General features: G+C 32.3%; 3 protein-coding genes across 3 annotated transcripts; all 3 read left to right on the top strand.

Annotated features, from left to right (window-relative positions):
• Nucleotides 1–18,213: 18,213 nt before the first annotated feature.
• On the top strand, nucleotides 18,214–53,060 carry LOC139512259 (neuronal calcium sensor 1-like). Its single transcript, XM_071299756.1, has 8 exons — nucleotides 18,214–18,442; nucleotides 23,739–23,763; nucleotides 24,795–24,843; nucleotides 41,070–41,159; nucleotides 44,024–44,102; nucleotides 45,676–45,764; nucleotides 49,540–49,617; nucleotides 50,607–53,060. The coding sequence occupies exons 1-8, from the start codon at nucleotides 18,379–18,381 to the stop codon at nucleotides 50,712–50,714; spliced, it is 582 nt and encodes a 193-aa protein (XP_071155857.1). The 5' UTR covers nucleotides 18,214–18,378; the 3' UTR covers nucleotides 50,715–53,060.
• Nucleotides 53,061–54,562: 1,502 nt separating this feature from the next.
• Nucleotides 54,563–58,296, top strand: LOC139512256 (uncharacterized). The gene is made up of 2 exons (XM_071299754.1): nucleotides 54,563–54,633; nucleotides 56,046–58,296. Exon 2 carries the CDS (start codon nucleotides 56,070–56,072, stop codon nucleotides 57,939–57,941), a length of 1,872 nt encoding a protein of 623 aa, XP_071155855.1. The 5' UTR covers nucleotides 54,563–54,633; nucleotides 56,046–56,069; the 3' UTR covers nucleotides 57,942–58,296.
• A 1,554-nt stretch (nucleotides 58,297–59,850) lies between these two features.
• LOC139512257 (caspase-3-like) lies at nucleotides 59,851–69,888 on the top strand. The gene is made up of 7 exons (XM_071299755.1): nucleotides 59,851–60,282; nucleotides 63,117–63,179; nucleotides 63,869–63,955; nucleotides 66,523–66,719; nucleotides 67,806–67,893; nucleotides 68,725–68,862; nucleotides 69,489–69,888. Exons 1-7 carry the CDS (start codon nucleotides 59,922–59,924, stop codon nucleotides 69,704–69,706), a joined length of 1,152 nt encoding a protein of 383 aa, XP_071155856.1. The 5' UTR covers nucleotides 59,851–59,921; the 3' UTR covers nucleotides 69,707–69,888.
• The last annotated feature ends 2,201 nt before the right edge of the window (nucleotides 69,889–72,089 follow it).

Genomic DNA, 72,089 nt, shown 5'->3' with positions numbered 1-72,089 from the left:
GGTATCGAACTTTATTTTTTGACGAGCTTTAATGTGGTTTTTAATCAATTCTCAAAAGAAGGAGGAACCCCACATTCTCTCCATTTATGTAGAAATCAGATCTTACGTGCATATCTGTGGATAATAACCAAAGAATATGAAAGGAGGAAAAATTTAATTTGACTGAGTAGGATGTATAAATACGCAGCCACGTCGATTCTGGATAAAAAGTACAGATGGAGGATAAAGCTATGACTATGAATGTATAATCTATAAAGGTGGTTCATGTTAAAAGACCGACAACTCTAATATTTAATATGTCTTGCTGTTCCTCTTTCAGAATACTTTTGATTGAAACCATGCAGCGTACTCAATGTCGGTTTTTAAATATTCCAAGTATAACTTAAATGTCAATAAATTGCCCGGCTCCTTCATCGTAATTTAGTACGCCAGTCGAATAAAACAAATTGAAAGTTAAATCAATTATAAAGTTGAAGAACATCGAAATCCAGAACATAAAAATAAGATGTGTCAAATCCGTATCTATGTTTAGGGAAGTAAACTCTTGTGTTAAAAGTGTGAGATATACATTGTATGGATGTACTACTCTCGATAACAGAAACAAATCCAACGCTGTAGTCTACATTCTGGCTTGGTTTAAATAAGGATTGGGGAGTGTTATGCTGACTGACGTCCGAGGGTCTGTATCCGTGGTGCAAGATAATGTACCGCTATTTCACTGTCTTACGACTTTGGTCTCGAGATTGCTATCTGTCATCGTTTAGTCTACGCCCGCGACTCATCGACCAGTACTTCATCATCATATTTTGTGGTTGCACAGCTGATCAACCTGGCCCTGAAAGCAGTCGTTGTAAAGCAGTTATTAAACCGAAATAATTCGCATACCGAAACTTCATACGAAAACCAGAACATCGGCCTTCCTTTCTGACTTTATCTTGGTTACGACAACAAATTATTCAATGCTCATCAAACGCATTCGGGCACCGGTCAAGGTTGTTAAAAATACCAGTTAGTATATGGAACGTAAATATTAAGAACATTTCTGTACGAAGATTTTTTACAGAAGTGCTGACTTAATGGGAAAATAAAAAAAAAAACATAATTTTTTTATGATGTTTAGACATTAGGTCAATACGCTCTGTGATTTGAATTTCTTTAATATAAAATCATAATCAGACAAGTAAAACTTTAAAATTGCTAAATACATCTTAAAAATATATATTGCATCGTGGGTAACCAACAAAAGCAAAACATGTTATTTGTAACAACTGGTTGGTCTTGTTGGTATCCATTAAAACGCTTAATCCCGCTGCAAATGTTTGCACCTGACCTGTCCTAAGTCAGGAATCTGATGTACAGTAGTTGACATTTGTTTATGTAATTTATACGCGTTTCTCGTTTCTCGTTTTTTTATATAGATTAGACCGTTGGTTTTCCCGTTTGAATGGTTTTACACTAGTAATTTTGGGGCCCTTTATAGCTTGTTGTTCGGTGTGAGCCAAGGCTCTGTGTTGAAGGCCGTACATTGACCTATAATGGTTTACTTTTTTAAAATTGTTGTTTGGATGGAGAGTTGTCCCATTGGCACTCACATCTCATCTTCCTATATCTATAGTCAGGATGATAACCCAAAAAAGAAAAAGAAAAAGAAGAAACCAAACAAACAAACGAAGCCTAAACAGTTCACAGTACACTACGGTAAATTCATTAAAACATCCTAGTAACATAGGAATGTATACGTTATGTAAGTCGAATCCAACCATTTACTGGGTGGTCTAGAAGATTTAATAGCGCCTATGCTAAACTCGTAGCTAATGACAAGTAAAATCAGATAAGTCCTAGTCGGTGGTGAGCAACTAAAAAGACAGACTTTGAGCTGTGATTTCTACAAATATTCGAAGTCATCTGTTATATTAATATTCGATAAAGATCAAGAGTATCGTACTTCACATACACTATTATAATGAATGCACAGAATTTGTCAGACCAAAATTCAGATAAGATATGTTTCAACAAGGGATACCTTTAGTTGCATAATTATAATGTCCTGTTTGAAAATATAAAAAAAATCAATTCAAACTAAATTTCACAATATATAATTTTATCTATCCGAATATCTTGATTTTTTTTAAACATAAAGTAAACGACATCAGATCAGGTAATACAGATTTGTAGCATTCTTTGTACAAAGAGAGACAACTGACAGATTTTCCAAATCCACAAAGTGTGTGAAATCAGTGTAAAAGAAATCGTAATTTATTTCCAATGGATTTTTTAAAACAAATATTTAAAAAAAAAAGTATGTTTTTTTACTGGTGGCAGATGAGGGACCAGGGTAAATACTGGTCTTCTTTTGTCTGACAGTATTACACATGGAGAGATCGAGGTAAGAATTAATTAACGTCCATATTAGGAAGTGCGGGATGTATAAGTACACAATCACGTCCATTCAGTTGGGACAAAAGTCTCGACGAATTCGTTATTCCCCATTGATCCAGAAAAACAAGTTTACCCTGTTCTTATTAATAAACAGGTTCCATCCAGAAACGTCGTAAATAGATGTAATTCGTCAAATTAAAGAGTTCTACTAATTTAGTTTTGTGAGGATTGCAGAAGTGATTTTTTTATAAATCTTAATATTCACAACTCAGTCTAAATTTGTACGGATTCAGTGCTTTATACAAGTATATGTTAAAGACACTTGTTAACAGATTTTATTTCGATATCTTAATGTTTTCTTTGCCTTTGTCTTTTTCTTTCAGCGACTATCTCGTTCTTATAGTTACTTGTTCTACTACACCGATCACAAGTCCGTCACGCAGCAGACGTTTCAGGTTCGTTCGACTCCGATCTTAATTGACTAGGGTTGTCAGATTTCCTGCCAGAGGTTGGTTGTGTCTCTCCGTGTACGCACAACAATCTCCATCAACAAAAACTGGCTGCCACGAAATAGCCAATAGAACAGAAGATGGCATGAAACACCGACATTAAAAAAAATGATATCTGTGATGTTTAGCCCAAATGTCCATTAATACATATATATATAAGTATAAACTAAAAGAGAGGGAAACAATACCCAAGTAATACCCAAACTAGCAAGCCTATAACAAATTGACAGCGCAATTGCAAAAACCCAAAACTACAAACTGCCTACGAAACGCAACGTTAAAAACGGTAAAGACTGAGGGACACGAATCCCACCAAAAACCGGGGTGATCGCAGGTGCTCTAGAAGGACAAGCAGACCCTGTTTCACATGTGGCACCCTTCGTACTGTTCAATTTAGTATTCATTTGTTTATAAGTCGCAATCGATAGATGTCACACTGAAGGAACAAAGAAAGTATAACAAATGTATTATTCTATATATTAAATTAAATTAAACCTGGGACTATTATACTAAAGTTAGTATACTTGTCCCCAATTAAATTTATACTCTTGGGTCTGTAACAAGAAACTTCTCGCAAGTCGATCGTAGTTTACGATAGCATCACCCTTTTCTTTCTCGTAGCATCGTTAAAGAATAGTTATAACATCAATAGTCCGAGATTACTTTGACGTCCAACGGCTGTTTTGCCACGGCCCCAGCTTGTCTGGCAAAACAGCCGTTGGACGTCAGAGTAATCTCGGACTATAACATCAACGACAGGATTTTTCTATCGTCCGGATAAAAAATAACCACGTTGCATAAATGGAAATTAAAGAAGAAATAATATTCGAAATTCTTGTGGATTAGCTAGAAATTTTCTGTCAGGGAACACGGACACAACCACCAATGATAGAAAGACACAATTGTGGAATGAAATTGCTGGAATAATTATTGTTATTGGGAATTGATACAATGATTGGTGGTAAAAATGGTAGGACTGGTAAAAGTATAACAAAGCAAAGGAAATATAAGCAAAATCGAAAAAGGGAATATTGTTCTGGCATCAGAAAACTTCTCTGCGCTATTAGACAAGATTCTTTTGAATTATTGGCACAGCCGGGATATAAGGAATTCCTCGTGGGTCAGACACGCTCCCAACACTTGCAGCCGAAGAAATCAATCTTAATATTAATGCAAGTTCAGTACTGTCAGATTTCGAAAGTAAAGAGGTTATGCTATAGTATAAAATTGAGAAAGGAAATGGTGAATATGTCAAAGCGACAACCACCCGACCATAGAGCAAACAACAGCCGAAGGCAACCAATGGGTCTTCAATGTAGCGAGAATTCCCGCACCCGTAGGTGTCCTTCAGCTGGCCCCTAAAATATGCATAATAGTACAGTGATAATGGACGTCATACTAAACTCCGAATTATACACAAGAAACTAAAAATTAAAATCATACAAGACTAACAAAGGCCAGAGGCTCCTGACTTGGGACAGGCGCAAAATTGCGGCGGGGTTAAACATGTTTATGAGATCTCAACCCTCCCCCTATACCTCTAGCCAATGTAGAAAAGTAAAAGAATAACAATACGCACATTAAAATTCAGTTCAAGAGAAGTCCGAGTCTGATGTCAAAAGATGTAACAAAAGAAAATAAATAAAATGACAATAATACATAAATAACAACAGACTACTAGCAGTTAACTGACATGCCAGCTCCAGACCTCAATTAAACTGATTGAAAGATTATGTCTTCATCATATGAATATCAGGTACAATCCCTCCCGTTAGGGGTTTAGTATCATACTATCATAAAATATATGAGAAGAACATAACCCGTGTCATGCCAACAACTGTTTTTTTTAAGAAATAAATGTGTTTAGTTCCGATGCAAAGACCCTATCAGTGAATCAATGTTAAAGCCAAAATATGCAATCTTTAATGACCTGACAACAGTATCGTAACTATATCCCCTTTTAATAAGTCTATTTAAAGGTTTTGTTAGTTTCTGAGGAGAATACTGACATTTTTGTGCTTTATAAAGAATATTTCCATAAAATTTTGGATGTGAAATACCTGAACGTATAAGATGTCTGCATGTTGAGTTATATTTACGAATTATTTCCTTATACCGGTGATAAAATTTAGTAAATGTTTTGACCAGTTTGTGATATCGAAAACCCTGGTGTAATAATTTTTCAGTAATACATAAATTTCTCTCGCTAAAATCTAATACATTGTTACATACACGAGCGAATCGTACAAGTTGAGATATATAAACACCATAAGATGGTGACAACACTATATACATTTATGTGTTAAGCCATTTCAATTGTTATTTTTTAGTGTGTCTTTCCAGGTTGTGATGTTGCACTTTTGTTTCAGGTAAGGGTGAAGGTTATTACATGTACCTATGAAAACGTTTAGACCTGCTGCATTTGTTTGAACCTGTCCTAAGTCAGGAACCTGATGTTCAGTGCATGGTTGTCGTTTGCTGATGTGGTTCATAAATAATTAATGTTCTCGTTTTTATTTTTATAAATATTAGACCGTTGGTTGACTAGTCAATTTTGGAGCCCTTTATAACTTGCTGTTCGATGTGAGACAAGATTCAGTGTTGAAGGCAGTACTTTGACCTATAATCTTTTACTTTTAAAATTGTGACTTCGATCGAAAGTTGTCTCATTGGCACTCACATATTTTTATATTAATATATACATGTATATGTTATAATTGAAGCAGATGATAATACTGCTGTAAATGTCAATAATAACAAAAGAGAGAGTACAATATATAATCAGATGAAACAATGGGTGAGTGACAGTCAAATAAAATAAAAAAATTACCGAGTTCAATCAATAGCAGCCTTCAGACCCACAACAAGTAATACGAGAAATTAACCAGACTATACATTTTTGCGCTTGTCCCAAGTCAGGAGCCTCTGGCCTTTGTTAGTCTTGTATTATTTTAATTTTAGTTTCTTGTGTACAATTTGGAAATTAGTATGGCGTTCATTATCACTGAACTAGTATATATTTGTTTAGGGGCCAGTTGAAGGACGCCTCCGGGTGCGGGAATTTCTCGCTACATTGAAAACCTGTTGGTGACCTTCTGCTGTTGTTTTTTTCTATGGTCGGGTTGTTGTCTCTTTGGCACATTCCCCATTTCCATTCTCAATTTTATATATTAGGTACCTTTCTATGTTTTGAATGAAGATGATGGCTCACAAGAGTTGCTAAATTTGGAGGGAGACAGACTCCAATTAGAACACAAGAGATAATAAATTGAGAAAGAAAGAATGAAAATGGAGAAGTAACTTCTAGACTTGATATTGAAATCAACACAGAAAAGGAACTATAAAAACTATATATATAAGAGGTATAAAATTATACTATTTGTCAGGAGGAACAGAGCAGACCTTTTCAAGTTATTTCAGTGGACCTTGTAATAACGATGACAAAAGATATAAATATATATTGTTATAGTTGAATTTAACATTGTTCAGTGATTTTAAATTCTTATTACAAAACTGAGACACGAAGATATGATATGGTTGTAAAAGAGACTACTATCCACTAGAGACCAAATAATGTAGGTGTAAGGATGTTTTATTATCATCGTACGGCATTTTGACCATAATACTGAATATGTATGAATATTTGCTACTAAACATTAAAAAACAACAACAGTCAACCGACCAATTACGTTTACAGTTTAAAAATATATGGAATGGTTTGTTTTGAAAAGATGAGTGTTTGATTAAATAATTAATTGCTCAAAGTCCAGTGACAAATATTTCATGCATGTTCAGGACGACAACAAATTAAAAATATAAAAACAATACTTAGGTCCTGTTATTGAGGTCGTCCGAGATAACGGTCGAGGAAATTTCGGACATGCAGCCATTGCAAAATCAGAATGTATCGTATCAAGATAATAAAGTAGGTTTGGTACAGGTCAAATTCGGACACCTCAAAGAGTGCTTGCTATGGTTCTCAACGTGCAGAGAGCGTGACAATCTTACCACACGAGGCATCAGATAAAATTTATAGTCCAAATTCTGACCGGACGTAGCTGCGTACTTGTACACCCCGCACAGTCGAACAGACGCCCCACTTTTCCAGTTACCCTTGGGATTTTGGAGAGGGGTGAAAAGATAAAAGTTAAAAATTAACATTACATCTACTGAAAAATGAGAACAATGAGATTTAAAATGAGTTATCATATTTTGATTTCGGTTTTGGATCTAGCGGTGTTTTTTTTTTGTTTTTAATTCAGAGGAGTTTAATAACTTTTCATTGTGAAATGTATTTTTTTTTCAAGTTACCTGAATAAGATAGCACAAAAGAAACCATTACAATTGATAAAGTCTTCCATGACAGCTTCAAAATATACAAAAACATGGACATGGAATTTCATTTAAAGAGAAATCAACTGACGTTTCTCCTAGCTTGATTCCCTCAAATGACAGAAACGACCTAAAATATGGCAAAACTTAACACTCGAATTATCAGAAAAATATCATTTAGTAAGAATGGCATATGCTAGTTATTGATTAAGGCTTAAACACCAACTTAACAGAATTTAACAGCTATTTTGGGGTCTTGGGGGACAAAACAAATCACCAAAAATATTTTGAATCAATTTTAATTTGTATACGGGTAACCTATAAACAGAAAGATTGTGTAAATGGATCTGTTTTGCGAAGTTACCATTCTGTTCTGAAATCAAGTAAACATTTTGATAATTAACATAATGATGTTTACATTTTGTTATTGATGCTGAGGGTATTCCATTATTTGTATTCCAATAGACAATTGTGTTCAGAAGTCAACCTTTGATATTGTTACGGTTATCTGTTTTTGATATTATTACGTTTAATATAATATAATCATAAATCTGTTTTATATATTGTTACGTTATAAATCTGTTTTTGTTTTTGTTAGTACGTTCATAGATCTGTTTTTGATATTTTAACATAAGTTACATGTAGTATAAGTCAGTAAGTACATTTTATTTAGAGTCGGGCATGATATGTACAACTTGATATTTATAAACAAATAACAAATTATAAGCACATTTGGCAGAATAATATGTAAATAAACACATGTATTATATAATATAATAGATAAGCAAACATGCGTAAATCAAAGCAAGCAAGCTAAAAAAGAAAAGCACATTTTGCTTGAACTGGTACAAAGGACAAAAACTATATCAAATAAATAAAATAAATGCAAACAAAAAACAGTACACCGAGGGCAAGAAGATTTTAGCTGCATGTGAGACAGTAAAGTTATTTTCTACATAAGCAACAGAAACAGTTTTCTGAAAAACACCATGTTGAAATAAAAAAATCGAACTGTTCCAAAGTTGAGTTCATGGTTAGCCAGGGAATTTCACAAAGCTGTCTCAAGGCTAAAGCTCATTTTGTTTTGAGATACTTTGTAGTTCTTAGTTATGATAATCCAACTGTGGGTTTATATCTAAAATTATTTGAGTTATCTTTAAAAAAAAAAATATATATATATTGTGTTAGAACTTGCACTGGATTTTGTTTCTAATGCCATGGTGCTCATGCTTTTGATTTTAAGTGTTGGTAGCTTAAATTGTTCGAGTTATTGTTCATTTGAGTTATCATGGTATAGAAATTGTAGGTGAATCTTGCAGTTTTTAATTTTTTTTGTGATCCAATTCTTTTCAGAACGTTTCAAACTGGCTGATGTTTTTCTTCTGATTTTTGATATGTATTGGTTAATGTTTGCTTAAATCAGTGGTCACTCCAAGAAGTTTTACTTCATTATCGCATTTCATATTGTTTTATGTGTTTACCTTCCAATCGCTATGGCTTGAAATTTTTCTGGATTAGCCTGCATTAAATTTAGTGAGAACCATGCAATTAGTGAACCACTGTCTTCCTCCAATGATTTAAAACCAATGCCAAAGAAGAACCAGATTTTGAAGGTTATTGTCATCTGCATAATTATACAAGTTACAGTTATTTACAAAGAGAAAAATATCGTTTATAAAAATTATAAATAAAATTGGGCCTAGTATAGTGCCCTGTAGTACACCTTTATATATGTGAAGCATTTGACTAATACTTTAACCGATTTTTACATGTTTTTGTCTACGAGTAGTGTAATATTAAGTAAATTAAGAGCAGATTTACTCAGACCATAGTGTTTTAACTTCATGAGTAACAAGTCATGAGGTAAGCAGCCATACCTATTTAGAACATTCTCTTTTTATAGATTGCTGATTTCAGTTCTTAGTTTATGTATGGTATTTGTTTAGGTAATAAAATTGAGAATGAAAATGGAGAATGTGTCAAAGAGACAACAACTCGACCAAATAAAAAACAACAGCAGAGGGTCACCAACAGGTCTTCAATTTAGCGAGAAATTCCCGCACCCGGAGGCGTCCCTCAGCTGGCCCCTAAACAATTATATACTAGTCCAGTGATAATGAACGCCATACTAATTTCCAAATTGTACACAAGAAACTAAAATTAAAATAATACAAGACTAACAAAGGCCAGAGGCTCCTGACTTGGGACAGGCGCAAAAATGCGGCGGGGTTAAACATGTTTGTGAGATCTCAACCTTTTCTTTTCTTAAAAAGTGTGTTCTATCTGAACAAAATATTGCTAAAATTATCATATGCATTGTTAAAATCAGTAAAATTATCAATATCCCAGTTTATACATTGCAGATCATACAAACAAATCTGCTCGTCAAAGTTTTTGAAATTCTACAGGTTTCCTCAAATCAAATTTTTTTCACACATACAAGAGTGTTATTAAAATTCTAAGATATGATATACAACAACAAACGACAACCACTAAATTACAGGCTCCTGACGTAGGACAAGCACATAAAAAATGTGGCGGTTTTGAAGATGTGAGCAGGCGGCCAACCCTCCCCTTACCTTGTACAGTTGTATAACAGTACATGTACAAAATATATACTATCTATAAAAATCAGCTGAATAGGGCTACACTCATCAGATCACAATTAACACAGGACGTTGCAGGGTATTTATATATCCCTACAACAAAAAGACATAAATTACAGATCTGAGAGTGTTCGCAGTTACTGACAGCTAGTTCACAGCCAATAACAACTAATAAAAAAATCATGTACTAGTATCTAAGATGACAGTATCAATCAGCACACATCCAACTTCCAATTGATTTAGTATAAATGCGTCTTTAACAGTCAGAAAACATGACCTTGTGTTTAATACTCCTTTTTCGTATCTCACACCCTTTCTCGCGTACGTCCCATATCTTCTTTTCAACTTTGTCCAAAGTTTAACCAAGATACCTGTTGCAATAAATGTTGGGTAAAAAAATAATAATCGAGTAGCTATGTTTAAATATCTAAACGGAAATTCACTAATTGAGATTCATATAATATGAATGTTTTAAAAGTGCTTTTGATATCTATCACATTGAAACGTTTCCTTGGTGACAATAAACAATACGTGCCGTCTCCAATGATCATGTTTTGGAACTCCTTCATATAAGAGCGGCGAAAGATACCGAAGGTGCATTCAAACTCAACTGTAAACAACGTCATGGCAAAAAGAGAAAACCCCAGAAAACGACGAAAACACAAACAACAGTACAAAAAACACAACATAGAAAACTAAAGACTGAGTAAAACGAACCCCATCATTGTACAGGGATTTTAAAATAAGTGATAATTAAAAAGATCAGACAGTGCTGAAAGGTTAAAATAAATGTATTTTATTTCGTTTGAAATAGGGTTTTTCCCGTTTGCTATTTGAAGTATTATTTATAGATGGGAACTAGTATAACTAGTTCGGATACTGGTTTTGTAATAGTAGGGTGCCCAGTATCGAAAAAGACGTCTAGTTAACGAGTTTAAGTTAACGGAGAACATACGGCTAAATTTAGATGCAAACTGTTGAAAAATCATTATATTTTCCAATCATGAATGTCGTCGTATGCTGCCGTGGTCACGTTTTTCAAAATTACGTTGTTTCTTATGGTACCCAAAGATACTGTACAGTACAGGTCATCTTCAACACAAAAAATAAAAATATTCCTCTTTGTTTTATTTGTTCAAATTGTACTTATCATTTAGCTTAAATATCAAATTATTCATATAAAGAAAGCTAAAAAATATTTATATAATTTAAGTATAAGTATTTCATGATTTTAGTAGGTCTATTTTTATAGCTGAAATTAACAACATTTTCAACGAAAGCAATTTTATTACGTGTTACTTTCACGGGATTTTTACTCTGATTACATCAATAAGACATGGTTCATATGTGTGCCAAATATATTTCGTGTAATGTTAATCGGTGAAAAGAAAACAGCAATTAAAAACACAAATTTAGTGATAATTTTGTCTTGATTCAAACACGCCTTTTCTCGTGCCGTTAATCGATTTGTAGCTTACACTATTAGGTCATTAACTAGGACAATTGTCACTAACTTCATTTCTTTTTTTTACTTGTTGTATGGCCAATTTGTTTGTTTTTGATAGTCCAGTTTGTTTGAAGATCGTTATTTTGTAACTTGAAATATCATTTTGTTGGTTTTTATAACTTTAATTGTTTTCTTTTAATTGATAGTTTTGTTATAATTATAATATACAAAACAAATCCTTCGGTCACGTTTCAGACCCGGAATATGGCACACATTCACAGTCCTGTTAAACTATGCTAATCAAACCCTAAGCAAAGTAGGACTAAAATACAATGGGAGAAGTGTGTTATAACTTATATGTCATGGTTCTTCTACTGAATTGCCTATTAATATGCGAGGAATTAACACTAAAGCTTTATCGAGGCTATGGGAGGACGGAAAGATCATGTATATTTTAGTATATTGCACGATGCTTCAGACCTAGACTATCTTCGTACTGATGATAACAAAATGTTGTACTGTCATTCTTGCTATAAATCTTACACTAGCAGACACAACTGCAGTTATTTTAAAGCTTAATCAAGTTCTTGTTCGTCTGTAAAGTGTTTCAGGGCATATATAGAAGGTCGTCAAATTCCTGACTGTATAAAATTTCTTTGGGTCAGTGAGAACCAGCAGGCCTTAATCAGATTTCTTGGTGAATTAATTGTTCGGCATCATGGTATATCAACAGTTACTATAATACATGAAGAAGTCATATTCTATTTAACACTTCCAAGGACCCTAAACCAGCTCAGACGGAGTATTCAGGTTTGAAGAATTATTTTGTACGCCCGATGAAGTAGATACTCGCATGATTGTACATGCTATACATGTAGACAAAGAGTTCGGTGTGAAAGGAATCAAGAGTAGGCTATTAGTAAAAAAGTCACAAGATACAGATGTTCTTATCTTATGGGTTCATAAGTACAAGTGAGAGGTTTAGCGCTATGAAACCAGGTTCAATCCACCATTTTCTACATTTGAAAATGTCTGTACCATGTCAGGAATATGACAGTTGTTGTCCATTCGTTTTTGATGAGTTTTGTCATTTGATTTTGCCATGTGATTAGGGACTGCCCGATTGAATTTTCCTCGGAGTTCAGTATTTTGTGATTTGCATGAGCTATGGTTTCAAACTGGCAATATAGCTTGCACACAAGATTTGCTCCGCTATTTACCTGTCCATGACACATGTAAAAGTATCGGATTTGCCACCTGTAACATGGTACCAGTCGCACATGATGTTACATGATGCGATACAATGTAATCGGTCCTGTTTAGGATCGATAGGCGCACTGTTTATAAGTCTTAAAGGACAACCCAGATGATTTCACCGATTTGTCAAATCTTTCTTATTGTGACATCGATGAATCGATTAATGCAGCTCGAGATCTTGTTGTTAGGTTGGATGATCTCAAGTCAAAACTAAAAATAGATCATTGTGCTTAAACAAATTGAGCGTTTAATTGGCTACAATTTAAAATTTCTCCCTTGTCAAATTTCCTACTTGTGAATCTACTTTTAAACAATATGAAATAAGCGCTTCACTCCAGACGTAAAGATATCTTCCAAAATAGCAAAACTAACCTAGCATTCTCCTCTTCAGTTCGAATGGGAAAAGAAAAATGACTTGTCTATCTCGAAGGTCAGATGTCATCCGAATTTCTGCAAGACTAGTTTGTACTTGTGAGGGGGAATCTGTGTTTTTAAAGGGTTGCATTTGCTTCGACAAAATCTATCCTGTACAGATGTATGCCCATGTCAGGCAAATGACATATGTCAAAATGTAAATACTCATCTGGTTGCAGTAAGTAACATTGATGACGACGAAGATGACGATGCATAAGATTTCATTTTTCTGTATGTACCTTATAAATCATTGTTAGTTATCGAATGAAAATTAAGAAGTCCATAATATTTACTAAACAATAAATAAAACATATAGTCAATTTTGATATCGTTGGAAATATAGTAATAATCTTTCTAATGGGGATTCCTAAAGATATGTAAATTAAAAAAAAAAACTAAAAAAAACCCTGCCATATGTTCTCTGACCTTGGCATGGTTGATGGGCTAAAACTACAGGAGACCATAGAACGTAGTAGGAAATACTAGCCTCGATCATAATTTTCTATTTGCATTTGATCTTTTTTGTGTGTGTGTTTTAGCAATACTGTTGTCTGCTTGTTTTCATTTTATAAGTTTTTAATTTTCCTTTGGTTTCTTACGCCTTTTTTGTTTGCATTTGTTTGTAAAAACATCGGTGCTGTACATAACCCTCTCCCTTATTACATTTTTGGAATACTTATAAACATTATAGCCAATTGTTGCTCATTTAGTATACGTAAGAAGGGGTGTTTTACCTGTTCTAATAGACATTTTTTTCATAACTTTTGCCCCCCCCCCCTCTTTTTCTCTGTTTGCAGTAATTTTTACTTCTTCAAAGCAAAGTTATACACAGAGCTTTAAATTCAATCAAGTTCGATGTTAATTTCGGAACAATTCATTTATATATACTATTTCGCACCCAATAAAAAATTTTGATATTTACCTTGAAATTGACGAACACCTTACTATCAAAAGACGTGAAAAACACATTTTGTTTTCAACAAGAGATTAAAGTTAAGATCTAAAAAACGTCTTTAGATATTACTTGTAACGAATTGAATACAAAAATAACAAATTTAGAAATTGAAATAGGTCAAGGTCACTGTTATTTAACAGCTGTTTGAAAATTTCAAATTTGCACCCTACATGCAAAAAAGTCAATCTAAAGTCATTTTTGGGGATAAAAATATAAAATAAGTTCTAAATGTAGACACAAAAGATATTTTTCTATAAATTAATTGTTTTTATTTTGTTCCAAACGCATAGATCTAGGAGAATCAAGCTATCTAAATGTGACTGTGCATTTTCCTTGAATTTTTGCTCTGACCTTTGACCCTGATTTAAAAAAATCGTGACCACGGTAGACATCGACGACAACGCTATTTCGATGAGGATTGTTCCACTCTTTCCAATGATATAAAATATAGCCGTATGTTATTCCGTTAAGGCAAATCGATAATATTTGTTGATTGGGCACCCTACTATAACAGTATGTACTATTTATAAGTTTGATGTTAGGTGCAGGAGGCATGAGGAAAGTTTTAGCGGTTTTTATGGGTGGGGTTTAAAGGTACTATATAAAGTTTGGGATTTAAATGTATTAGTATCGAAGGTGCTCGCAGTTACGTCGAATTGAAGTTGGTCACATAGGTATATGTGCAGTTAATTGCTGCTATGTTTATTGTACGTACAGGCGTTGGAGGTATTAGCCGGGGGAAAAGAAACGATGCGAAAAAGGAACAATGTTATATGTCATGTGTTTATATATTGTTTGAATCGAAGAAATATGTACAATAAAGTAAAATAAAATATTGTATCGCAAGAGAAAATAATATGTTACTGCGAGCAACTAATCCTATATCTGTGTTTGTCTTGTTTATTATAGCCTATTGAATTTAGTGATTAAATGCTTTAAATTCGGACGAGCAGGGCGAAGGAGAATTTAAGTATGAATAACTATCCATTTCTTTAAATATACACCACTGTTCTCACCGAAAGTATCACATTGTTGTTAGGTAATAATTAAGGGTTCCTTTGCATTAACTTTTGCATATTCTCCTCTGCAATTACATTGGTTTTTAGATTATTTAATTTAAAATATAAAGTAGTATACTCAACGACTGCAAAACGGTTGACAGTTAATGCTATATCTACGCGCACTTTCATATATTTCTTAGGGCAGGAAACATAAATCAACGTTTTTTTGTAATAATTTTACCTTTTAGCACTGTCTGGTCTTTTATTACTGACCATGAAAAGGCCAATGAGCCCCTTGCTAACAGTAATACAATAAACGAGTAAACGTCGCTTTTGTTTCATTGGTTTATAAAATATCTTCAAATCATTTTGTATAGCGTACCGTAGGATTTCAATTATTATATTAAAATAGTCTGTTATCTTCTATAATATTGATGATTTGAGATTTTATTTTTAATTAGTTCGACACTCTTTCAATTAAGTTAAAAGACTAATTACTTTTTTAAGCCGCATTATATTAATTATTTATAATTCATCTTTTTATTTGGATTAATTTTATAATAATTGTTTTAAAATTTTATTCTGCAGACAATTCTGAGTGTCAGGATATTAAGTCAAAAGTCAATTTGGAATATCCTCGGAGGTTACCTATAGTAATAACAAATTTGGCAGAGTGTCTGCAGCCAAAGCCAAAAAGTCAATTGGGCACATCCCCTGAGGTTATCCGGTAATAATGAATAATAGATGTGCATAAATAGACGAATTTAACGCCTACAGGCATCCTAAGTACGACTGACTTTCAACGATAGCAATTCCTAAAACAAACCAAGATCGATGAGAATAAAAGTATTAAAAAGATACCGAACTCCAAGGTTAATTAAAAAAAGGATGAGTGCTATTTTTGTTCATTCTATTTTGTTACAATACCTACTATATTAACATAAATTCCAAGATACTTGAAAATTGCCGAGAACCTCCTGGAAATGAATGTTTTCGTAAATTTTATTATTGATTTAAAAAAAAAAATGTTTTGCTGCTTTGCTTTTATATGTTGCTGGCGTCCGTAAATATTTTCAAATATCTTAAACAACTTTGGCGTTTAACATATGTATGACTTTACATAATTGATCCGAAGGGGGTATATAGTTTATATTTCTTTAATTCTATTTCGGTTCTCGATCAAAACCGCAAACATGGCTAATAATATTAGAACATAAGGGTAAAATGCAAGGATTTGCCGATAATCTTCAGAACCACCATAATTGGTACTAAAAGTCTGACAGCGCAACAAGGTACAGAATGCAAGTAAGTAAGTAGTAAATTATTATTTTCAGTAAAATGTGTTTTTCACAATATATTAATTAATACAGAGAAATATAAAAGCAAACATACATGTAAGAACACCCGACAGTCTATAAGTCACTTTAAACGTTAATGTCATTGGTACGACTAACAAAATAAATCAATTTTATCGAAAATTTTCATATGAAAAATTGTTTCTCTTACTGAAAACTTGCAATAGATATTTATCAGTCTTTCTAGGATGTCAGTGACATTGTTAATATTGTGAGAAATGTTGAAGTCGTAAATTGTGGTAAAAGTTACAGTTTATGAGGAAATCAAATTAGTATTCCGCACAGTTACAAAAACGGTCATCTCCGGCTTAACCTACAAAACGAAAAATTTCTAAACTAAGTGGAAGAATGCCACACCGGAGTTTACGGTTAAGGGTTAGTTCCATGTAATGTTCACAGCTATATTCAGGGTTTTTGAGACTGCATGTTCGTAGTTTCGGAATGTTCGTTAAAACTTCACCCAATCAGTGGAGCATTTTTTTCTTTAGCACTACAATAAATCGCAGGTGTTTTTTGTAATAAAATTGTTCTTTAATCCTACATAGTGTTTTTAAATCCTACATAGTGTTTTTCACTTCAGATGACCAATTGTTCGTACATCGTTCGAAGTCCCAATTGAAGATGTACATACACGAGTGCCGTACATAGATACAATTTTTTAATCCAATACCTTATACAATACAATACAATATTATTATTTTCCAAATTAAAGGGCCCATTAAGAGCATAACATTAATTACAACATGACATAAACCTTACAGAGTGATTAAAGAAACATAAAATAATAATGTTGCATCATCGTCAATCATTTGCATTCACCCAATCAACTTCACCGTGTTTTGTCAATTTCGGTGCAAATTTGTGAACGCCAAAAAAAATCGGATCGCTTTGTTCTGAATTTGATTCAAGCATGCAAAGTCTTTGTATCCCCAGATCGAAAAGCTATATAGTACAGCACTGGTACAACAAACAATGTAAAAAGTTTCTCAAAAGTTTTCATTCTGAAGTCTCTTATATGATGAATGTCGGGATCTATTAACTTTCTAATTATATCAAAACGATGCATAGTCTTGAATTATAGCGTTTCTGTCATTAATTTGAAAAGTATAACAGAGAGACAGAAACTATAAACAGGACAAAAAACATAAAAATACAAGATCTAAAAACAATATGCAAGGAAGACTGAAACCTTGAATGGACTTTATGTGAGTTATAGTCCTCAAATAAGGGTTTCCCCGAGTATAAATAGTCATGAAATGCTGTGTCTTCCCAATCTTGTATTGACAACTGTGCCATTCAAGATATTTTATATAACAACACCATAAAAATGACATGCACATAACAATTTGTATACAAAATTAATCTAAATCTAAAAATAAAGATATGCATTATATATTCTGTCTGATGAACCGCATGAGATGCGGTGAAAGCGCTAACAGAAACAATGGCCAATGAAAAACTATGTGAATTAAGTTTTTTTATTTATCCTACATTGAACTTTTGATGTCCCCAAGATGTTTTTATTCATTGCATGTTTCGATGTTCTCAATCAATTAATACTTTCTGAGATAGAAAATAGATTAATAACAAATCTTAAATAAAGCTTAGGTTGAAACTATAATTGTTCTTCTTGTTTCATGTGTAATGATCGGCTATCCATCCATACTTGATATTGTAAACATGGTTTTTATCATAAATAGATTTTAATTACCCATCAGACTGCTTGTACAGAATGTTTTTATATTGTGTTCCTGTTTTTCAGAGAATTATCTTAACATTCAATGCATATATCCTAAATAAGAGGAAATCGATTTCCAATGCACCTAATTACCAAACCAAAGAAATTTGCAAAACCATGGCTAGGGATGATGATTATATTAACGTTATTGTTTTCTACATGCATGTTTTAAATGAATTACAATTGGCGCCATTTCTCTATGAAAGATAAGCTAATCAGCATCAACACAACATTCGGAATACCTCTGATGTAACCGTTATTATTTGACCTTGCATTTGTAGCGTTTGATGAGCGTGTCAGATGCGGTATTTTTGGTTCATACATGGATGCTTACCACAAATATTAAGAATGGGAGAGTGAATAATGTATTTCTGGGAATTTAGAAATGGGAAAAAAGAATAGTAAATTAAAACCAGAAGAAGTCAGCGATTTAAAAAAGAAAACATATTGTGAGTATATCTGATTATTAAATTATAAACTAATTCATTAAATGTGTTTATAATTTGTGTACACAATGTTTAGCTCTAAAATAACTCAATGATATCGCTTCTCACTACAACGGATATTAATAGCATTGAATACATAACTATAAATATATATTTTGTATATTTAGTTATATTTTTACACTGCATGTGCATTCATTAAGGGGCATTTCAAGTCAACCCTCAAGTGCCCCTCTATAATTCAAGTGATTATATACAAACACAATGATCTTTTTCAAGTTTGAATACATAGCTTTTTATCGTTTCAAATTTATTCTAGTAAATTGCATTTGTCTTTACAAGGATAATATCGATCGATTTATTGAGTGCCTTGATATCACCAAGGGAGCCTTCCACATTAAGCAATCAATATTAGGTTTATGATAACCACAACATAAAGTTGCAGAAGCGTGCTCCATTATGATTTATAACATCTTATCCACATATTCTATTATTTAATTATCACATTGTTAGCTAGATAAATATTTCAATGATAAACGGATTCTACCAGAATTTTATATCCAATTACCCAATTTTACTAGAATCAAATCATTTCAGATTATTATTTTGCTTATTAGCCTTTAAATAGTTTTGTTTTAAGCCGGTATAGTAGAGAGATATGTTTTGTAGTAATTTGAGTGCTTCATTCGAAAATTTCTGTGATTCCAAATAATTAATCGTTTGTGTTGACTTTGGAAGAGTTGTCTCTCTTTGAGGAAGGGATGCCGGTAATGCCGATAATTTATGATGAAAGTTTTATATTTACCATGTTTAAATTTTTTGGCAATAATCAAAAGAATGTCAAAAAATATTTTGCATCACATACGGAAATTGGTAATTTTTCCTTGCGCCTATTTCACATTTCGCAATCACTTTTACTTGCGCAAAACTCATTCCAACATCAAAATACAAGGGCATAACTTGTCGGCCTTACGTCTTGTGGAACGAAAACCATTAAAAACGTTTAAGGGAGGCGAAATTATTACCAGAATTTGTAGCATTAACAGATTATCGGTTTTCTTTTTGGGTATATATATATCGTAAAATGTCAGCCGCTCGATACATTGTGACTTCCGGCTGATATTTCACGATACCAATGTGCAGAAAGCATTGTAGTAGCTTATATTTTGTCGCTTGTTTTCGCTCTATATGGAATTTACTGACCCTTAAATATCGAATTAGGACTGAAACTTAACTATTATTGTTTTCAACGTGTTGCCAGTTAAGACTCTAACTTCTTAAAAACTTCACGTGTTATGTTAAGACATGTTAACTTACTTTTTTAACATATCCACTTGCACATTCCATTCTCTCTCTTCGACTTTCTATGGAAATTTTGAGTGTAATCGTACGTTTAAATCATAACATTCATTTAAGTGCCAATTATCTGTTTTAGAAACAAAAATTCCAAATATATGTTACATTAATAGGAATAAATTCAATTCAATATTTATTGGAAAGAGCACAATAGACTGATAGAGATTAAAAAACCATGTAAATAAAATATAGATGCATGTATATTCTATGATTACCATTACATTCTATAGATATGTGATATGAATTATAATTTAACAATAGGCATGATAGGAGCATAGTAAAATATTGGAAACTATCGAATTTATCTTCCATGCGAGCTTTTTATTCTTTATTATCAAACAGTTCTTTTTATTTGTCGTTGTGTGTCTGTCTCATTGATGCGCATACCCACAGGTATTATTTATGTAACTTTGTCATAAAATAATATTCTTTTTAACACCATAAACGTCCTGTTTGACCAATACTGAAAGTTGTACATTTTAGTAACATTTTATGAATGGTGACAATATTTTAACAACTTTCAAATGTACATCGTCCGTACCGTGTTTGTGTTGTTTTCTTTCTTAATATTTACAAGTACTTCGTTTAACATAGTTTGAATGGTTTTACACTAGTCGTGTTTAGAGCCTTATCCTTCCCCTCCCCCCCCCCCAAAAAAAAAAATCCGCCTCTGACATGTACATTTATAGAGGACTTGATGTTTCACATGTGCAAATATGCAAGTATCTATCCTTATAATATTATTATATGTATCTTGGTCAATAATTAAGATAAGGATATACAAACAAATTTCAGGTAATAAAGCATTCTACAGACACCTGGTAATGATGAGAGTTTGGCATGCATTACACATAATTACTCCCTACACAATGTGGTATACATTATTACTACAACAAACGCATTATGTTAAATGTATTTGATTCCAACCTTTGTGTACCATACACAAGCTTCTCGGATGCATTTCATTAATACGTATGTCTTTATAGTTTCATTGCGCCATTTATTTCGGACGTTTCAACTTTATTTGACAATCGTTCAGGATGACATCTAATTTTTCAGCTCATTGATGAAAAATTTCAATGTTTTACTCGTACATTTGTTTTCATTAATTTTCAATACACGAATCATAATTAACTCCCTGATCAATATACCGTCCAAAGTCTCAACTCTTGCTTGTCATAAGAAACTGCACGTTCATCCCTTATTTACATTCCCCCAAATTAAAGGGGGGTAGAGAATACACTATAGGTCTTATTCCGATCGGCAGAAATCCCCCTTACAAATAAAGCGAGTCGTCTATTTGGCAGTGAGGGATGTACGAGTACACAGGCACATCCTTTCAGAATGGGACGTTAAATCCGGTGCCTCGTGTAGAAAGAGTACCACGCGCTCTGCATGTTAAATGTAAAAACCATCGTAACAATTCTCAGATGTCTGTAGATGGCCTGTTTCATGGAAAATGTTGTGTCCCTATCAAACATACCCTCATTTTCCAGTGGCAGTCTAAATTACCGTGCCTCTATTACTAGACCTATTGGTTGTTTGTATCGTTTATGTATTCTCGTCCTGAATGTGCACTTAACGTTTGCCATTGGACCTTAAGCAGCCAGTAACCAATAAATCAATATCCTTATTTATTATGTTTTACTTTGTGTTAGTTCCTTTCACAGACTTTAGCCTTTGCTTTCTTCGTTTGGCAGCATTGACAATGTCAGCACGCTAAAATAAACCATTGCTTAATTGGTTGCAAAGTATAATTGTCCACTCGCGGACATTAACTTTTATTCAAACTGAATCGTTTGCGGAGAGAAAGGTTAAGGGTTTTTCGAATGTATTGTTTGTTCACTTGTTTAATTGTGTCGATGTTTAATTAATTTGCTTATGTCAATAACAAAAAGGTCGATTGGCGCTTTATTTTTATTAGGCAGACGTCCCACTTGAGTATCTGCTGCTTCTGTTATTTTTATGTCAGTTTGTGAATGTATTATTGAAAAAGTTCTCATTGCCTGTTTTCTAATACAAAGATTACGAGGAGAAAGGGACATCAATAGCATTTTCTTCTTTGTTTGAAACACGTTTTTGTGCGTATATCTATTAGTATACGATGTAAAAATATCATCGTGAGGTTGCGAAACTTGATTTGTGTATATGTAACAGAACAAACTCCTTAACCTAGACAACTTACAATAACATTGAGAAAGGAAATGGGGAGACAACAGCCTGACCAATAAACAAAAAAAAAAAAAGTCTAGGCATAGTTTTTCACTATCAAAATTTTGCAATACTAATAGAGAATTTTCGCATTATAAACACTTAAAAAAAGTCATTCGAAAAATTATCGTGTGCATACATATATTCAATAGAAAATATAAAACTGGAATACTGTTGGACAGATCTAGATGAGCCTCCCACACCTTACTTACACCAATTAACAATCTGGCAGCAATTATCTGTAAGAGATTGGTCAGATGAATAAAACTATTTCGGTAATATTGTTAATTAACTATACATTTTAGAAAAAGTAGTTAAGCCGGTAGTATACTATATCTTTTTCAATTTCAACTGATTGGGCGTATGCATGCTTTCAAAACAGTTAGATTTTATCCATTTCATTTAAGCTGAAAACACATTCTATATATATGATTCGTCTAAATATCAGCTCAACAATGTCAGATCTGTAAATTTGCAAAAGTTTTTTTGTTCTTCCCTGCATGGCTGGGATTCGAACTCTTGCTACTGATATATCGAGGCACACAATCACCTGGCACTATGCCCGACGCGCTCGACCAACTAGGCTAGAGCCACGGCTAGCAATAATTATAGTTACTTCATACATTTTAAGCTCCTGCTATTCAAGATTCAATCAAACTAGTACCATTGTAGTAGGTATTTTTGTCTTTCAAAATATAAAAGTGTTAAACATGATGCGAAAGAATAAATAAAAAGTCTGTTTTGGTGTGATAAAATTGTAATCGAAAGATATACATTTTTGTAGTTAATATAACTGTCATATAGGGCCTTAAACTTATTCTCCCTTCCAAAAAGTCTGTTTCGTACCAGCATGCTCTTTATATCGGTTGTCAATACATCCAATTATGCTCATTTTCAAACATTTATAAGCCAAAATGTTAATTATTGTACTATGAGGAATTGGAGAGTATATTCGGAACGGAGTTGTAAAAATGCCATAAAAGTGCAGATAGCTTCTTTGTACTGTAAATGACATTAAAAATTCAGGCTGCACCACCCACGTTTAAGTTGTCTTGATTTTCCAAGATTACGTTCTACGGAATATTTTTGTGCTTAATTTCTTCTTTTAAATAAATTCATATATGACTAGCTCGTACATCAAAAGATTTAAAATCAATGTTCGCATCTTTGATTTCACAATTACATGACGGTGCAATATTTGAAACCATGAGTTATAATTTAGCCAAGAATTTCTAACAGAAATGAAAGACACAATCACGTAGCAGTTAATTGTATCTTGGAAAACTTCCACAATATTATTGGTGAAAACAACACAAAACGAATTACGAATAGCTAGACACATGAAAAACAATACGTGAATTAATACAGTTTGTAGTTTGTTACAAAAACAAAGGTATTCAAAAGCAGGTAGTTACAAATTATTAATGGCTGTGAATATCCATGAAAAGTTCTCTTAGATTATGTTTTTGGCTGTATGATTAAAAAACCACAAAAATTCTATCAGCAATGAAATTGCTGCATTGCCAAAAGAGTTTATTATTTTCAGATTTCATTGTCATGATTGCGAAGTTTATAATAAATCTTCCTAGAAAATGAAATTGGGATTACCCGCCTAATGTTTGATAGTCTACAAAGCAAGCCAGTCATTTTGAACAATATAATGAGCATAAAGTACATCTATATCTGCACTCTTAACACCGTATACCTTAATTTAACATCTCCTTTTCTTTTTCAGTCTCAGAAGAGGAAATTCAACAATGGTACGTTTATGTATTATATGTTTCCATGGTAGGGATTGAAGTGTTGTCGAAGGGCCTTCGACCAGTCAATCAAGCAAACAATTATTCGAACTATTTATTGTATTATCAATTATTGATGAGAAATACGTCGTACTGTAGCATTTATTCATGATAATCAAATCCCAAGTGCTACCATATTTGTTTACTCAAGTCAAACCAAGTCAAATCAACCTAGGAAATGGTAAAGAGCTGTGGAATTATTGCCAAGAGATCATAACTATCCACCAGAGACCAACATACGAAGATGTTGAACAAATACGCCTTCAACAATAAGCTCAAGGGGCACATTTAACAAAACAAACAACATTCTTGTTCGAAACGTTTAGCAAAACATAACACATCTTTCTGTTATATCAAGACGCCCTACTTTCCAGCTTGAGCGAAAATGGATAACACAACGTTCATCTGTAGACCAACAACAGACAAACGATCGATCAAATACTGTCACAATTTACCTGTCAATCCCACTGTAAGATACATAACCTTTATAAATATAAAGACAGTGCTCATTTAGGATACTTGCAGAATATTTCAATAAAAAATAATGCATTTGAATAGGGCAAATAATTCAGATGGACAACCTAAAAATTTCAAACAGACTCATTCAGAAAAATTTAAGTATAGTCCACATTATATGGAGAATTATCATAAAAAATCATTACACCATCACTGAAAAGCTATCAATACACACATATATTTATACTGTGGATCATAATGTTTTCAAACCAAAAGACAGAAAAAATTGATGGACCGTGTCCTTGTTTTCAAGATATAAGTAATTGAAATTATTCTTTCTAGACTTTTCATATACTAGACTAAGAATTCAAAGTTAGACATTGTTTTAAGTCAAAATCAATGAAAAAATAACAAGGATTTTAAAAGAATGAAAGAAACAAAAATGACAACAAATAAAGGGAAAGTGAAAGATGTTTTAATTATAGATGTTTTTAAAAGATGATATGTATATAATATAAACTTATTATTTTTATCAGGTACAAAGGTTTCATGAAGGATTGTCCTGACGGCAAACTGACATTAGATGTAAGTATAATATTATACGGTTTAGAACAAATGAGTGGGATACCAACTATATATACCTATAAATATGACTGTCCCTTCATCTTCCTTCTATTCATCAAAGATTTAAGATTACAACCTCTAAAGGTAAAGTTGACCTTATAGATTTTGACTATATTACGTATGCCCTTATCGTTTGTGCTAATAAAAAAAAGTCATGTTATATTGTTAGACTTTCCAAATTTGGATCGCATTTCTAACACATCTGTTAAAGGTTACTCCATAACAATGTGTTGTACACATGGATATAATATCGTTGTTATTTTTGTGTACACCAAATTGCTATATTTACCTATGATTTGATTCAAAGTCACGCTCACAGTTACTACATCATATGTCAAATACATATAGTCTACTACCAAATACTATGTGTTATATACCTTTCGTTTCACTACATATACATCATTAGTTTTTAATTTTAATGTCAATGGTTCGACATGATTTTTTGTTGTTGTTCTATTGTTCATTTAAGATTTCTGTACCACCATGCATGGCCTATACCATCATACTGTTTCTTTCTTGTTGGTACTAAATAAGAGATGTTCACTATGGAATAACAACGGCTTTCGTGTTGTTTGAAGTTCTTGCAGCTTCGATGTTTTTACTCCTATGCAACTTTGTCTAAACTGGACTCACTGTTCTCTTTATCTATGATATACTGTCCTTAGCTAGTTTTCGCCTGTTTTATTCTTTCTTTAAGTATATATATTATTTCGCTTTTTTATACTATCTTGCTAATAATAAATGTATTTCGCTTCTACTTTGTCATCTATAAGTTTGTATTTGTGGAAGCTATACCACGATCTCGAAGTTTGTTCGCTATAAGGCACACTGTTCTATACATGTTTTTTTTTAGTTTACTTCGATCTATTCAACATCTAGCTAATTGGTCTAAATATAATCGTTTTTCCATCAATTAATCGTCCTTGCTTCTCTTAATATCAGCTTGGTCGCTTTTGATCCGCTACTTAACGGTACCCTTTGATTTTTCTCTTAGTGCAGTTTTTTTTGTTAATTTGAACTATTATTTTCTGTTATGAATTTTCACAATCAACAAAGAAAATAATACATAAAAAGAGCAGAAAACAGCGCTTGCCATCAAAATATACTCTTCTAAATATCACCCAACACGTGTTGCATATAGTATAACACGTCTATCTTTTGTTTAACTAAATTTAAAGAAATATATATTTCATATGTATCACACTTTGTTGCATAGCAACCTTAAAATATGTCAAAGACGTTACTAAAGTTTGCATCATTGTCAAAAACGCCTTGAAACTCATGCATTGCATTTTAAAGTTTTGCAATACAATTAAAAGATCTCTAGCTCGTGCAATATATTTGATCGTTTGGCAACTTGAAGTGCATATCAACCAAAGTTAGTTTGTCATATAAAAAATAAAATAACAAAAATACTGAACTCCGAGGAAATTCAAAACGGAAAATCCCTAATCAAATGGCAAAATCAAACGATAAAACACATCAAACGAAAGGACAACAACTGTCGTATTCCTGACTTGGTACAAGCATTCTCAAATGTAGAAAATGGTATATTGAACCTGGTTTTATAGCACAAAACGTCTCACTTGTATGACAGTCGCATCAAATTCCATTATATTTATAACGATGCGTGAACTAAACAGACATAATAGGTAACATATTTTACGGTATAACGCCTGAATATGACGACCTGAACATTTAAAGCAATGTAGTATAAACATTATTACTCGATTTATTATTAATTTTGATTGCTTAACGCATTTACATTCGAATAGTAAATAGACTTATAGAAGGGCGAAAATTTGCCTGGCTATTGGAAACTGCAGGTACATTTGATAGGACCCAAATTAGTTGTTGCAATGATTCTTTAACGTGCAGAGTGTGCACTCCCCATACACGAGTCATCTGTTTTGACCGAACATGTCTGCGTATTTATACATTCCACAAAGCCAAACTGATATCGTACTTAAGCAATTGACGAAAACAAGAGTACATGTATGATCATATTTCTATACCGTAGTCAATTCTTGATTTCGCTTATCTTACAAAGCGTTTCTGAATCCTGATTGTGAATGTGTTTATAATTATACTTGTATTGTTCACAATAAAATATTGTTTACACAAAAGCATTGTGATCAAATGTTACCTTATTATATTTATAATCACCAGCTCGTAAATTAATAATAAGTACATTGGTCAACATCTATGAATATTCATGTTATACCCCTTCAGGAATATTCGTGCTATCACATTATCATATTACATCATTTTCTTGTCTTAAGTATACTGAAGAGATATATATGATTTGAAACACAAACATGTGGTTGAAATAATTAATAATTCGCAATTCCTAAGACTCAAAACTATTATGTCATATGTAAAGAAAAATAAAAGTCTGAGTATCGAAAGAAAATTCAGTACAACATTTCCGTACAACATTTAAATTATCAAATTTAAATGCAACTTGAAAGTTAATGGAATCTTTTTTAACAACAAATGCAAAAAATAAACTTCACCAGTTACATGTACCACCATGAAAGCTTCTATTGGAGTTAAGTGCTTTTGTTGAAATTTTTAATTGTTTTAATTAAATGTTCTTTATTAAAACCCGTTTCGGTGGTCGCCTCGTATGCGGGAGGTGGTGGGTTTGAACCCAGCCGGATCAAACCAAGGTCTTTAGAATAAGTACTTGCTGCTTCTCCGCTTACCGTGCGACATTAAGGAGATAGTGCAAAGACTGGTCGGCTCGGAGTCAGAATAATGTGTCCGGGTAAGGGTGACTTGTCTGCATGCAGACTATTACCTTGTGAACTAACGCGTTAAAAATCTGGCTCGGTGTGTCGGTCTAGTTTAATACATATACTCGTCCTGAATATGTTTATCAATTTGCCGCCGGCAGCCACTCTTCATCATCTTTATTTAACCGTATCTTTTTGTTTAATCTGGTTATCTAGATAAGTGGAAGAGGATTGGTGATTTCAAAAACTCAACATATACCCATGTACACTGAAATGAGGAATCAGCATGGTCAATGGTCAATGGTTGCCTTGTGTCATTGCTTAATGTTTTGTCATTCGGAGTATTTGATGCTGGTGATCTATTGTAGTTCCTGTTCAATTCATCGCTTATTATATATACCAGTTTCAATCGTTCAATGATATCGTTCAGTATCGAACAGTGTTCGATTATTTTAAATTAACCATTCAATAAGCATTTGATCTGAGCTTCGTGTTGAAGACTGTACTTTGACTTATATAATAGATTACGTTTTATACATTTTGATTTGGGTGGCGGGTCGTCTCATTGGCACTCATAACACATTTTCTTATTTCTAATGCATTACAATGGCCCACTCACTTTTTATTTAATGAAGACGTAGTAAGAGGTGATAGATAGCTAATGTTTATATAATACGAACCATGCCATTTCATTTTTGGAGAATAGATAGATTAAATACCGATGATTTATGTTCTTCAACTTGTTCATCACACTTGTTATTTGCTTTACTGATCGAAGTAAGACTAATCAATGCCTGCATATTTAGATCATCAATTTACAATTATCTATTTCAATTTCACATACAAAATTATATTATAAAAGTCTGTGGAAACTTAAAACGATTTCTATGTACACTAGTATGTAGATTTCCGGCTTATGCAGATTATTGTTTTGATTTGAAATAACATTCTATGTCTCAATTGTACTGCACCAGATGCACATTTTGAAAAAATAATGATTTTGAAAATCGAAAAATTGCATATGGAGTTTTTCTTTATGTAACAATGATGTATTAATTATTTTCCTACTTTTCACATTGATTGAATGATAATTGATAATGCTGTGAAGAAAGAGGGCACTTTGCCGTTCACTATTCTGAAACATTGCAATCACATTTTGCACAAAACATTAAATTGTGCATTTAAAGTACTTTAGAATACGTGCAAAGTCAAATGTAGCTTGTAGAAATAAAGCACAAATATTTTAAAGTAAGTTAATTATAGGCGTATTCGACTAATTGTAATATAAATTACGTTATGATATCGCTGTCTGCCATCTCATTCTAACTCCTCGATTTCCTTTATCTTGCAAGGTAACAAATGCACAAAGAAACATCTTTTTGAAATGAAAACGTATCTCTTTCCTTTCTAATTCAAATGATAATTGTGGACGTGATTTTTCGCACGTTCTCAAATCAGTTTGGATTGTTGTTCTGTACATATTTTCACCGTTTCAAAATCTAATGCATTCTGTGTATTTTTTTCTTTCTTAAAAAACCTGCACCAAGATGTCGTCCAAGAAGTCCCAAACAATGAAATTCCTCCGATTGAGATTTTTTTTTATTTTGAGATGCGAAAAAATGAAATTACTCAATACATAGTCTTAGATTTTAAAACGACGTTATGGGCGTCATTGATGAGTCTTTTGAAGACGAAACAAGCGTCTTGTGGACCCATTTTTAATCTTGGTATCAATGATGAGTTTATTTTCTGTTTCTCTTTTTCAATTGCAAACAGTTTGCGTTGTAATTAAAATTCACTATTTTTCATACAATTCTACTGTTTTTTCTAAGAGTATTTGGATGTGATCATTATACAAAAATTGTACATACGCTTCAATACCAGTTACTATACCGTGTTGTTATGTAACATGATAAAACAGATAAGCTGACAGGAGATTGGCAGGTAGTTGATGCTGGGATCACGTGTGAAATGGTTCGTTACCAATTAATGATACATGTACACATTCATTACAGTAATTAATCAAAAACTACAAACAGAGACGTGCCCCCTTTTAGATAAATGTTTTCCTACTATCATATGTATGTCAATTTCAAAACATGAACAATTGTAGTTGTATTGAATCTAATTTTCCTGCTACAGAATACCTGTGAACGTCTTATGCAAAGATTTATGTATTGTAAACTGAAAACCTTTTTCAACAACCATCAATTTTTAAGACTTTCCAGTTGACCCAATGACTCTCAAAATCGAGTTATAATGAAAAAGATCCATCGTGAACAATATACATTTATAATGGATATGACGTTAATATGCATAATTCGAAATAAAGCAATGACGCAAGTCTGATCGTAATATTTATAATGTTAATTATTATGCAATGTCTACGTTGTATAGATTTTGACTTTATAACGTCGAAAGATTATTGTTGGCAGAACCTTTAAGTTTATTGTATCTAAAGTTTTGTGCAGCAACAGATGTTTCCAAAATATTTTTACATAAAACTGTTGAAATGTTATCCTGGAAAACAGATTCAGAAGAGTTACATAACATTATCACTGAGTGATTGATTTATGTAATTGCAAAACTGACACTATACAAGTTAATAATGCACTGCTCTTATTGTATAGAGTCTTATTCTGCTTTTTTATATGCCTTTTATGCTACGAAAGATCGTATAGGTATAGGACCATAAGAGGTACAGCTCTACAGTTATTACAATGTAAACTTTGAGACGTTTAATCTCTTCAACTTTGTACTTGTTTGGCTTTATAACTATTTTGATCTGAGCGTCACTGATGAGTCTTATGTAGACACAACGCGCGTTTGGCGTATTAAATTATAATCCTGGTACCTTTGATAACAATTAAAACGATTGCTTTAAAAGGGCCCAAAAAAGCTTGTTGCATGAAACATTAACAATGGAAGTAAATTAGTTTTGATATATTACCTCCCTGTCTAACTTTGAGACAGACTGGCACTAACAGCCTTCATGCAAGCATCAGAATGTCTTCGATCTTTAATTGCATATACAATGTTATCTCGTTTGCCAAAATTATAATTTTCTTATAACATGTACAGTTCTGTCTCGAGCATATAACAACGCCGAGTCCATTTACCATCAAATGACAGTAATTCTAGAGAATAATACGCCAGTGTACTAATAGTTCTTCAATACGGGATGCATCTGTCGAGACCAAACGTCACTAGTATATGTTGTTTCCGATTCTATCAGTTGTTACCGGAAGACAGCTACAAAAAGAAAATGCAGGTGAAACATCCATTAACATGATTTATTAATCCTGTGTCTACTAGAAGTAAGACAAATATCATTCAGAGAAATATTTGCTTGTAATTACTATGAAATGTTTGCATTACATGGTCGTTATTCTTGTTTGCACTTTGGACTTGCATAAAAAGGAAGGAAAACCAATTAGAAACGTTTATTTCGTTCCTTCGTTGGTTATGAGTATTCCTTGAGATGTAAACCTGTCAAAGTACCAACTTTATTACCAATATTTGTTTCTAATAACAGTATGATAAATGTACAATTAGTTATTTTAACTTGTCCTATTAGTTTCTGTGGTTTTACTTATTAATGTTTTTATTTATTTAATTATGGCAATGACCTTGTACAATTAAGCAAGTCATACACGTGGCGCAGTACGCACTGTTGTACATCTAAACATTGTTCAAGTTAAATAACCACATACCTATGGATAAATCGTAGACCTTCAAAGTTTAAGTTTCGACAAAAACCTCAATTGCAGAAAAACAGAATTGCAAAATACCAAGAAAGTTTACTCCCAAACAAATGTAATATCAATATGAATTCTGTTTTAATATAATATTCGAGTTAGTGAACTACATATAAACAAATTATTGCCGAAAATGAGAATATTTAAAGTCCAATTTTCTTTGAATTCTTTACAAAATCTCAAATAGTGTAAAATTTAAGGTAAAGCTTCCGATAATATACGAGTTATTTCGCAACATATAAAACATTGACTTACATTTCATCTTTAAAACCTCGTGAAAAAGAGGCGGAAGATACAAAAAAATGAAAACTCAAAAGTCGAAAGAGCGAACTATTAATCAAGTAAAAAACGAAAAAAAAGACGCAAAGTAAAACAAGTCTACAAAACACTGTACGAATCTATCTGGTTTGACAGCAGTATACCATAATGGATCTCTATATGTATAGAGGGGTATATAACTTTTTATGATTGTGTTTTCAAGTTTTTGTGCTATGAAGTTGTTTGTTCTTCAAAAAATAAGTATTTTGTACTGACGTTCTGATCTGTATTCTTTGGAAAGCTTCATGTACAGAGGTAGCACTACACGCATTCGTGATTATCAAGCAAGACAAAATAGACAGTTATGACCCAAAGGTTGCTATAAAACCAACATAATATAGACCTTGGAAATGATCCGATGGCAATTACATAATCGTCTGTGATACCTGAAATACCAAAGTGCTAGAGAATAAGATGATATCAAGTCAGATGCTAATAGACATTTATAACCGTAAGGATGACATAAAACGAACGATATGTAAACACTGGATATGATCCGATGACGATTACACAATTGGTTATGATGATTAACATTATGTAACAGTTTGATAAGCTTAATTAAACTTCGTCAAGGATAAGGTTTTGTTGCTGCGTTTTCCCTGAAAACTTGTAACAGTAAAAAGTATGTCAATAGGTCAAACTCGGACCTAAATACAAGCCACTTAAAGAGAAAACCACGCGTACCATTGCCAAATTAAAACATACCAGTACGATAGCAAACGACGGGTGAACAGTACTAAACAAACGGAGGGTGAACAGTTCTAATGTTCAGACATCATCTTATAGATATCCACAACTTATAAACTGATATCCAAATAAGGGGTTTTGAATGAGATATACCAGAGACAATGATTTTGGAAATACAAGATACTCACAGTCTGTTCAAGATGATTACTGTGAGCTTTGAGGCTTAAAAATTGATATTCAACTTCCTCAAGCTGTTGATTTTATCGTATACCCCACTTCGTCTTTTGATTATATAAAGTCTCAATATAGAAAGTAAAGCAATATTTTTTAAATTCCGCTAGGCGTTTGCAGTTTGATTTTTATCAGCCTTCAGAAAATAATATTTATGGAGATTACATGAGAAATACATTATTGTCCTGTTGTTTGGTATTAAAATAATTGAGATATAGATGATAGAATATTATGGGGATTAAGTTTTTCAAGTTTACACTAGAATCATGGTCATTTGGATTCGAGCGTCACTGATGAGCCTTTTGTAGACGAAACGCGCGTCTGGCGTATATATAAAATTTAGTCCTGGAATCTATGATGAGTTTGTTTGTCATCTAGTTTCAGCTTGTCTGTCCTTCAAAATGACGGTTTCTGACAACATGCACTGTCTTAATCTTTAAAAACACAGTGCTAGTAATGTAACGTGTAAATCACATAAGATGCAAATAGACATTTATTTCCGTAAGGATGACATAAAACGAGCGATATGTTAACACTGGATATGATCCGATGGCAATAACATAATCGGTTATGATGATGAATATTATATAAATGTTTGATAAGCTTAATCAAACTTCCTCAAGGATGAAATTTTGTTGCTATATTCCCCAGAATAAGTTTTATAGTACAAATGTTGTCAAAAGGTGAAAATCCAGACTAAATATAAAACCTTTAAGGAGAAAACCATGCACGCAATTGTCATTTAAACCATATTTCGTTCTATTAAAACGATAAACGACTTCTGTATGATAATCCTAAGTTAAGCTAAACATAATAAACTGTTGCACTGATGTTTTTGATAGATATTTCCAACAAATACATCTATCTACACTATTAAATATGAAAAAAAAAATGTTTAGCCACCGAGCCGAAAATCGTTTGAACTATTGTACAATGATAAATCGTTAGTGTATGTTATAAACTTAATAACTTCATATAGTAATTGCTTTAATATAAGCGTAGATTTATTAATTCAATCCCATTTAAAGTTCCGTAAAAGATTCCTTTGTAAGCAGGCGGACATGGTTTTATATCTTGAATTTATGACAACTCGTCCGCCTCAAACACTATCACTGATAATTACAATTTGCACTTTATCAAACTCACACCACTCAAAAAAAAAAAAATTCTTTGTTTCATAATAATTTTTTCCTTTCTCGGGGCATTCTTGTCATAAAGAGCCAGAACTCGCACCACTCGAAAAAAATCTTCTCTAAGTATTTTTTTCCGTTTGTGAAGCACCCGTATCACTCTTCTATTTTTTAATTATTTACCAATTTCAGTTACATCTTCGCCTGCCTTGGCGCTCGTTGAAATCAATTTTTGCGTTATCGTCCTTGATTCTGCGGAATGAAGTTTTTCTAATCTTTTTTCAATACTATTACATCAAAATATTTGTGAAAGTCTTAAAATATCAAATAAGTCAAAATGATACATTTAAAATATTACATTTTATCAAATGTGTGAAAGTTTCTGGTCTTTGTGAAATTTATAATGAAATACTTTACCTTGTTAAAAGTATTTTAAATATAAATATATAATACACTGTTCAACTTAAATCACTTTGACGACGGATGCCAAGTGATGCGCATATTTGACCTTAGAGTCTGTATCGCTCACCTAATTTAATAAATCTTTAGACTGGCTACATCGCCAGTAACCTAAATCTATATCATTAAAGGAAGATACAGCCGCATCCCCTCTAAAGCCATACAAAGCGGGAAATATTTGTAATATGACGTATACATGTAGTGTTATGTACGTCTTAAATTTGTCTTTGAAAAAATCTCTTTTTCCACAGAAAACACCAATACCTGAGAAAATAACCCTTTGCTGAGACCGTTATCTATCTGTATATATAGGTATGAAATAACCCCATTTTTAATACTGGTTATTGACAATCTATCGAATAAAATCTCTTTGAAATATGAACTTTTAAAAATTAAGATGCTGATAGCTTCATAAACGCAGATTTTGGCTTTTTAAAATAATGTAAGCGATAAAACATGCTTATGTGGGAGTTGTTCCGCTAGGTGTTTTCAGTCCTTGATTGTATAAGCAGCTGTCCAGAAATAATATTGTGCAGCAGCTTAAATGATTATCTTTAACATTGTGATGTGCGTATTGAATTCCATCTCTGATGATTTTTGCGTTGTAGTGCTAGCACCAATGAAGTAAGGAATTTCGGTAATTCAAATTATAACTTATTGAGAATTATGTTGATTTCAGTTGTTCACCAACATATGTAAACACGACATTGTCATTCGAGGCAAACACTCATTATGAATGAAGAAATACGAAAGTACAGGAAATAAAACGAGGAAGTTGATTCCTAAAATTTTGTTAATATTTGATAATTTATATTTTGTATAATATGAACTATACACATGGAAAAAAGTATTGCAACACCAAATTGAAATTGAAATTAAAAAAACACTCTTTATTTTTTTGTGATATAATTTGATAAAATAGAACTAGTTAAACATTATTTAAGTATCACATGAGTTTAATCAATAGATATCGACTCGATAAGTTTTTATCTGCACATGCAGCTACTGTACCCGTAAACAGCAAAACAGATGTTTTCATCTTCATTGTTTTCAACACTTTAAATAATCAATTTTTAAAGTTATGTGATTGACACCATGTAATGGGTCCTTGACAACTCTTAACTGCAGCAAGATGGCAGATTATCAGCATAAAAGAAGCAGGGATGTCGCTGTAACAACTGCACGTATTGTTGGTCATCACCATTCCACTATAAGTCGTTTTGAGAATAAAAATCAGGCAATAAACGCTGTTAAAGACCTTCCAAGATAATGAAGACCCCCTATACCATTTGCTAGGGAAAATCAAGCATAATGAAGGTTGGTCAGAAGGAAACCCATTGCATACAAGACAATCCTAAAAAGAGAGTGGTGGCCATACAGGAGCCTTTTAACAAGAACTGTTCGAGATCGACTCATCGCTTCTGGTTATCGTGCGACAAGACCATTTCGGAGACCTTTGCTAACAAACAGACACCCAGTTTTCCGTATCACACGTAGTGCAGAGCTCGCCAAAGTTGGAAATTAGCATCGTGGAGGAAGATCCAATGTTCAAATGGAATTCGGTTCATCTTCCTTTGCCCGATCGTAGCCCGGATTTGAACCATATCGAGCATATTTGGGACACTATTGGGCGGAAAGTGCGCGAAAGGACACCCCAGTTCAAACACATCATGAAATAAACAATGCCCTTCATCAGAAATGGTTGCTGCTACCTTAGCAACAAATTAGTCGATTTATGGCAGGTATCAGAAGACGTTAAGATGCGGTTATCTGTTTGAATGGAGGCTGCGCACAAAGTACTAATTCTTTGGCGTATAACGAACAACCATGATGTGAACAGTCATTTGAACATTAATTTTGAAATGTCTGACATTGTAAAGTTCGACTACAGTAAAAGTTGTAAAATGCATTTTTTTGTACAAAAACACTTCATTTTGTTATTAAAATTGTGGTTATATAAATCATTTTTTTTTTCAAACATTTTTTGTTCGTTTCAATGCCAATGTTATCATAAACTATGTTTCAATAATATTATACATATATTTTTTATATTTCATCCAAACAAAGAGGCTGATTTTTCAAGTTTTAAAAAATCAAGGTGTTGCAATACTTTTTCCATGTGTATATTATACATGTATATGCGTATTCCAGAATAAATTTCATTTACTGGTGATTGTTAATATGATATATATATACAATGTATAAGGTGAAATGGACAGTAGCAATATTTCTCTAGTGGAACGATTGTGAATCAAAGACTGGCGTATTACTTATAGTGCTCATATATATGTAAATAACGACTTTAAGAGGTTCTTTTCGTAGTACGTTTGTTACTCTATGCTCATTCATTTATAGAGTTACCTGATTGAATATGACACATATATAACACATTCATAAACATTTTCGTATGTGTAAATATCATAGTAAAGCTAAATGTGTATCATGGGAGAAAAATGCCATAACAATATGGAATACAAACAGAATATTATGCAACAGTTGTCTCCATGGAGTAATTTTAATTGGTTATTTATAGATATATAATGGAAGCTATTAAGATGTAGGAATTTGTCATTCTTTTATAAAATTGGAATGTTTCGAAAATATTTTTTTGTATGATATGTACGTAATGATTGTTTGACCTTTGTCCTTCAAAATGACGGTTTCTGACGAAATCCACTATCTTAATTTTTAAAAACTCAGTGCTAGTACTACAGTTTGTTTATCAAGTAAGATGCAAATAGACATTTACAACCATAAGGATGACTTAAAGCGAATGATATGTAAACATTGGAAATGATTCGGGGACGATTGCACAGTCGGTTATGATGATTAATATTATGTAAATGTTTGATAAGCTTAATTAAACTTCCTAAAGGATGAGGTTTTGTTGATGTCTTCCCCAGAATAAGTTTTATAGTACATATTGTGTTAAAAGGTGAAAATCCAGACTAAAAATAAAACATTTAAAGAGAAAACCATGCATGGAATTGTCATTTAAACAATCTTTCGTTCTATTAAAACGACAAACGACTTGTATGATAAGCTTGAAGTAAATCTGAACATAATAAAGTGCTGTACTGATGTTTTTTTGAGACATTTCAAACATATAAAGTTTTACTGGAGACCAATTTTTTTAGCCGGTTTGTCTACGCGCAGACGATCGTTTGGTGTATTATATAATAATAAACACTTAGTGTTTATGCAATGTACTTTATAACTTCATACATAAATTGCTTTAAAAAGCGTAGCTTTATTAATTTTACCCCAAATAAAGTTCCGTAGATGATTCCTGACCGTCTACGTTTTGTAAGCAGGCGGACATGGTTTTGTGTCTTGAATTTATGACAATTCGCAAAACTCAAACACTCTCACTGATTATTACAATTTGCATCACTTTATCAAACTTACATCACTCAAACAAAAAATGTATTTAATCAATGGATTATTTTCTTATTCTCTTAATAAATTCTTCCTTTCTCGGAGCACCCGTATCGCAAAGAGACAGAACTCGCACCACTTGAAAAAAAACCTTCTCTTAGTTAATTTGTTTTTTGTTCTTGAAGCACCTTTATTACTCTACTTTTTGTTTTTATAATGTATAAATTTCAGCCTCATCTTCGCTTGCTTTGGCGCTATATTGAATTTGTCCCGAGCTGAGAGTATGCCGACTTTTAAATATATGTTTGCGTTATCGTCCTTTATTCTGCGGAATGAAGTATTTCTAAAAAAAATTTCAATACTATTACATTAAAATATTTGTAAACGTCTTAAAATATTAAATAAGTTTAAATAATACATTTCGATTATTACATTTTTATTCAATGTGTAAAAGTTTCTAAACTTTGAAATTTATGATGAAATACTTTACCTTGTTAAACGTATTATAAATATAAATATATAATACACTGTTCAACTTCTATAACGTTGACGACGGATGCCAAGTGATGCGCATATTTGACCTGAGAGTCTGTATCGCTCACCTAATTTAATAAATCTTTGGACTGGCTACTTCGCCAGTAACATAAATCTATACAACTAAAGAAAGAGACCGATTTCATTTAGCCGCATCCCCTCTTAAACCATACCAAGTAACAAATGTATGTAAAATGAAGTATACATGTAAAAAAAAGGTTCCAAATAAGCATTTTGCTTGGTTTTCGCGCAATAACTTTAGTATAAGTGAAAAGAAATCTATGAAATTTTAACATAATGTCAATGACCACAAAAGAAAGGTTGGGATTGATTTTGGGAGTTAAAGTCACAATAGTTTAGGAATAAGGGGCCAAAAACAGGTCCCAAATAAGCATTTTTCTTGGTTTTTGCACAATAACTTAAGTATAAGTTAATAGAAATCTATGAAATTTTAACACAAGGTTTATGACCACAAAAGGAAGGTTTGGATTGATTTTGGGAGTTTTGGTCCCAACGAATTAGGGGCCAATAGGGGCCAAAATTAAACTTTGTTTGATTACATCAAAAAATGAATTATTGGGGTTCTTTGATATGCCAAATCTTACCGTGTATTCAGATTCCTAATTTTTGGTCCTGTTTTCAAATTGGTCTACATTAAGGTCCAAAGGGTTCAAAATTAAACTTAGTTTGATTAAACAAAAATTGAATTCTTGGGGTTCTTTGATATGCTGAATCTAAACATGTACTTAGATTTTTGATTATGGGCCCATTTTTCAAGTTGGTCCAACTCGGGGTCCAAAATTGTTATATTAAGTATTGTGCAATAGGAAGAAATTTTCAATTGCACAGTATTCTTCAATAGCAAGAAATCTTCAATTACACAGTACTGTGCAATAGCAAGAAATTTTCAATTGCACAGTATTGCGCAATAGCAAGAAATCTTTAATTGCACAGTATTGCAAAATAGCAAGAAATATCTAATTGCACAATATTGCGCAATAGCAAGAAATTTTCAATTTTACAGTTTTTATGAAATATTCTTTGAAAATTGGAGTTGTCTTTCTTTGTCCAGAATAGTAATTGAATCATTTTAAACCATTGTTTTATACAATATACAATGTAATTTCACGTTTAATACCAACTAATAAATCAAAACAATCTTTACCATTCAGTGATAACAAGCACTTTTTTTTACATTTTAATATTTTATGATGTATTTAAATGAGTAGTTATTGTTGCAAACTCCATTACAAATTTGAATTAAGATCAGTGTTGGAATAAGGGAAAGGGGGATGTGAAAAAAAAATGGGGGGGGGGAGTTTTTATCATTTCAGATTTCATAAATAAAAAGAAAATTTCTTCAAACATTTTTTTGAGAGGATTAATATTCAACAGCATAGTGAATTGCTCAAAGGCAAACAATTTTTTAAAGTTCGTTAGACCACATTCATGCTATGTCAGAAACCTATGCTGTGTCAACTATTTAATCACAATCCAAATTTAGAGCTAAATACAGCTTGAATGTTGTGTCCATACTTGCCCCAACCGTTCAGGGTTCAACCTCTGCGGTCGTATAAAGCTGCGCCCTGCGGAACATCTGGTTAATACTGGTTATAGACAATCTATCGAATAAAATCTCTTTGGAATATGAACTTTTAAAATCTCAGATGCTGATAGCTTCATAAACGCAGATTTTGTCGTTTAATCATGTAAGCGATAAAAAATGCTTATGTGGGAGTTGTTCCTCTAGGTGTTTTCAGTCCTTGATTGTATAAGCAGTTGTCCAGAAATAATATTGTGCAGCAGCTTAAATGATTATCTTCAACATTGTGATGTGCGTATTGAATTCCATCTCTGGTGATTTTTGCGTTGTAGTGCTTGCACCCATGAAGTAAGGAGTTTTGGTGAATCAAATTATAACTTGTTGAGAATTATGTTGATTTCAGTTGTTAAACGTTCACCAAAATATGTAAACATGACATTGTCATTCGAGTCATACACTCACTATGAATGAAGAAATACGAAAGCACAGGAAATAAAACGAGGAAGTTTATTCCTAAAATTTTGTTAATATTTGATAATTTATGTTTTGTATGACAGGAACTATTATTCATGTATATGCATATAAAACTTAAATAATGATATTGAATTAAACAATGACTTGATTATGTATTGTTCAGACATATTAGATGATGTTAAGATCAAAATGACCATTCAAGAATAAATTGTATTTACTGGTGATTGTTGATATGATTTTTATATATAAGATGAAATGGACAGTAGCAATATTTCTCTGGTGGAACGATTATGAATCAATTACTGGGTCATTAATAAAATATACAGTGCTCTAATATATATATATATATATCGACTTTAAGATGTTCTTGTTGTAACACTTTGTCGTTCAGTTAAACCTGATTGAATATGACACACATATAACACATTCATATACTAATACTTCATTCATTTTCGTATGTGTAAATATCATAGTACAGCTAAATGTGTATCATGGGAGATAAAGCCATTACAATATGGAATACAAACAGAATATTATACAATAGTGTTCTCCATGAAGTGCTTTTAATTGTTTTTTTCTTTGCCTTTAACATTTAAACGACTTTATCAATATACCAATGTAGTAGCTATTATTTAAAAAAAATTATCAGTGCATTTTGTTGCAGTATTATAACAAAGTTTCACATTAAGTTTTAAAAAAGGGAATGTGTCAATGATTTAACTTATTGCCTTTAAAAGAGTAAACCATCACTTGATTTTCTTATTTACGAATCTACATGTAAATACTTCGAAGATCGAGAAGAAATCACACATACTTGCGGATATTAAAGAGACACTATCATTTAATACTAAGATTTGTTCATGTCACGAAAGACATAAATCTTTCCCTTAATTGACATTGTTAGTTTTAAACCATTGTTTTCTTTTTTATATTTCAGGGTTTTACAAAGATTTATAAGCAGTTCTTTCCGTTTGGCGACCCAAGTAAATTTGCTACCTTCGTTTTTAATGTTTTCGATGAAAATAAGGTAATATTAGTATTTGTATTGTTGTTGAGTATAATAGATTGACAGACATCCAACTAACACCTCCGTTTAAACTTTATTAGACATTTATTATAACGTTGGACATTGAAATAAAATTAAATGTACAAACACAGCTTAGTAAATGCATACTAAGATCCAGTTCGACAAGCTGCTAATGCATACAAAAAGCAAATAAAAAAAAAACGAACTTCGAGGAAAATCTTTAATGGAAAGTCACTAAGCAAATATCAAAATCAAAATTTCAAAGGAATGAATAACAACTGTCGTATTCCTGACTTGGTACATGCATTATTTTTTGTATAAAGTTGTGGATCAAACCTGGTTTCATAGCTAGCTACAATCTCTCACTTGTATGTTACAAAATTACATGAAAACAGGATATAACGCCGTTGATGAAAACTCTGCATTATTATTTAGTTCATCGATGTAAAAAAAAAGGAACCCCGATCACACTAGAACTTTTATGTACGAAGTTTAGAAGCACAGATGATGAATAGTAAACTTGACCTATCACAAAGAAAAAACCCTTTATACCAGTGTTTTGATCGTATTTACGAACATTTGAATAAGATAACTTCAGGTTGATGACGATAAATCGAATAATGTGCCTTTTTTATTCTACTGTTTAATTCTTTTGTAACATCCTAAAACGGTTCGGTTTTTTTTATGCAAATGGGACTTTGTACCAATAAAAAAAATAACCCTTGTGGTTGACCATTCACATACATGAGAATAAATTTTGAGTAATACCAGATTTTATAAAAGAGGCAGCATTACAAATAAATGCAGTTAAGGTGGTATGAGTGTCTTCCTCCATCTTGGATTGTAAAAAACAGAGAATCAAAGGTCCAGATTTTCCATCAAGTTAGCAAAATTTGATGCAGGAATGCAGATGTTTAATGTACATTTTCATTTAAAAGTACCAATTTATAAGAATATAACTTCTAAATATTGATATTTTTGCAAATGTTAATTATTTTGGGTTGTTTTTTTTTTGTTTTTTTTTAAATTGCCATTTTAAGGGGAGGTAACTCTAAAAAAGTGCATTTTCTGAAGAATTCTGTATTGAATTTTCCTATTTTGTATTTTAGCCGGAAAAAACGTACGGTGACCCTATCTTTGCTTTTGATGTTCTCAAAGCAGTGTCTGAAAGCTATCTTTTCCTGAAGTATTTAACAATTCTATCATTTTGTTTAGTTTCTAATCACAAAATAGTGTTTTTTCCTGTATACTCCATACAAAATATGTCATTTTATTCCGTCATGTAGCTTGAGAAAATGCGCGGTGACCTATCATTTTTATTATATTTTTCAACATGTATCAATAGATACAACGTTTTAGCAAAGTATGAACAAATTCTATCATTTTTATTTTAGACTCCCATACCACCTGAAGCTACTTAAAACTTTTATCATTTCCTTAAAAACAAACACTACAGAATTAAATAAAACAACCTTAAATCTGATTCCTTTATACATTAGAGAACTAAAATCTCGTTTCATGAATGAATATAGGTTTGAAACGACAATCTTAAAAGAAAAAAATATCCTTAAGTTATTTCATAGTGCTACGCAAATTGAGAAACTTATCATTTCCATAAATCAACCAAAGTAAAACGACAAATACTTTCAAACATCCTAAGCCTAAGATACAAAACATGAAGACCAATACGTTATACAAGTAGATACATTTTTTGTTATTTGTCTTATATTGCCTAATGAACACTTTTTATGTGCTCGAATACCATTAAAAATGTTAAAGATAGTTTTGTAGTAATTTAATATTCATTTGTGTGCGATTTAAGAATTACAACCAGTAAAAGAAACAACTTGGGCGTTTATTTTTAGTTTTACGAATTAAAATGCTTTTCTTGGCAATCAACCGAATGATAGAAACATACGATGTTTATAATCGGCTTTAGTTCCACAATTATGAAAATAAAAATATTTTGATATATAATAACATGGTATAAGTTAAACATAAGATGTAACTGTTATAAAAAAACAGTTATCATCGAGATCAGTGATGTACATTGACAACATTATCGTGAATAACTAGTCTTATAGATTTAATAAATAATAAACTTTACATCAAATATTTTTCTAATTTATAACCACCTGTGTTTCCAAAATCATCGAAAAAGCTTTTAATATTTCGAACACGTGGTAAAAAGTACGGTTGATTAAATTCCACTTTGATTGGCGATTGTTTTTTCCTCAAAGGTGATAACGTTAACGGTGCCAATTTTGCGGCACCAGATGAACATTTGGACAAATGTCACTCTTGTGTTGCTCAATACAACCATATTTAAAAATCCAAAACTTTAATTAAGAATAGAAGAATTGATAAATTTAATAAAGGACGAAAAGTATATATAGTCAAAGGAATCAGAGATTTGCTAAAAATAAGTTTCATCAGCAAATTTCAATAATATGATATATTTATGTTGATACCAGTTCTAAAATACTGTTCACTTGGTTGGTGTTACCCTCGGGGACAAACAGTCCACCATGCCCCCATTATACCTGAAAAGATTGTTGATATTGAAAATTTCATTGTGAATTCCAAGTCCTCAATCTTCTTGACCTCGAACACATTTTGTTACTGTGCACTGCATGGTCAAGCCAAGACCTTCAACTCAGGGATTTTCTCAGACGCCAGATTTGGGCATGCAAGTACAAATAAAGGAATGTTAGGCCAATCATTGTCATATAGATGCTTAGTAACAAAACTGTTAAGCTCTGCACAAATTACTTGATGTGTTTTAACACTTTTTCCATACAGACAAACGTGGTTTTGTTTCACATTTACATATAATTTAACCATTCTGATTGTATTTATTTTAGGACGGTTTTATAGAATTTGGAGAATTTTTACAAGCTTTATCAGTGACCTCTAGAGGAAGCGTGCAAGAAAAGTTACAGTGTAAGTAAACACACGTCCCCCTCCCCCTACTTTATTAATTATCATTGGTTACAATTCACCGTTGTAAATTCTATATACATTCTTGGTAATATTTAAAATGTGTACGCGTACGTAAAAGATATTAAAAAATGGAAATTAAACCAATGATGTGACGTTATTTTCATAAACAGTTGAACTATTAGATTTTGAAAGGGCGATTTGATGAAAGGAAAACAGAAATTGTTACATCAATTTAAGACTTCCTTGTCTTGTATTCAGAAATATGCCAGTTGTTATCCATCCATTTGATGTGTTTCAGCTTTTTGCCATTTGATTACGGACTTTCCTTTTTGAATTTACCTTGAAGTTCGGTATTTTAGTTATTTTACATTTTACATCATCATTGTTGATTGTTATCAAGTGTTGTATTTCGGTTTTACTGTCCTGTTGTGTTATGTTTATCTTTTAAAACAATTAAACCAGCACATAATCTTTCATCATTCAACACACTTAGAACATAGTCAATATATATCTTCTTCATGTGTATGCATTAACACCTTAAAACATAGAAAATAGATTTCAACAATATACACATTCTTCAAATAATTAAGTTAACATTTATATTTCGTTAACAATAATGGTGCAATGGTTAACCAGTCGAAGTTAAAAAGATACATCCAACTTATAAATTACCAGTCCTTCATTTAAGATGATTTTCATGTAAACGTTGTTTTATTTTACTCTCGTTATCTTTCAATTAATCCTAGCACAGTTATGCAATAACGTCAGCATTGTTTAATTGTACATTTTTTTATAGTTCTGTAATAGTGGTCTGAAATAGTTCTTCAATATTTTTCTTGAAATAGGGAAAACTTGATTAACAAAAAGAAGTGCTGAATAAGAAGAACTGTTATTACATTAAAAAGGCTGTTTCGACAAATATCAGTTAGATAGCAATAAACTGCAATGATACATACATATGTGCACTCTTTGTAGATTTTGACCCGAGTGAAACACGTTTGAAACTATACGACACCTCGTGAACAATTCACCGTCTCAGCATCTACACCGAACGTGACATTGCTTGATCGTACTCCGAAAAAAAAATAAAGTCACGCCGTTGATTTAATTTTTAAGCTTTGTTACTTTTTCAACAAACTATGATAATTTGGTGTACGCAGAATATATCAGATCCTAAAATTGAATATTATATTATATCATAATCCGAATTATTAACTTACCATTTAACCACATTATAGTGGTATGTATGACATAAGTTTGATTTGTCTTTTGAGAATTGTGTCAAAGTGATTGGGACTTCAAAAGTATGTTAATTGCAACCAAGGAATACGGACAATGCCATATTTATAAATGGTTTGGCATTCCATATTCCAATATCTTTAGTACTCGACAAATAAGTTTCAGTTCAACCTCAAAAGACGATTGTTATTAAAAAGCACTTTTCATCTTCTATTTTATTTTGAGGTCAATAATTTTAAATTGGGTCACAACCAAGCAGGAGTGCCTTCCAACTCGCATCTAAATATTTCAATTGTAAACATTTTTTTGAAAATCTTATTTTTTTTAATTTCAGGGGCTTTCAAATTATATGACCTTGATAGTGATGGTTATATAACACGAGTAGAACTGTTAGATATAGTAGATGCCATATATAAAATGGTGGTATGTATTTTACAAAAATAATGATTGCTATATATAAACACGAGTAAAACTGTTAGACATAGTAGATGACATATATAAAATGGTGGTATGTATTTTGCACAAATAATGATGGGTATATAACACGAGTAGAACTGTTAGATATAGTAGATGCCATATATAAAATGGTGGTAAGTATTTTACACAAATAATGTAATTTAAGGTGGTACCTAACACTACAGGGAGGTAACTCTGTAAAATCGGCTTACCGTTTTAATTAGGTTGCGTTGTTAAGTGAATGTCAAGCTTCTCATTGATCAAAATTAGTGTTTGTCAAACTGCTATATAACCTGTGTAATATTTCTGATAAAATGGTTGGTTAATTTTTTTTTAATTTTTTTTTATATTTTTCTCAAACGGTCATAGTAAATACTTTTGTCAAAATTTTATTAAAATTAAACGAGCCAAATTAATTTTAGTGAAGGTGTTGGGTACCACCTTAACTAAGTATTAGATATTATAAAAAAGAAGATGTGGTATGATTGCCAATGGGACAACTATCCACAAAAGACCAAAATGACAGATGCATTTATTCAAGAGTAGCCTCCCCTTTCTTCTCCGTTCTCATACTTCCTATCTACCTTCTCCTTTCTCCTTATCTTCTTGGCTTGCAACGTGTATTATTCTTACTTCTTTTCCAAATGTGTTTTCCCTCTTTCATCCTTTCTCCTGACAATCTCTTTTGTCGATATAAGTTTATGGATAGTTTGACTTTTTGATTGGAATATTACAATTTTGATTTGTACCGCGACAGCAATTATCTTATCCGCTGGACAGTTAGACGTTATTCAAAACTTTTATCATGATCATTTAGAATACATTTAAAAGCATATATAACGCTCTAGTATCTGAAATAAATTGAAAATACTTGAAGATACGCAAAACATACATTCGTATCCATTTATTTACACTATATACATTACATGAAACGAGGGTCAGAATAAATAATTGTGATACAGCTGATTCTTAAGTCGTTCCTATTCATATGATTGTGAATTGACCACAATTGAATAAATGGCTGTTTGTGTTTAACGACACTTTCAGCACTCTTTACATCAGATTGGCGACCTGTTGTTATTATTGAAGGAAGCCGTTGAGAACCACAGGCATTCGGCATGAAGACTGACTTTCCTAGTAATTTGAAATTGCCACCAGCGGGGTTAGCACTCACCTTAGAGTTGACAGCCTAATGATCACTGTAGATAACTACTTTGTCGACTCGGCAACCGTGGTCCCTCTTGAACAAGAAGAGAGTTATCACTTTATTTGCACTTTACATGCAAATGATAAACGACACGTTAACATACAATTTCTCCTTTGGCAATACAAACTTTATAGATATTATAGACATAATTGATGCTACCTGTATTACTGAAGTTAATGATGAAAGATGACATCAATTGTTTGTAGAACTGGCTTCATTTGATATGACAAACCTCATCATATGATAAAAAAGATGAAATGATAGTAAGAACATAATCCCACTAGCCAACTGAAGAAACGAAACACACTACTGCATTTTACATATTTTTTTGAAACTATATATTCGTGTGTCTTAGGTAACTAATTTCCCTTATTTGGCAAACCCTTCTAATCATCTACGAAATTTGAATTAAATTTCTCAAAAGTTTGAGATACCACAAACTAAACTTTTTAATTTTTGCTTTGATCAGACTTGTTCTTCTTTTTTTTTTTTTTATATATGATACATGTGAATTAAGATGAATGAATAGACATGTTTGTTTCGAGTTTTTCAAAGAGAGTATTGAAAGATAGGGATGGAGGTATGAATGAGTTTGGTTCCAATCGTTGTTTGATCAATAAAAGGAGCTGCAGATGGTGTTTACTTCAAATAGACGGCAACTCAACAAAACAATAAAAAGATTAACAAATAAGTCAACATATTAGTTGTCTTCAGCAGTAGACACGTGTTTACACATTGTGGCCCTAATTTTGAAACCCTAAAAAAATATTATTAAAAAACGACCACTTAACACTCATAAAGATATCAAAGGAGACATACGCATATTCTCAACCGAGTTCATTAAAATTACTCCTACAGTACTTTCCGATTATAGCTACGCTTCTTGAAATAAGTGACATAAAACGGTGCAAACTTATAAATCTCTACTAATTCCGTTTCAAGAACTTATTTGTTTCTATATATAGATCGTCGGCATATTTAATATGCATGACTTTTCACACCAAAGCAATAGTTTTCTGGGGAATTTAATCGACACTACCCTTAAGGTTGTTCCTGTGTTATTAATTTAAATTGTTTTAAGACCATTATAGAACTATTTACACATTCTCTAAAACGATCTGGGTTAAAAGCATAATTTTTTCCCACCTTTGTTCTCTTAAACGATCTAGGTTAATAACATATTTTTTTCCACCTTTGAAAATTTTGAAAGTCTATAAAATGGAGGAAAACTCCTCAAGTAATTCCATAATAGCAGGTGCACTACTTACACAACTGGAAAAATCATTATGTAAATATTCAACGTTTGAACAATCTTTCTATGAAGTTTAAAGGTCGCGTTTGAAATTTGTATTTGAAGTCGCTTACACAAATTAGGTATCAACTTTCCAGAATTCCGTTTTATTCCCAACCACAAATATTCTTATAAATCTAGCCCTTTGCAACTGAGATTTCACAGTGTTTCTTATGTTATGTTTGTACACTATTGTTTTAGGTTTGGGTGGTGTGAGTGTTTTATTGGAATATATTGGGTTTTTTTTGGGTTTTTTTTTTTTTTGGGGGGGGGGGGGGGTAGAGTTTAAAATTCACAACTGTATTTTACTTTGTGCTTTCCCAAGGGCTTTATTTGTATTTGAATTTTCACATTGATTTGATTTTTAGAATTTGATACACCAATAACTAAAAAACAATCTTTTTCAGGAAATGTTTGCGTAACGATATTTAAAACACAAAATTAGTCGTCATTGGTATTCAGAAATTATCTCTGAAGACAAACTAATGAAAAAAAATAAAAAGTTGAAAGACTTTTACAAAAATGGTCTAATCATCCATTACCCTATCACTCACACTCTTTAGTTTTCTACGTTGTGTCATGTGTACTATTGTTTGTCTGTTTGTCTTTTTCATTTTTAGCCATGGCGTTGTCAGTTTATTTTCGATTTATGAGTTTGACTGTCCCTCTGGTATCTTTCGCCCTTCTTTCACAAGTCGGCCGTGTAGCTAGCTAGAAAAACAGGTTTAATCCACATTTTTTCTATATAAGACAATATCTGTATTCAAATGTCAAAATCAAAAGCTCAAACACATCAAACACATCAAACAAATGGATAACAATTGTCATATTTCTGACTTGGTAAAGGCATTTTCTTAAGTAGAAAAATGGAAGATTAAACCATGTTTTAAAGCTAGCTAAACATCTCACTTGTATAACATTGGCATAGTATTCAATTATATTGACAGCGATGTGTGAACAAAACAAACAAAGTTGGAGGCTGGGCAATGACCAATGAATGTTATTTGCTTTTGAATCATATAATATTTAATGGATTGTTGAAACAATTATTTTTTGGTAATCATACAACATCAATTGTTTATACAAGTTCGATATTTAGCATACGAATCATACAATTTCGCATCGTTTATATACTAATTATTTCATAAACAGGACAAATAGAGTGGAAATTAATTTAAAGGTCAAGAGAAATTATGTATATAAAGATATCATACTGATATTGGTTGAATTTTGTTTATTTACAGGGTAACATGGTAAAGTTACCAGAGGAAGAAAATACTCCAGAGAAAAGAGTCAATAAAATTTTTGACATCATGGATAAGGTACGTTTATCATTGATGCTTGTGTTCAGATGAAACTAACATTTTGATATATTTACTATAGAAAAAGATAACCTGAAACAGAATATGAAAAATCGAACTTTCCGATAACTATAGAGAGCTTTAAATAATCAGTTCAATTTTTTGTTACGCATATGTTTTCCTCATATGCTAGACAGGGAAAAGGTTTTAACCAATCAACTGAACCAAATATGTATTCAAGAATTTGAATAACATGTTGAAACGCTTATTGTTATGCTAAATAAAGAGAATTATTTCAAATCAAACACATTCAAAAAAACAATATAGAACCTTAATGCGCAGCTGATACGAGAGGAAATATAAACTAAAAAGAAGTTTAAATGTAAAACAAAGTAGTACTTTACGTCGTAATCCGCATTTCAAATCCAAATATATAGCTACTAGAATAATAGATTATTTAAAATGAATAAATTCACCATAGATACCAGACTTCAAAGTGTGTACGCCAGTCGTGCTTTTATCATAAGGCTCACCAGTGGTGCTCGAATAAAAAAGTAAGAAAAAGTGCCAAATAAAGTCGAGGAGTATTGAGGAACCAAAATTTCGAAATGTTTTGCAAAATACAGGTACGATCATCTACTCCTGTGGTTGCAATCCTAATTATTTCCAAAAAAACACAAAAAAACGGTATTATTTAGAAAATGTGTAGGACACACTCACCTCTTTCTGATCGATGAAGTCTTTATTTTGATACTTAAATATGCCATTATGAGACCAATCTTATAACTTGAAAGCAAGTGTTCCGGTGATACCATTTGATTTCATTCACAAAGTTACACTCTTCGATGGATTGGTTGTTGTTTGTTTATATGTCCAGTTGTAAATGTTTATGTATATTGGAGAAAATACATTACTATTAATCGAACCAAGAACATAAAAATAACGAAAGTGAAACTGAGATTGGACGAGTTTTATAATATAAATTTTATTTGCCGTTTTTTTATTTTCAGAATAAAGATGATAAACTATCATTTGAAGAGTTCATAGAAGGATCTAAAAAAGACCCAACAATAATTCAAGCACTGACTCTGTATGACACACAAAATAACTCAAGCTAGGGGTAAACAAAACCCTTAATATCACAACCTCTCAATGAGAACCATCTGTATGTCTTCCAAAACCATGATGATAGATTCATTGTAACACACTTTGGATGAATGTGACTAAGATCGAACCCGATATCTGAGTTACCATGGAAACAGGACCCCTTTTAAAGTGGAAGATCAAAGAAACGCTTTCTGTACACAGACAGCGTTACTTAAACTCGACTGTTTTCCGATCAAATTTTTTAACTACTGTTTTTTAATTTTTATATTTTGTCGATATTTGTCAGTATCAAAATTTAACTGTATATCATATACCATGTACCCACAGATTATTAGGCAGATGTAAAAAAAAAAAACTAAATGTACATGTATAAGATTTTACAAACTGATACTTGTTTCCAAATATACCTGCTAAAGTAATTTGTAGTAGTGTAGTCATCCAGGCCAATCATCTGGATACAATTAGTACGATGTTCTTGTTATGTACAAGATTTTTCATTAAAAAATAAGGATAAAAGTATTTCCGATTAATAATCAACGTTGTTATTGAATCTGCAGACATTATTAAAAACAATACATCCGAAAGAACGCGCAGACAATTCAAAAGGTCAAGGTCAATTGTAAATTGTAACAGAATGTTTCAGCTCAGTACGTAGTTATTAGTGTTAATTCAAGAGAATGACTTCAACATAAACTATTACTGCTGTGATATAGCTCAAATGTAAATCTAACATTATATATGCTTGAATGTATTTTAAGTTTATTTATTGTCTAAAAAAACATATTTGACTGAACTGTACCCATTTGTTTTCAACTTGTTTGTATACTGTAACAGATCATTTTAATCAACTTTTAGGTTGGTGGCTTGTCTTCTTTTTGAAAATAAAATATTTATGAGAGAGATCGCATCTGGACTTGGAGGTTTTCAGTTGCCAACCTGGATATGTTTAATACATAATAATTTTCCTGCTAGATATATATTTCAAAAATAAAAAAATAGAAACTGAAGTTTCTTGTTTAAATTTTTATAAACAGAAATTACTCCATAAATGTTTAATCAAGTAAAAGCTTAAATGGTAAGGGGAATAAATAACAAATGTTTTCAATATTATACTCCGCTTTGTAGTTGTCATTGTTCCCCTTATTTGTTCGATCGTTTGTCAGTTAATTCACTATATCTGCATTGTAACCAAAAAAAGATTTAATTAATGGAATTATTGAGGAATCATTAGTATTTTTTATCCCGGGTGCATAACCTGTTTATTTTTTCTTTATCCGAGATTTTGGCCTTTAACAGCAAAATATGAACCTTGCCAATATCTCAGAAGGGGGAAAACATTTTGTTCGGCACTTCAATAACAATGACATAATTTAATAATAATCCTGGTACTTTTGATAACTATTAATAAAACTTTCGTAAAATCTTATCTCTTTGTTGCATTGTCCATTTCTTTTCTTTTTTATCTGACTAGATTGTGATTTTACACAGCAAAACAGAACAAATTAAAATGTGCTATGAATTTGTGAGCGCTGGTGATAGTTTTGTCTAGTGCTTTTCAATATAATGTACAATGTATATGAAATTTATCAAAGGAAATCATGACACAAAAATTATCATCCACATAATTTGGTGTTTGATGTAACCAACCAGGATTTTTCATTCATTGAAAAAAATAAATAAATCCTGGATTGTATTTTAAACATTTCTTACACCGAGGGATACTTGAAACATATTTGTATTTGATTGTATGTTGAGATTCTTATGTTGAAAGGGAGATAACTAGAATTCAACACAAGGTTAAGTCTCATATGTTTTGTATAAATTATGAAGTGAAGCCAGCCACCTATAAAAAACTCAGAACTTGCGACATTTAATATAGTTAACTTTAGTATCTGACATATATCTCACATAGAATTTCATATAGTGCATTTGTAATAATAGGTTTAATGGGATTTCTTTATGGTAAATGTAAACGGGAAATAATCTTACCTAAATTATGCTTCTTCGCCTGATAGAAATCCATTATATATATGATACTGACATTGTACGCTATCATAGTATTTAAGTATACATTATGTATAAGTAATGTTGGACTACAATGTCTAGTAACAGTATAAATATATACCATAGATGACGTAATTGAACATTTATCAATCATTGTATTACAATGCTCATTTTCTCGATGTTATGTATTTGTTTATTTATCTTACACCTGTTTGTTTCCCAGTATATAGAACATAATTATGCAAGATGTATTTTATTTTATAAAATTGTTGACATTTTTCACATATTTTTTAATATATTACTTATGTTGTTCATGGCGTGTTTCCTCACTCAAATACAATTTTTGAAATCCGTCTTTTTATTGTTATTTTTGTTTTATTCTTATAAAAAACATGATGCAACATCAAACAGGAATCAGGAATTAGGAATAAAACAATTACAGTTATATAATGGAGATCTTTAATCTTGAGATAGATAAAGATATCAACTCAAGACATGTAAAAAAATGTAAATAATTTATATACAGCTATTCAAAAATTGACATAACGATTGTACCAGAAAAACCGGAATCTTCTTTTGTTTCTAGCCTAAAAGTACAGTCAGTGAAAGTCTTCAAAACTTTTGCGAAAAGTTTCTTTTCCAGTGCAATCACATTTGGGTTCTTCAAACTGTGGAGACTAAAAATTCATCAACAATAAAACGATTTGCTCTGCCCCCTAGGCCAATGTCTCAATCTTAAAAGAATGATCTACTTTATTTTACTAGAACCAGTATTTCTTCTTCATGAATGATAAATGCATTTACCAGTCACTATTTATTGCTGTAGATAGACAAAAGTATTCTGTTTAAAAACAACTTCGAAATTGGTAATTATTCTAATGCCAAAATATTCTCGACACCATACTTGTTAAATCGATTGGTGTTCAAGCGGCATAGTCGTTATTCCACAGCATAGTACAGTTGTGCGTTCCTGATAGCCAACCGTAGCTATTTTCATTTGAAATCTGACTTATAATAAATCTTCTCTAAGACAAGAAGGAAAACAACTTACAAAATCCCTTGACTTCATATTTGGATATACATAGGGTTATCTAGCTTTTTTCCAGTTTTACCAGGTTCTACAAAACAAGTCAGAACTATGAGTTGTTATCCATTTGTCTCATGTGTATGAGCTTTTGATTTTGCCATTTGATTACGGACTTTACGTTTTGAATTTTCCTCGGAGTTCGGTATTTTTGTTATGATGCTTTTTCGTCATGAACTAAAATGATACATATTTTAGAGAGTGCATACATTACATTGATTCATGTAACCCTTAAAATATTTAAAGCAAGACGAAGCCTGTTTCGTATCTATATTTTTTCTTGAAAATATTGACTATGGAAGTTTGAAAACAAAATTTCGTGAAAATACCATGATTTTATTTTTTATTTGTTAGTGTTCTATCCTTGAGTTTTTATAAATCATATGGGATTTTTAGAAAATGGGAAAAAAAACGTTGCTTTCACGCTACATTTTTGGTCGAATTTCTCTAAAAATCGCCAAATTTGGACTAAGACCGGAGATAATTTCGTTGTCTACGTTCAGTATCCTCCACCTCAGGGTGTACTACGATACTTCAAGGTGTTAAAAAAAAACCCACATCTACGGATATGAACATAGATAATTTATAATATTCCCATAAACAAAAGAAATATATCATATATTTCAAACATAATGTTATGTTTATTAACATTGGATTTCAAATTAGCGTATATGCAAGGTCATTTTTAATAACACAAACAATCGATTGAACACTATTTCTATAGCCATTCTTTTAACTGCTACTGGTAGAGGTAAAAATAGATTAAATTGTAAGAGGAAGTAAAAATTATTGGAAATTCACAAGGCAGAGCCAAAACGAAAGTAAACATGGATATTGATTTGGTAAGTTTTATGCAGGTTCAAGACAGATGGAAGAATCTAAGTTATACCAGACTCATAAGATTAAAATTAAAGACAAACAAACAACACCATGTCAAACGATGAAATAGAAAACATACAAACAAGATTAATATTTATACTATGAAAATACATACAAAAGTCAAAACCGTGCAATATGAACCCCATAAAAACCGAGCTGATCTCAGGTGCTCTGAAAGGGTTATCAGTTCCTGCTCCACATGTGGCACCCGACATGTATATCTTATAAAATACGTTGATACGTTATATCAAACGATTATGCATCAAATGATGGCGGATTTGTAATTTAAAACTATTATCGAACCATAACGTCAACATGCTCAATATGCAAAAACAGTTAATTATGCAAGTTACTGTTCTAACTGTTTACTCAAGAAAATAATTAAGGTTCCATTATAGTTATAATATAGTACACTTCATAAACATATAAACTTTGCCTGTATTTTTTTTTAACCTTTAATGAATAGAGTCCTAATAGTTATCAAAAAGTACCAGGATTATAATTTAGTACGCCAGACGCGCGTTTCGTCTACATATGACTCATCAGTGACGCTCATATTAAAATATTTATAAAGCCAAACATGTACAAAGTTAAAGAGCATTGATGATCCAAAATTCCAAAAGTTGTACCAAATAAGGATAAGGTAATCTATGCCTGGGATGGCATATTCCTAAACTATGGAAGCATTTACGCTCGTTTAAACATACTTAACATTATATATACACATTGTGTTAATTATAAAAAAAAACTTGAAAGTGTTATGTTGTGCATTAGATGTAACAGTATTCGTCCATACCAATTTTAAACAAATTAAGTCGTTCTGCAGGCCTCCAGACTTTTTGGAAAATGTAGTGATCACCCCAAGAACAGGTTTGGCCAAAACATAACAATTTCAAGTTTATTTAAAATATAAACAGTATATATATGTTACGTATGTTTAAATGAATATGTATCGAAAAATCTAAGTGACAAATAGCTAACAATTGTAATGTGGAGTAATTCAAACCATTGTCACCCTATGTTTCACTTAGCAATAATGTTCTACAAGGAAAACAATAAGTTAAGCATCCATTATTATTCGTTGAGTTGATGGATCATTATGATGACAGACAAATATGGTGTGTGCCTATGTTAGTGTCGGAACTTTAAATAAACAATGATCAAAGCTCACTTTAACGTTACTCTTGTAAGATGAACTCTTTTGTTAGAAAAAGCGCCGTGAAATATAGTATTATAACGCTTTGCTTTTCTTGGCTTTTGAAATGTACTATATATACCAAGTATAAAGCAGACCAATTATCGCTTCAAGAAATTACTTAATTTTAGTGATATCTAATATATTTCTTTTCTAAGTGTTTGAATAATTTATTTTTAGAACTAACCATGACATGAGAATAGGATGGGAAACAGTAAATCAACAATTAACACAGAAAACTACACCGCCTCTGACCATGACAATAAATTGACGGAGGAGAACGAACAGTGCATTAACAATGATGTCATAATTTGTCATTCTACCATCGAAAATGAAGCAAAAACAATGGTTGATTCTGCAAAACTTCCGGTCGTCTATAATGAAAATTTGCATAAATTAAATGATGATTTAGAATCAGCAGGTCAGGGTGAAAAACGAGCATCACATGAAAAAGAAGGCGATGTTTTTAAAACTTGCAGTTTACAAGAGGAACAACAACAAAAATATTTGCAAACACAAGTATTGAAAGAAAAACATGAAACATCAGTTGCAGAAGTACAAGATAAAGACCAACCAACTGATCAAAGAACTATTTCAAACATTGTCTCGCAAGAAAAGACAAAAACAAATAATTCAGGAGAAGACAACGATGAACAAGAGTTAGAACAGATAAAACAAACGACCCAACATGAAACCCTGCAAGTAACTGATAACGAACACCCAATAAGTAACATAAATAATCAATTGTTCATAGACGTTTATCGACAATGCCCGATATGCTTTGAGAGCGCCTACAAATGTCCAAAGCTACTCCCTTGTGGTCATACATTTTGTCTTCCGTGTTTGAAGGATCACGTCAGAAACAGACTTTCAGATGAGTCTGTCATTTGTCCAATGTGTCGCTCGAATATACACATTCCTGGTGATGGAGTAGAAGGATTTCAGGAAAATTATTTCGTTAGCGCAAAGAATGTTTTAACTTGTGATGTGTGTCGTGAAAACATGAGTGAATGGCTCTGTAGTGAGTGTGATAAAAGTATGTGTTTAATTTGTCGAAAGGGTCACAAGTGCAAAAAGTCTGCTTCAAAAGGACCAAGAGATTTGTTTTCGTTGAGCATCGTCAGTGATAGTAGTGATACAGATTCTGATTCGTCTTCGCATTCTGTAAGGTCAAATGCGTCTTTACCTTATTTATTCACACAACCAATGGCACCATGGACACAAATTTTGGTTACTGAACATGCCAGTTTTAAATTAGAGGAAGACACATGTTGCAATGGTGTTATACCCGTTTCACCAACCGAAGCTTGGCTTTTTATAACTAATGAAGAATTGGAAACCTGTTCTTTTGGATTATATAACAGCAACGGTAATATTTTAAGAAATGTTGACATACAGCCATCAGCGTATGGGTTTGCTGTTGAGCAAACAAATACAATCCTGGTTTCATTTGCTCATGAAACTGTCGTTCGTCGTTTCGCAGGAAGTGAACCAAATATCATAATATCCCCAAGTATATTTCACCCTGTAGGTATTGCAATTTTCCCTGATGATTCAGTTGTTATAACAGGTTTTGAAAAGGACAACGTCACAGACGTTCTACTAGGTTGTGTTAAATGTTTTATGCCAGCCGGGGAGGAAATATGGAACTTTAATACGGGGTATGATATCGTACCGATGCGAGTTTGCGTACTGGGGAACGATCTTATCTGCCTATCTTATTCGAACAATCATTTTGTTGATGTTCGCTTGAAAGATGGAAACGTAGTTGGCAAATATAATGGCAACGAATCAGATGACGACGAATCGTTTACACCTGTTGATATGTGTATTGGATCTTATAGTAACAGACCAGTTGTCTTAGTAACCGATAGTTACTCAGACACCATTCACATGATTTCGTACGCAGCAGAATTCGTTGGACTTGTTCTTAGGTCCCCAGTTTCAGGATCGTCGGGATTAGGAGAACCAGGGGCAATAGGTTGTGATTCCGATGGGAAACTTTGGGTTGGACAAAGAGATAGTAATGCAATTCATATATTTAGTGTGTGTAAATATTCAAATGTAATGCAGTAATAAAAATAGTGGAAGTTAACATTATCAAAACCTACATTAAGCTCAGTTTTACTAATTAAAGGAATATATATTATTATATTTTTTGTGTTTTTTTCCCATTAATATTGTACATGATTACAAATGTGACAAACTATTGAAAAATGTTTTGACAATGCAAAACATTTTAAAAGCTAGACAGCCGTATAAAAGTAATTTAAATAGTATTTTGGAAAAATTAAACTTAAGTTTACAGACCTGCACAAGATATACCAAAGAAACTTTTCTTTTTTCGAATTATGAATATGATCGTGTGTTCTAGTACCTCTTTGTGATCGTTTATGTGAATAAATTATTTATGAAGATGAATGAAAATAAATGTGAATGAATACTTCACTAAGCATGCTAAGAAAGTAATCAGAAAACACAATGAATTAAAAAACATTTTACAGTTTAATAACATTTGTTCTTGACAATTCAGAATGTATTTATAATTCTATATAAATATTTTCCCTCCGGTTTATATGATCCGTTCATCCTATTGACTCTTAAAATTCAAGAGTCTATCTAAACATGAGGGTACATTACATATGGCCTTCCAAATACCGTTTCGATCCCTAACATCATTGAAGAGACATTTATTGTCGAAATCCGGATCTGGTGTACAAAAAAATATTAACACCTTATGTTTGTGGCATAACATCTTAGCCACTAGTTAATTGTTTTCTGTTTAGTATTATTAAAGTTATATTAAGATCCATTTTGTTACATCTTGTGATCAATTTTATTTGGCAATCGCCAATGGCAGTCATCAGGGTTAAAGAACATCAGTTGTTCGACCTCTTAGTCAAATTCGTTTTGTTTAAATATACTTTTTCATTTTATGGTCTTTTGGAAAATGTTGTTTGTGCTGTTTTTAGCCCCTTCTACAACGATTTTTTTACACGGTAGAAAAAATTGCGGTTTTTATCCATTTGAACGTAGTTTTCAATTTAGGCTTGTTTATAATTTTATATATATACATATAGTACCAAATCTTTAGAATTACAGTGAAATTGAGAAATTTCACGACGCTGTGCCATGTTCAAGGCACTGGTGACCTACAGTTCATATTGGAATATAGAGTAAGTAATGACAGAAACAAGCGAATTTTAAGCGAATATACACAGTTCCCTTCAACACCACCCTTCCCCAATGTAAAAATAATAAGAAATAAAGAACTTGTAGTGCACTGAAAAAAAATACATTGGGGAAGAATACGGCTAGGTGGGTGCCTTTGTATGTTAATTAAAACATTGAGTCAAATTTAATATTCATACATGCTCAAAGTGAAAAAGTTACAAAAAAAATACATATTTGTCTAAACATTTTACACTTTAAATATAACTATGTCTACTACAAAACAATACAATCATACCAGTCATTGTTATGTCACATTTTTTTTTATACTTTTCAAAACTCTGACTCTTTCCTGGCTGTGTATTCCCCCTTAAAAACAATATATTTTGTCGGGAAATATACATATATATAAGATCATATAATTATATTGAAGGTAAACCACCATCACCTCCCCACACCAGAAACCGGCATAAACTGGTAAACTTATGCTTTAAAGATTAATTAGTCAATAATTTTGTCTCAGAATTTTGTTAGCGAATACTTATACTTATACACACATGCACTGTGTGTGACCCATATTGGAAGTTAGTCAACCATTCTGTTATCATAAATAGATAGCTAAAAACCTTGAACTAAGTAACGGTATGGTTCAATGACCCATAATTTAATAATAAATAAGGGCAGATAAAACACAATATTAAATAATATAATATACCACAAAAGGGCAAATACGTATATTTTATCTGTTAAAACGCACTTTGATCAATATATCGCTCTGATTATAAATATCGTTTTTTTGAAAATTAAATAGATTTTGCGCTTTGAAACAGGAAGTTCAATACATGAGTGAGGTCATATTATGAAATTTAAAATTCAAAGTAAACAATGCCGGTCCCAAAAGAGGCTTTAGACAAGCACGCTTATCTCACCACTCAATTAAGCAACTATATCGACAGTTCGATTGACAAGGACCAGTATGAACAACTGTTAAATAGGCTAAAGTCTGTATTAACGCCTAAAGACAGAAACAATGCTAAAACCATCATGCATATTCTGGAGTCAATGGAAAAGAAAAGCTTTATTGCGCCTGGCAAATATGCGGATTTAAAAAAGATTTTAAGCGAATTCGACGAACGAATAGCTCGAGATGTAATCGAACCAATAGAGGAGGAGATTAACGACATTCTAGCAAAGAATTCAAAGAGTACCAAAATACAACCTGAACTGCGCGGAGGTGGTGACATAGGTCAGTATATTTTTTTAGGTCCCAACTTTTAAACTACAAAAATGTAGGTTATATTTGGTTGGGGGAGTACTATAGTTGCGTGCTCCTTTATACTTACTTTAAGCATCTAATCGAGATCGTCCTGAATATGCATGAAATACTTGCCACTGGACGTTAAGCAACCAACAATCAATCAATATAATGGAAATTCAAATGATAATTAAAATTGGGAGTTATCGGTCTTGATTACACATTTCATATACACATGTATTAATTAGTTTATCAACTTGTTTCTTACATTATAACAACTTTCATCATATGTGTCTTTAAATTATTTTTGAATTGATTTTTTTACGAACAAGTTATTATAATCAAAGACATGCTGACAAGGCCGTAACTAGGCATATTATATTAGTGAGGCAAAATAATTGAGCCGAGGGAAGCGAGGCGAATTTTTTTTGAAGGGTATGAAATGAATGGTGCAAAATCCTGCATTCTAGGCATTTCCAGAGAGTTTGATAAGTTTTGAATATGGACACATTTTATATAAATTTTTCATGTTTAAAGACTTTTACTAACACCAAATTTTTAACAAGTTTATTTAAATTTATATGTAAGATAAGCATCCAAATATCAATTTGAGTCTGTCGACTGAATATAGAACAAACATGGATTTAGAGTTTGCCAAATTTTTCTATGGCCGGTTCAGTCAAATTGTTTCAGAATATTTGGTCTGCTGATATCCTTATCGCGATGAACATGGATCATGGCAAGACCGCACAATCTCTCGCCACTCATGCATGCTCTTTTCCAAGTTTTCAGTCGTTTCATGGCAGTCTGTCTTTCTAGAGGTAGCATATTATCATCAACACAATGATGAATGTCTTCTTCCGATTCCTTCTCCACCAGCAATTCGGTAGTAACAGTTTTGTTTGCAAACGGGAATTAAGCTTTCCTGTAAGCACCATCATACAGTCGCAGTTACAAAATATTAAACTCGCTTTTATGCTGACAAAGAGAAAACAAACTAGCTAAATATTGGATAAAATTAGATAAGATACATGTATATGATTCTATAGCTATCTAGTAAGAGTTAGTTTACTAGTATGATATGGGTACAAGGGGATTGGAATGTAGTTTTCGCCACTAGGGATAGAATACGATAAGATACATGTATACATAAGATTCTATCTAGAATAAGTATAATATATATATGATATGGGTACAGGGGAATTGGAATGGAGTTTTCGACGTTTACATGTAGGTCAGTAATTTCAAATTATTTCTGGAAATAGTCGGTGGTTATTTTTTTTCAGAATCTATAAATTTAGGGGTTAGGGGTTGGGGTGTCCGATTCCGAAACCCCGAATATAAAGACACGAAATACCGTAGTCAGGTATAAGTAACGACAAAATCCTGTTTTAAGGGCATACGATACAGTTACAGGGAATGTAATGACGTTGCTAACGTAAAATGTTATTTTCGCGACGTCAAACTCTGACATATCGGGAAAAGATGCATTTTTCGACTGATTTTTATCATTCAAACTGATTTAATTTGAAAACGAGTGCATGGACCCCTATTTTTTAAAACAGCAATTTGTTTCATTTTGCAAGGAGATTATGTGACCCAAATTTAATAAAACTGTAAATAGCGCAATTTTTTTAATTTTGATAAACATGCAGCAAAAAATGACGTTTTTTCCTCTATTCATGAACATTTGATAAATATAGAGTTATTTCGGAATAAAAATTGCATAATTTTTAATGATACTTATAAAATACAGAAATTACCGATTATTTAACAAAAACCATTTTGTGTTTATCTTTTAAAACAAAAAAGTTATGTCTTTCTTTCGAAACGGAAAATACGGACACAAATCTGAATTTTGAGCAAATATACAAAATTTCGACCTCATTTTACTCAAAAAGTAGCACATGAAGGTATATTTTTTATTACATATTTGATTTAATGAGGTAAAAAATAGCCTACATGCAAATTTTCATCAACTTGTAAATACAGGTTCAAAACTGTATCGTATGCCCTTAAAGGTCTTACCGTTCCTCAATAATGTCAAATTGGAATATGGGATGTTCTTTTAATTTTTCAGATTAAAGAAACATGGATAAAAACTGATCCATGCATGTTTCATATTATTTATATTTTATTTATCTGTAAAGAGAAAGATTAAAGTTGGTGAAACGGAGAAATGAATACGCAGACAGGACTGCCCCTTGCGATGTCCAGTACTTGATTTGTCAATCTACTGATCGTTTATGGATTATTTCTAATGAAGTTATATTCAATACTCAGACTCTGTTCACAAAGAAAAAATAGTTAACTAGAATTGTTCCTTCTTTTCCTTCAATATCGCTTTTCCTTTTTCTGAAAGAGCCTGCTTTCAACCAGAGATCCATGATGATTATCGTTACTAGGTTAATGTCATCGAGAAACATCACCCGTTGAGATGCTGAGTTATATACAGGAAGAATAATTTAAAAGGAATGATGACAAGTTATAGAAATTAAGGTTGAGACAGAAAAACAAATGACTATTATATTTATATATATATGTATAAAAAAGTCAGTGTCGAAATTTTAGTGAGGCATCTGCATAAACACATTTCTATGATGATATTTTGAACAAGAATATAAAATAAGAGGTTGCGGTATGATTAATTGCCAATGAGACCATTATCAACAAGCGACCCAGTGACGTACATGTAGATGTCAACAATATAGATCACCGTACGACAATGTGTGTTTCAAATACAACTAAACAATGTATCTAATGTTTTCATTTATTTACTTGAAAAAAAACCTCGATTTTAATATGCAGTTTTGTGAATTTTTAAGCTGTAGCATCTAGTTATACCGATGAACAGCCACCTAACAAGAAGAGGAAAACATCACAGATTGGTAAGTAGTAGAGACTGACTTATGAAGATAGAAATATTCAAAGTTGAATTACTTAGTAACATGATTTTTATAAGACAACAAACATGATCAGTTAACGTTGCACTTTATACTTTTTGGAATTGGGATTACATTATTCTACCCCAGTCCTTTACTAATTAGATTTACTAACTTACGTATAAGACCAAATGAAAAAAAGATGTGCGTTTCCCTAAAAATAGCCTACCCTAAATTTTTTTTTGTCATATTTCAATAAGCACTGTACAAGTCATAATGTTCCTCACATAGACTCAATGTACACAAAAAAGGGTAAAATAATAATAAAAAAAAAATCCCTACCTACCTACCCTATTTTTTTCAAAGATGTAATGGGAAACACACATATTAATTTTATTTTGCCTAAAAGGGTATTCCTGTTATTTTTTTCTTAAATAGAGTACGCCAAGAGAAGAAAAGTGGTTTGTTTTACAACAGTTTATTGCCCAACAGATTACATGTTTTGCACTTTGCTTTTGATAAGTGTGCAAATAACAACATGACTGTGTTACGTACCCCCTTTCTCTTATTGTTAATCCATATCATCCATCATTCATATCAAAAGAAATTTCACTCCTTTGTGCACAACGTTAATTTGTTTTTATAATCCTATTGTGTCATACATATAAGAAGTTTTATATTCTTTATTTTTCAAGCAATACCGGATTCAGCCAAGTATGTGTATGCGAATTCCGGTCAGAAAGGTCTTATGTTGATACTGAATTTCTCGCGGGACCGAGAAGGTACGTGTTTATATATATATGCTTCTTTCTATGTTCTTGCATTAACGTTTTTATTCTCAAATATATTGAAAATTTAATTAGCTTAAGAATGACCAATACCACTTTCGCTAACCAAGTGTTAAGATTCAGTCTACTGCTCTTTGGATCGTTATCGCTGGTAAGTGAAGATGTACATAAGAGACTAACATTACATTAGTTTATTATCAAACTTATACAATAAACCTGTTTATTGCATAGCAATATAATATTCCCTACAGAAAGTAACCAAAAGTTAGTGTGCAATAAATTCCAATATTGCACTAGTGCAATAAATCTTAAAAATTCATGACGTCATCAACGACAAAATCTTAGTTTAAACCAATTTTTACTTTCAAATATTATATTGCTATTCAATAAAAGGGTTATTGCATGAATATTGGGGAATATTCATGCAATAACCCTATAATATACATCATTTTCAGAGTAAAATAAATAAAGGATATACATAATATATAACGTAAAATAACAGCATTTGTCACAGTACGAATCACCAATGATACAAATGACTATAAATAAGAGCAAAAACAAACATTTTATCATAAACGTAGTTGTTGTGATGTATCTACAGCTTCACAAGTATTATTGATATAGCTTTAATCAACCGATGTTGATTCTGTTTTAGAATTTTTATAGCTACATTTGTAACTGAGGACCTGACGTGTATCATTCAAGGTAAAACGACATTTTTCCATAAACATTTCTGACCGTTATAATTGTGTAAAACTTCTTAAATCTGTTGTTAGCAGCAATCAGTGAAATTAGGCATTAAGCTCAAATCCTAGGCAATAAGCTAACACATAGGCAGTAAGTCTATTGCCTAAAAATGTTAAGCATTAATCTGAAATCCTGGGATTTAAACTTAAATCCTGAAAATCATGCCCAGTCCATCAGGTTTTCATGATTGAAAAGTTTTCCATTCTGACATGTATTTTACTTTTATACTGCCTATGCAGTATGAGTTTTACGCACGGTAACCTATTGTTGTTTGCATCTATGCCGTTTGGTCTCTGGTGGATAGCGTTCGTACGGCGTATTTGAAAACTATTTAACTCTGTTTTCATGTTTGTGCTGACATGAATTATCATAAGGGCCCCGCCTTTAGGCGGGTCGCCCTATAGTGATCAGTCTGTCCGTCCGTCCGTCCGTCCGTCCTTCCGTCCGAATCTAGAGAACCATTATGATTTCATACTTTATACTTTACATGTTTATTAACCACCACCAGAGGGCGTATCATGATGTATGTACAACTTCCTAGGTCAAAGGCGGGTCGCCCTATAGTGATCAGTCTGTCCGTCCGTCCGTCCGTCCGTAACACTTTAACTTTGTGTCCGCTCCATATCTAGAGAACCATTCATACTTTATACTTTACATGTTTATTAACCACCACCAGAGGGCGTGTCATGATGTATGTACAACTTCCTAGGTCAAAGGTCAAGGTAAAAAAACTTTGGTTTCAGTTGACAACCCTGTGTCTGTGGTGAAGATCGTGTCCGCTCTATATCTTGAGAACCGTTATGATTTCAAAGTTTATACTTGACATGTATATGAACCAACACCAGAGGGTGTGTCATAATTTATGAACGACTGCCTAGGGCAAAGTTAAAGGTCAAAAACTTTGGTTTCAGATGACAACCCAATGTCCTATGGTAAAGATCGTGTCCGCTCTATATCTTGAGAACCGTTATCATTTTAAAGTTTATACTTGACATGTATATAAACCAACACCAAAGGGTGTGTCATAATTTATTTACAACTTCCTAGGTCAAAGGTCAAGGTCAAAAACTTTGATTTCAGGTCCTATGGTAAAGATACAATTTTTTGATGCACATTATTCACAGCGGGGCCCACAGAGATGGCTCCCATCTCAATGATATCTAGTTGATATTGTTATATTTATAAATTAACTGTTTACAAAATTTAGAATTTTTTGAAATACTAAGGCTTTTCTACCTCAGGCATAGATTACCTTTGCTGTATTTGGCAAAACTTTTAAGAATTTTGGTCCTCAATGCTCTTCAATTTCGTACTTCATTTGGCCTTTTTAAGTTTTCTGGATTCGAGCGTCACTGATGAGTCTTTTGTAGACGAAACGCGCGTCTGGGGTATATATAAAATTTAGTCCTGGTATCTATGATGAGTTTATTTACAACCACTGGGTCGATGCCACTGCTGGTGGAGATTTATTTCCTCGAGGGTATCAAAAGCCTAGTAGTCAGCACTGTTTGTGCTGACATGAATTATTATTGATATTGTTAAATTTGTAAATTAACTGTTTACAAAATTTAGAATTTTTTGAAATACTAAGGCTTTTCTACATCAGGCATATATTACCTTAGCTGTATTTGGCAAAACGTTTAGGAATTTTGGTCCTCAATGCTCTTCAACTTCGTATTTTATTTGGCCTTTTTAACTTTTTTCTGGATTCGAGCGTCACTAATGAGTCTTTTGTAGACAAAACGCGAGTATGGCGTATATATATAATTTAGTCCTGGTATCTATGATCAGTTTATTTATTTGTATAATTGCAGGAAGTACAGATGACGTGGAAAAACTTAAATCCTTCTTTGAAGACAAGTTTAAGTTTGAAATTGAAACCTTATCCGATTTGAAGAAAGAAGTTTTACAGAAGGAGTTGACTGAATTTAGAGACGAGTACCTAAACAGTTCAAGGCATGCCAAGAAGTACTATTGTTTTGTTTGTGTAATAATGAGTCACGGGAATGAGGTAAGGCTGATAAGTTAAGATAATATATTTTTGTGAGTAGTTTGCTCAGACTTTCAAAAGATTTCTATGTTGTGTTTTGTGTTTTTGTGTTTGTTTTGTTTGCTCGTTTTGCGGTGTTTTATTTTTTTTTTATCAAGGCGTTGTGAGTTTATGTTTTCTTTTGGTATCTTTCGCATCTTTTTTGTAAAGAATGGAAAGGAGGGAAAGATCTGTTCCACCATCTTCAGTATCTACCGTATAAATTAAAATCGGAGATACATTTGTATAAATAAGAAGATGTGGTATGATTGCCAACGAGATACATTTAACTCTCCATCCAAGTCACAATTTGTAAAAAGAAAACACGTCAAATTACGGCCTTCAACACGGATCCGTAGCTCTTACCGAACAGCAATCTATAAAGGGCCCCAAAATGACTCGTGTCAAACAATTCAAACAAGAAAACCAACGACCTAGGCCTACTCTATATAAAACGAGAAACACTTAGTAACCACACCAACAAACGACATCCACTAAACAACAGGGTTCTGACTCAATGCTATTCAACTTTGTACTTGTTTGGCTTTATAACTTTTTTGATCTGAGCGTCCCTGATGAGTCTTGTGTAGACGAAACGCGCGTCTGGAGTATTAAATTATTAATCCTGGTACCTTTGATAACTATTAACATGTATACAAAAGCCATTCACCAGAAATGGATTTGAATACTATATGTAGTGTATATAAAATGTGGAAGTTCGTTTGAGACCTATACAAAACAAAATGCATATTGTGCGAAAGATATTATTTTGTGCGTCCAATTTATTATTTATATGGGCACAATATACATATTTTATCTGGATATTCTCCGAAATAGTGATCCACAAAATATTTCAATGCACGAGCTAGAGAAATAAATAATATGATACAAGAGGAACTATTCACAAATATAACCATGCTATATATCTTTTTATATTGATCTGTAAAACAATATTTCAACAATCCGTGCGACAATACTCTACACTTAATCGACTAATAGAGAATTGTGCATGCTAATTTCTTGTTAGGAAGATATACAAAATATTTTATGTTTTTATTATTATTGCAGAAGGGGATCATGACAGATGACAGACAGCCAATCACAATGGATGAAATAACCTCCTATTTCAAAAACAAGGAAACACCTCACTTTATTGGTATGTCTGTATTGACATATACGAACATATATTTATTTACGTTTTCGGGTATACTTTAATATATATAGAAAGAACGGATGGTAAATCTGTTTTATAATGCATTTTCTTCAAGGGTTCTAAAATTAAATATATACACTTTACAATGTTCGCAGTGACGGATCAGAAATGATAACAAAAGGGAGAACTATTTGATTGAACTTTGAGTAGTTTGTCCAAAATAGATCTTTTCGAATCAAATTAACATGGATTCGATTCCCCTAAAAGGATTTGAATGAACTTCCCCAAAAAAGACACACAATAATGTATCTCACTGACCAATGGTATGTTGCAGTGGTAACAACTTTGTTGTATTCGAATATAACTATTGTATGATGTTCTAAATTGTCTCTAGTACTTGTCGAATTGTCAAATATTTGGTCTTCTTTTCTTCCACAGTGTAGTTGTTGAGAATATGTTATATTTTCATTTTTTTCAATATACATTTTTATTTCCTTTTTAATTTTGTTTTAAAGATATAAGAAGATGTTGTTTTAGTGCCAATGAGACAACTCTCCACCCGAGTCACAATTTGTACAAACTAAACCATGTTAGGCCAAAGTACGGCCGTCAACACGGAGCATTGGCTCCTTCCGAATATAGCAAGCTATGAAGGGCCCCAAAATGACTATTGTAAAACAATTAAAACAGGAAAACCAACGGCATAATCTTAGACTATATAAATAACGAGAAACGAGAAACACTTATGAACCACATCTACAAACTACAACCACTGAACAACAGGTTCAGATATCCATAAAGACCTTATTTTTTATCTTCGTTTATTTGTTTAAGGGAAACCAAAGATATTTCTAGTCCAGGCTTGTAGAGGTTCAGCTACCCAACCAGTAGTAACACCAGACGATTGGCCAGAGGATACAATGTCGGTACCCCACGATGCTGATATTCTTATAGCATACGCAACTACTCCAGGTACGTTAATTGATAGAAAAAATTGCATATCACATTGTTATGCCAGCCTCTCCTCCAACTGTAGCACAGGGAGACTTAAGTTTACCCGGGGTTTTTTTCTGCGTATATTACAAAACAAACAGAAAATGCAAAAATGATATTCATATAGTTTAACACTTGTGGTCTACAATACTTATGGAAACATTATGGAGATTCTAGTTGAAGTTATACTATCCAATATAAATAACTCCCAGTGGCACGTATTTCATCTATACCCAGAAAAATAAACGAGAAACAATTTACAAAATTTAAAAATAGGTAGTTTCTTCAAAAGTGGGTCAATCGGGACACAGGAGGGGAAATTAGATTGTCACAGGAAAAGAGGGTTCGTTCAAAGGAAGAAGACATTGTTAATGTAACATTGCAACTACAGTTGTGTAGTATTCTGTAACATGTACAGGCATGCAGCTGCATGCTCATCTTATGCATACCGCCAGATGAAACGAACACACAAAAAAAACCGACCAAAAGAGAAACAGTCTCCTAAACACAGAATATAAACGCACCAAACCACAATTTATCTTAATTTAATTGAATCTGGATACATTTTGATTGATTTAATCTTGCCGAAATAATTCTTTTTGAAGGGTATAAATGCTTTAGAACAAAGTATTCTGATATAGGGGCATGGTTCATACACGTATTACTTGAGGAGATTGAAGAATCGTATGAAAGTGACCACCTTGAAGACATGCTGATCTCAGTTAGGCATAAACTGGCCATTGACGAGGAATGGAGGCGAAGTGACTTCTGTCAAATGCCATGCACATGGACAACCTTGACAAAAAGACTTTTCTTCAGATAAAGAACGCGTAATGAGTGTCTAAATATCGACAAGGCAGCTTTGAACAAAAATACAAATGATTTAAAATCTGTCCATTTTATTAGAAAAATTCATCGTGCAATATGAAACAAATTTTAAAAGTCATCTACACTAATGTTATAACTTAATGTCACAATTAAATAAAGTGATGATCTCTAACATTAGTGGTTCTTTGTTTCATCTCTCTTCGACTTTGGTTACGGTTGTTGATTGTCGTGAAGGTATCTTAATATGAAATTTTGTAAAAATTGTATGCATAACTCTGGCGCTCCGAAAGGTTACTCAGATAGTTTGAGGATTATGCCGATGTTTAACCCCGAGATATGTAAATATTAAACATAAAGGACCAGCCCGTCGTAAATTCAATATAAGTTAAAGCTTCTTTGAATATTATTGATTCCAAAAATCCTTTTACCCCTAAGCATTAAAATTCTATATTGTAACTTAAAGCTTCAGACCAACATTTTTTAATTCTGTTTTACAAAGCCGCCGATCGCATTTCCCCGGGGGGAAACAAAATGAGATAAGGGTATTAAATTCATTAGTCTTATCATTGACGATCACCGAAATTATACGGTGGCGAAAATAAAAGATCCGCTCTTCACCGCATTGTCTTTATATAATTCTTATATCATTTGCATATCTATAAATACTTGAATTGGATTGGTCAATTGGGAATTTTTCTCTTGGTTTACACTTCGATAAACCATGTTTCCGAAACTACTTTCGTAATCTATTCATGCGCGATACACATTCTTGCAGGGATACTGGGATTTTCATCAAATTGAGACTATAAAACAATTGCATAACAGTTGTTTCTATTCTAATGCATATTTAACAAAAAAAAGAAATAAAATAAATGCACAAAAGCTTTGAAAATGTATAAAAATAAAATTTGAATAAAATTCCGCGAAATTTCATGAAGGATTTTTGCGAATTTACGCCATGGAAAAACACGACGTCATACGAATGAAAATATTCAAGGGAGAGATTATTTCGTTATGTGTACGCTTCACATTCGGATATTATTTAATTAAAATGAAGTTTTTGAGGTAGGTGCTATTTCATTTTAAATTCTGTTGCATTTATCGGACATTTAGGTTTTTAGAAAGTCAAAATGGCGGCCACTGCTTAGTTACGACATGCCATTGTGCTTTTGATGGTAAATATAGCAGCCATCAATCAAATAATGTGAATTTATAATTGCGTATGTTTGGATGCAGAATTATAAGGATTAAACACATTTTTTCTAGAGGTTATTGATGTGTAAACCGGTCTCTTACTCACAAACTTGACATAAAAGTCCTTCGGTTTGTGAGTTAATCGCCCCGGTTTACACATCAATAACCTCTAGAAAAAATGTGTTTAACCCTTTCACTGCCAAACAGATTGTAAACAAACCCCTTCAGTGCCAAGGCTTTTTTTGATTGTCTCTACGTTCACGGAATTAACGTCGACGTCATAGTACAGCTTTGATAGCGCAAAAAGATTTCATTTGAAAATTGGGGAGATTTTTTTTCTCCCCGGTATGTTCTTTCGAGTAAAAATGCCCCGTATATCAATCAAATAAATGTAAGCATTCATTTGATACAAATCACAGGCTAATGTAACTTCGCCTGCCTTTAAGGGGACCTTTACCATCGCACAAAACAAGTGTCGGTGCTTCGTACGATTCAAATATTCAAATTTAAATGTTAGATAGTTGTCAAAGAAACTGCGAACTAAATCGGTTTGGAATATATCATGCCTTAAGTTGATACGCGAATCGGAAAAACCTCTTTCATTAGCAAAGACGTGTTCCGATGAGATCAAAAGGACGACGAATATCCTTCTTTGTGTGCTTAAGAGATCGGGTAAGACACATTTGTGTCTAAGATATCTATTGATTGACATGACCTGCTGATAACTGCTTATGTCCGATAAGGAAACAGATTATTGGATGTGGTTAAAAACTTTCTGACATGCAACTATCTAGAGTGCATTCTTTTTTGTATGCAGATAAAGGTCATCTGGATACAATACAAATAAGTAGATGTGGTATGAGTGTCAATGCGACATCTCTCTATCCATGTCATAATGTGTAAGAACTATACATTTATAGGTCAAAATACGGCCTTCAATACGGAATCTTGGCTGACACTGAACAGCAAGCTATAAAGGACACCAACAAGACTAGTGTAAAACATTTCAAACAGGAAAACCAACTGTCGAATAATATTAGTTACAAAGTGTTCTAATGACCTATCATAGTGAGCAAGTCTGCGCCACCGTTAGCATTAAGAAACTATACTTCAATTAATCGTTCAAAAACGAATGTCAAAAATAACCACTTGTAAGCTCATTCATGATTGTCTGTTGAAACCTT

The sequence above is a fragment of the Mytilus edulis genome, chromosome 2 (genome assembly GCF_963676685.1).
Source record: "Mytilus edulis chromosome 2, xbMytEdul2.2, whole genome shotgun sequence".
Lineage (NCBI taxonomy): Eukaryota > Metazoa > Mollusca > Bivalvia > Mytilida > Mytilidae > Mytilus > Mytilus edulis.
Note: the sequence above shows the minus strand (reverse complement) of the source record. Positions and strands in the feature narration are given on the sequence as shown.

What these genes read in the sequence shown, in the direction of transcription:
- LOC139512257 (XM_071299755.1), top strand. Translation starts at nt 59,922, where the DNA reads ATGCCGGTCCCAAAAGAGGCTTTAGACAAGCACGCTTATCTCACCACT. An exon ending in TTTCTCGCGGGACCGAGAAG is followed by an intron (nt 63,956 to 66,522) that starts GTACGTGTTTAT and finishes GTATAATTGCAG; the next exon opens with GAAGTACAGATGACGTGGAA. An exon ending in GGAAACACCTCACTTTATTG is followed by an intron (nt 67,894 to 68,724) that starts GTATGTCTGTAT and finishes TATTTGTTTAAG; the next exon opens with GGAAACCAAAGATATTTCTA.
- LOC139512259 (XM_071299756.1), top strand. Translation starts at nt 18,379, where the DNA reads ATGGGAAAAAAGAATAGTAAATTAAAACCAGAAGAAGTCAGCGATTTA. An exon ending in GAAGAGGAAATTCAACAATG is followed by an intron (nt 23,764 to 24,794) that starts GTACGTTTATGT and finishes TATTTTTATCAG; the next exon opens with GTACAAAGGTTTCATGAAGG. An exon ending in ACGGCAAACTGACATTAGAT is followed by an intron (nt 24,844 to 41,069) that starts GTAAGTATAATA and finishes TTTATATTTCAG; the next exon opens with GGTTTTACAAAGATTTATAA.
- LOC139512256 (XM_071299754.1), top strand. Translation starts at nt 56,070, where the DNA reads ATGGGAAACAGTAAATCAACAATTAACACAGAAAACTACACCGCCTCT.